The sequence below is a fragment of the Protomyctophum parallelum genome (genome assembly GCF_964188405.1).
Source record: "Protomyctophum parallelum genome assembly, chromosome: 17".
Classification (NCBI taxonomy): Eukaryota; Metazoa; Chordata; class Actinopteri; order Myctophiformes; family Myctophidae; genus Protomyctophum; species Protomyctophum parallelum.
The window spans coordinates 7,305,539-7,377,627 of NC_139719.1; the positions used below are offsets into that span (position 1 = coordinate 7,305,539).

The 72,089-nt window shown below is 41.5% G+C and overlaps 1 protein-coding gene across 1 annotated transcript; it reads right to left on the reverse strand.

Moving 5' to 3' along the window:
• Positions 1–12,378: 12,378 nt before the first annotated feature.
• On the reverse strand, positions 12,379–55,975 carry LOC310874570 (alpha-tectorin-like; the record flags this gene model as incomplete). The annotated part of the gene is made up of 13 exons (XM_083787428.1): positions 12,379–12,490; positions 12,689–12,794; positions 12,933–13,092; positions 13,676–13,912; positions 15,791–15,951; positions 16,243–16,427; positions 17,768–17,887; positions 18,124–18,401; positions 18,910–19,193; positions 19,472–19,867; positions 20,718–20,899; positions 53,916–54,084; positions 55,949–55,975. 13 exons carry the CDS (start codon positions 55,973–55,975, stop codon positions 12,396–12,398), a joined length of 2,400 nt encoding a protein of 799 aa, XP_083643554.1. The 3' UTR covers positions 12,379–12,395.
• Between the last annotated feature and the right edge of the window lie 16,114 nt (positions 55,976–72,089).

The window sequence follows — 72,089 nt, forward strand, 5'->3', positions numbered from 1 at the left end:
TGACCTCAAGAGTAAAGGCCAAAACGTGAAGTGGGCTGTTATAGCGCCACCATGAGGCCGATTTGGAAGATTTGATTTGGGGGTTCTTCCTTGGCCGAGTGTGTGTGCAAAGTTTCAGGGCAATCAGGCTGGCAGTGCTGCAGATTATCTGGTCACAGACACACTTGGATGGACACATGCGGACGGACAGGAGTGAAATTAACATATTCTCCGGCCTTCAGCCATATTGCCTGTTGGAGACAACAACAAAAACAACAATAATAATAAAATACGTACATCTGCTGATCTGGGATAGTATGCCACCTCGTACCATGTTGCAACAAACACCAAACGAGCAGAGAAACGCAGGCCTGGGAAGTATCGATTCATTTCTTGTGTAGCCCGATTAAGGATACTGCCACTGGTGTATTGGTTATATGTGATTTCCCCATTTGCTCTGTTGTCCAAATCTGTCCAGAATGGAGCAATTAGATCTCTCCCCCCATACGGGAAACTTTGAGGGCTATACGAATTCCAAGGATTATTAAAGGTAAGGTGTCCATTGTTGTTGACCTAACAAATGAGTGGATAAAACAAACATTACAAACAAATATTTGACAGGTGGGGCTGAATTATTTTTTACTTCAAAGACACATTCTTTTTTTTTTTTAAGTGTGTGCAGTGTACTGACTAGAACAAAAATCTTTCAAATCACGTAATCACTGCATCTAATGGCTTTATTTCCTCTTTTATATAAAAGAGGAATACATTAGCCCTCCATGTATACATTTTTACAACCCAATTCTAGTAGGTTAGGAAGTTATTTGCTAATCACCTGTAATCATTGAATACACAAATAAAACATAATACTGTCCCATACAAAAAGATAATGCTGCAAATTGCATAAATTATATACATACAAATGTCTGATCGTATCTGCGTCCAAAATAGAAAAAAGGTTGTTGTAGGGCAATGACAGAAGAGCTCCCATCATCCTCTCGAGGAGATGTGGTTCCAATTCTTGGGTACAGTCGAACTAGGCCATGGGTGTACAAAAAGGACGGTTAGGCTAATTACACAATATTTAAGTTTAATATACCATAGGTGACTGATTCAAATGAAAGCAGAAAGTCATAACAAAATAATGAAATATTGGTTAATTAAATTGAGTGTTTTGAAACTGCAGCTTATAGAACTGAAGTCACGTAATAAAGCAATGATATTGCTTAAGGAAGTGTCATGTCTCCTTGCTAGAATCAGAAGGATACACAGACAAAGCTTCTTTTACATGACGGTTTTAACAAAATATCATTGTTCATACATCTTTCTTGAGATTTACTATTACAATTTAGGCATTTAGCACACTCTTAATCCAGAGCGATTTACAGTAAGCAAGAAGGTATCAATTATACACAAATACACTAAGAACCTAAAGTCCGTCTAACAGTAGAATAACTGTACGATGAAGTATACACTATACAATGCCATGTCTAAAAATATAAATCTACATTACATATTTTAGCCTTTGCATACACCTGCAGGGTCATCGAGGCCAGTGCTACGGCAAGTGCTATGGGCTAAGGTGGAGTCTGAAGAGGTGGGTTTTCAGACTACGATGGAAGATTCATGCAATGGGGAGTTAATTCCATAGTTTTGGAGCAAAAGTCTGGGACGTGTGGAGCGTTGTCCCGGTTGTTTAACTCTCTAAGACCCAGCGTTGCTTTTTAGCAACAATTTTATTTGAATTAATTACTATATATTTTTTACAAGTAGAAATTAATGCGGGTGTTAGAGGGTTAAGTGAATGTTCTGTCAGCCTCCCTTTATTAGCTGACCTGAGATTAACAGTATAGACAAGTGTCGTGTAATTTCATGAACCAGAAGTACGATTGGCACTAGAATGTCTCATCACACCTGAAAACAAAGGGTCATTGTTTCTAACTCCTTTGAAGCCCTCTTCCCTGGCGGGGAGAGGTTTTAGAAGTTACCACAGAACCATTGGTTACCATTTGGTACTTGTAAACTAAATTCCACAGGTTAAAACTCAATGATTTTATAACAATCTGTTACTATAGAAAGATGAGACTCTAACTATTTATAGTGAGTTTAACTTGTCTCCTTTAAAAGGTATGATAAAAACATAGGGTTTCGCGTCACCGTGTTGGTTTTACTCTTAAAAGAAAGTGTTCAGTTTTATTTTATAGTTCCGTTAAACATTTCTTAACTACAAGTGTTTCCATTTTCATATACTCATATACATACTTAAGGTATGATTAGCCATGTTTATAAGTTGTTCACAGTTTCATCTAAAGACCGGTTTTGTTTTAACTACAATTTGTCATTATATCTTTAAAGTAGTAATCTGTTGTTTTAGTGCAAGGTTAGAAGTTACTAACGTCTAGTGTCTCTGCCAGAGAGGCCCGCCTCTGTAAACATGAATAAACTAGTAGCCCAGATTTCATTGGTCAAAAGAGTCAGGAAGTGCCTGGTTCATCTACTGGGGAGGAGGGATCGGAGGAGGGATCAGATCTGAAGTATTCCAAGTATATAACACTGTGTATTTCTTGTGAACGAGGCTGTTCGAACGAGTCTACATTTGGCTCCCCTAGGCTGGTTGGAACAGACAATTGGCGTGTACCTTTTTGAGACATGCTTGCTTTGTAGCGAATTGAATCTCTTTGTGTTTTACCAAATAAACGCTGAGATTTGGAGAAGCCTTTGTCCTGCCTTTCCGTCTTCATTCCTCATGCTGACGACACACATCGGTGAAAGTATACCACACAAGCCAACGGGTGCATGTGTTTGGTCCAACGAATCATAAGTCCGACCCAAAACCCAACCCTAAACCTAACCTCACATGAAGCCACCTACGTATACTGTACATGATACAGGCATGTGTATATATATTGGAATTTACAGTACAATTGACACTGTACAACCCAGAGTGTTAATTTAGTGCATACATTAAATATAAATGTAGGGTCAGGTTTAATGTACAATCTTCCATACCAATGAACCACTTTCACACGTCTGTATGCAGTCTGAGTTCCAGCCTGAGGGCGTAGTCTGCTGGTTGTTACTGAGTAAAGACCAATAATTAGACTTTGCTGTCAGGGCTCCTCGGCTCTGGAATGACCTATGGAAGTTACTAAACAATCAACTAGGCTGTGGTCGGAAACTAAAAACCAGGTTTACTAACATAAACATCAAATCGAATAACACCCTCATCACTGACAAACTCGATGTAGCCAACCACTTGAACATCTTCTTTACAAACATTGCAACAAAGCTGGTTAGCAAACTGCCCTCCCACTCTGGGCGTTTTGGTGTAGAGCACATCAAAGCCTTCTACAAAAACCTTGGTGTTTGTAAAGATGATTTTAAAATGACAATGGTAACAACCGAGGAGGTACTTAAAAAACTGAGTGCCCTCCAACCCCACAAGGCCACTGGCCATGACAATATTCCCTCCAAATTTCTCAGAGACTCAGCCTTTTCCATAGCTCCAGTCATCACCCACATAGTTAACCTCTCCATCAAACAGGGACAGGTCCCCCAAGATTTTAAACTGGCCAAAGTAACCCCCTTGTACAAAAAAGGGAGTAAATTAGAACCCGGCAACTACCGCCCTATTTCTATTCTAAGCTCCATCTCGAAAGTGATGGAAAAAATAGTCTATGAACAGGTTGAAAAGTATCTTGCCTCTAATAAATTGCTGTACGAGTTCCAATCTGGTTTCAGAACATCCCACTCCACTGACACATGCCTCCTCTATTTGAGCGATCACATCAAACACGAGGTGGATGCTGGAAAATACTGCGGCATGGTCATGCTGGACCTCCAAAAGGCTTTTGCCACCGTGAACCACTCCATACTGGTTAACAAGCTTAAAGCTATTGGTTTTGATAGCACATCAGTGAGCTGGATGCAATCCTACCTGGAGGGGAGAGAACAGATGGTGGAGGTGAACGGAACACTGTCCCCTCCCCTCCCAGTGAGCTGTGGCGTCCCACAAGGAAGCATACTAGGGCCTTTACTGTTCCTAATTTATGTTAACGACATGACTTCAGCTTGTGACTGCAACTTGTTCCTGTTCGCAGATGACTCAGCACTGCTGGTCTCGGACAGGAACAAACTGCAGGTTGAAAAGACCCTCAGCTCTGAACTCGGTAGAATCTGCACCTGGCTCGCTGATAACAAACTATCCTTACACCTGGGAAAAACTGAATCCATCCTCTTCGGATCAAATAGTAAACTCAGCAAGGCAGATGGCTTCTTGGTTAGAGTGGGTGACAATATTATCACACGAAAAGATGAAATTACCTACCTAGGTTCCATCCTGGAGGCCAATCTTTCCGGTGATAAAATGGCCACCAACGTAATCAAAAAAGTCAATCAAAGAACAAGATTCCTTTACAGGATCTCCTCACTGGTCAGCAAAAACACCTTGAAGACCTTAACAGGAGCCCTCGTACAAGGTTTCTTTGACTATGCATCCACCTCTTGGTACCACAGCACCTCAAAGGCCCTTAAAACAAGGCTCCAGACCTCCCAAAACAAACTGGTCAGGCTCCTACTTGGCCTCACCCCCCGAACCCACCTCACCCCTGCCCACTTTGACAGGCTGGGATGGCCGTCGACGACAGAGTACAGCATCTTGCAATGGGTCTGGTCCACAAGATTCGATACACCACCAAGATACCCATGTACCTGTCTAAATACTTCCTTAATGTAAACGAAGTCCACACCCACAACACCAGAGGGAGTGCAACAAACCATGTACAACCCAGATTCGGCACAAACAAGGGACTAAATTCTTTTCGCTCCTATGCCACCAAAATGTGGAACGCCCTACCAACAGTCATTAAGACATGTGAATCCCTTGACTCCTTCAAAACCGCTCTCAAAGGGCACCTACGGATGGCTGCAATTCGAAACTGGCCTCTGTAAAATCTGAATCCCCCCCACCCCCCCCCCCCATTTTCCCTCACTGTATATTGTATCTTTTCCCTTTTTTGCTTCCCATATGATGAATTCCTGTTCTGTACTTTAGCTACATAGAAATGTCTATTTGTATGTCTCTAAATGTCTGTATGTCTTTAAATGTTTTGATGAATTGAACAATGTGGACCCTGTTGTAAACAAGTGTAATGCTTAATTGGGTCGTCCACTCACAGTTGACAGTCTTTGTATTGAGTTTGTGCTTAAAATGTACTGTAAATTCTACAAACTGTTAATAAATATTTCAATCAATCAAAAAATGCCCTATAAGAGCTCAAGCTTGATTGTCTTTTTGTTCACTTCTTAAAACAACAAATTGGTGTTAAAAAACGTAAGCTAGCTCTGTAATGGGAAGTGAATTGTTCAATTTGAAAGTGGTTGGTTGGTGTAGCAGATTGTACAACAAAGTAAAGTATAAAGTATAAAGGCTCAGTCTTTATTCAAAAATAAAATAATATATAAATTATTTTATTTACTGGAATTTTGCTTACGATTTGTTTTTACGTTTTTATACTATTTGCTGTTTTTATTGGTGACAGAGCACTTTCCAGAGAGTGCGCACACACACACACACACACACACACACACACACACACACACACACACACACACACACACACACACACACACACACACACACACACACACACACACACACACACACACACACACACACACACACACACACACACACACACACACACACACACACACACACACACACACACACACACACACACACACACCCCGCATGTATTATTTTATTTCTTATAATATATTTTATCCATATCCTGTATATATTCTTATGTATTCGTAAGTTCTGGTATAGATTTCAACTTACCAGACGCCATAACTCCAGACGCCACCATACCTGCAACATAAAGGGAAATAATTATAATAAATGAAAAGAAAATATACGAATAGGCTTAGCCACAGAATTGAGTTACATTTCCATCACAGTCAATAATGTACTTACTTATTATCCCTAAAAGCAACACAGGCAACATGATTGGCCCGAATTCCAAGCCTATTCACCAGCCTGTTCACAACACAAGTGGTCAAATTATTTTAATATATATTTTTGTTAGTAGATCTAATAGTCTATTGGTCAGGAGTCTTCAACATTTCTCTGGTCAAGGACGCTTTACCTGAGAGAGATGAAGCAGGACAAGTGTTAAATTGCTCTATATTCTGATAAGAATCATCGCTATATAGGTGTTTGTTCACTAACCGATGTCGCCCCTGTCTGTCCAGCTCTAAAGAGAAAATGCATTTCCAATCAGGAGAGAAAACTCATACAGGATGCAGGATTAACGACTGAAATTGGAAGTGATGACTCAAAGAAATTAACTTTGAAGGAAATTGGAAGGTCAAATTGAAGCTGATAAATGGTATACCCTCTCCTGATTGGCAGACATTTGCAAACCACCTGAAAAGGTAAGATGTAGATAACCAGATACCCACAATGATTACTATCAGAATAGAACTTTGATGATTTAAGAAAAATAAGCTTTTTGTTTTTACCCTAAAATATCCCTTACCCTACATGTAAGTGCTATGGGTTGAAGGTAATGCTACAGCTTTGATGGATACATAGATTTATATGATTTATATTTATATTTATATATATCTATGTGGCATAGTTTATATTGATTAACATCAACAACAAGAACAAGACCAAAAACGTTGACAATAATAATAATAGTAGTAGTGGTAGTAGTAGTAATAATAATAATAATAATAATAACACTTGCAAGAACAACAAGAATGCATACATGATCTAATAGATAATAGAGCAGTCACCTGTATTGTGTTGAGTCAGCACTGCAGTCATGGAGCCACTGAGCTGATTTTATAATAGCAGGCGAGTGTTACAGTCCAACAAACATCTTGTTAAACCAGTAAAAAAGAATGTTAAACCAGTAAAAATAATAATATATAATCATCTGTCCACGTCGTCACGAACTGGTTAAGCTAAAACCAAACTTTTTAGTTGAAAAATGTTCAGAATGAAAATAAGTAAATAAATAAATGTGAAATGAATGTGGAAATGTATAATTCATGCTGTTGAGGCTCTAATGCAACTAAGGATCTGATACATCCCTTATACACATATTATTTGTTATTTTTATAAATGTATTTATTTATTTCAAGTTAGACACATGGTTCAATCTAACATCTTGTTGAACCCAAACAACGTAAAGTTGACTTACTTCTATAGGCAGTGTTGATTGAAAATATGAAAAAGTTTGTCGACTACCTTTTTTCACTGACAAAAACGAAATAAAAATATGTTTGCAAATTTGTCAACAAATAAAAACGAGACTAAACAGGGAATAATAGAAGAATAATTAGAATAGAACTAATAAAATTATAGGCAATGTTTGGTTGTGTTCTGGTGTTGCAAATGGATACATTTTCAGCATGCAACCAAGTGTAAAATCAAGCCTTACAACCAGGCCCAGCGCCACAGGGGGGCAAAGGGGGTTCTTGCCCCCCTAAATCAACCTATTTGTCCCCTGATCTAAGGGGAGGGAGGGGCGGTTGGAAGAGGGCGAGGGGCGTTGCCGTGACCGCCAGCGTGGCGCGTTGCCGCGACCGCCAGCGTGGTTGTGGGGGAGGAGGAGGGCGGGAGGGAGGAGGAGGGAGGGGGGTTTGAAGCAGACGATGCATGCGCCGGCCGGCGCGTGGGTGAGGGAGGGGGGAGGAGGGAGGGGGGTTTGAAGCAGACGATGCATGCGCCGGCCGGCGCGTGGGTGAGGGAGGGGGGAGGAGGGAGGGGGGTTTGAAGCAGACGATGCATGCGCCGGCCGGCGCGTGGGTGAGGGAGGGGGGAGGAGGGAGGGGGGTTTGAAGCAGACGATGCATGCGCCGGCCGGCGTGTGGGTGAGGGAGGGGGGAGGAGGGAAGTGGGCCGGGCACGTGTCTGTTGCTGCTGCTGTAAAGCAGGAGGAGGCTGGTGGGCGGAGTCGCCTTCCGGTTGGTACACTGGAAAGGAATACCTCTCGCTTAGACCGGTGACCGTCCGATCTGCCACGGACAGATGGAGCGTCCTAAAACTGGCGGCGACGGGAGTAATGGAGCGACGAGAGGCTGAGGACCGACCGGAGGATGGCTGCGTGCGGCTGCCTGACGATTGGCCGTTACGGTCCAGATGAGCATGTGAGCAAGGCCTGCTTGAGCAGAACCGGAGATGGGTTCGGGTGGTCCTGGGGCGATTCGAGGAAGGGGCAGGTGCGTTGAAACACCTGCCGGCGTGATCGTGAGGTGGGGGGAGGGTAGGAGGGAGGGGGCACACGGTGCCGGGTCGAGGGAGGGGGCATGCTGTGGTGAGTCGGGGGAGGGGGAACGCTGTGGTGAGTCGGGGGAGGGGGCACGCTGTGGTGAGTCGGGGGAGGGGGAACGCTGTGTCGTCTCCAGGGAGAGGGCACGTTGTCCCGGGTCTAGGGAGGGGGGAGGGGGCATGCTGTGCCGGGTCCAGGGAGGGGGACCGCTGTGACCGGTTGAGGGGGGGGGGGGGGGGGGGGGGGGGAGTGTGCTGTGCCGGTCTACTGGGGGAGACGGCGTGCACACGGAGGTGATTCGGGGAGAGTGGCATTCCCTGCGAGACACTTGGGAGGGCTGAGGCCAAGGTGGGAGCTGGGGGCTGACCAGAGGAGGGCTGAGGCCAAGGTGGGAGCTGGGGGCTGACCAGAGGAGGGCTGAGGCCAAGGTGGGAGCTGGGGGCTGACCAGAGGAGGGCTGAGGCCAAGGTGGGAGCTGGGGGCTGACCAGAGGAGGGCTGAGGCCAAGGTGGGAGCTGGGGGCTGACCAGAGGAGGGCTGAGGCCAAGGTGGGAGCTGGGGGCTGACCAGAGGAGGGCTGAGGCCAAGGTGGGAGCTGGGGGCTGACCAGAGGAGGGCTGAGGCCAAGGTGGGAGCTGGGGGCTGACCAGAGGAGGGCTGAGGCCAAGGTGGGAGCTGGGGGCTGACCAGAGGAGGGCTGAGGCCAAGGTGGGAGCTGGGGGCTGACCAGAGTTGTGGATTGTTGGCGTCTGGGAGGCAAGAACGCCTGAGGGGCCCCAAGGAATGGGGAGGAGACCCTATAGAGAGAAAGCTGGGTCGGGAGGAGGCGTGGTCTGAGTGGCCGACGCAGTGGCGGGGGGAGCCGGTAATAACAGGGCAAGGAATAAAGTGATGGCGAAATTTGAAGGATAGTGAAAATAGCCGATCTACAAGTGCAGTACTCACAACCCATGTTTGGTCTGTCGTGGAGCAGAACAAACAACTTGGTTGAGATCGCAGGTGTATTTATACTGTGGTGATTGCACCGGGGATTGGCCGGGTGATAATGAAAGGCAGGTGAGTTGATGAGGAGGGAGGAGTTGTGGATAATGAGGGAGGAGGGGTTATAAGGTCAAGCGGAAGGAGGTCTCTTCTCCCGTACTGCGTTGTATAAAATACAACTTCCCTAAGACATGCAAATCCCTTGACTCCTTCAAAACTGCTCTCAAAGGGCACCTACGGGCGGCTGCATTTCGAAACCGGCCCCCGTAAAATCTGAATCCCCCACCCACCCCTTTTCCCCCCTCACTGTATATGTTTCTTTTCCTTTTTCCCATATTTCCTGTTTTGACTATATAGAATTGTATATTCGTACGTCTCTAAATGTTTTGATGAAAATGGTGGGCCCAGTTTTTGTATTGAATTGTACTTAAAAATGTACTGTAATTCTGCAAACTGTTAATAAATCAACCAATCAATCAATTACAGACCAAGTACAGTATGTTGTTTATTTGTTGAAATGTCCTTGTGGTTTGTATAGTATGTAGACAAAACAAAAACAGAAATGTTGAATTACTGTACAGAAATAAATTATGATGAAAAATCCCTGGTTGCTAGGCATTTTAATGACATGTAATCTGTAGGCTAAGAAGAAGAAAATATTGTTAAATTGTTGTATTAATGATGGGACTCAATTTAATTTAATAATTGATGACTTTTGGAAACTATTGGGCACTTGTGCGGAGGCGGTTCACACACTGACAATAGCCAATAAGGCTGAAACTTGTTTGTGCTTGACTGTTGCATATTAAATGCTTAAAATGCAATCTAGTCAGGTCGCTAGGTCCAGAGAAGGATATTCGACACAGCGAACAGAAGTACCAAATTCATCACCATACTTTCAATTTTTTATGGGAGCCATACTGTATGTCATCAAGATGGCGGAAGGTGCCCTCTCGAAAGTGCCAATATCTCGACCTGCACTTATGTCAATCTTTGTCCAAATATTATTTTTCTGTGTCAAGTAATGTATTAAAAACTATTGAGCATGAGCACCGGCGACAACCACTTTTACAACCACACTTGACCAAGTTGACCAGTTTACTGAAGGTAGAATGCTCCACACAAGAAGCCAGACCTGTTTGACTCTAATGACCACCCCCTCCTTCTTGAGTTGGTGGAATGTGTTCCAAACATCCATCATTTAATTATTCTGACAATTTGAACAATTAACTCACAGTGTAAAAGTAGGTACTTAAGTAAGTGCTTAAACTTTCAGGTTTAATGTCAGTATCAGCTGAGAATGTGGTGGAGCAGGTCCCAGTACCCAGTACTGCACAACTTGCAGATAGAACAGCTATATGCTCCAGGGCATCAACCAGGTGAATCAATCCTGGTGTCAGCCTCTTCATGGTTACATGGTAGCATGTAACCATACCTTATCATGTAGGTAACTGAAAATAAATAGATGAAGTGGTTGAGGTTCAAAATAAATGCAACTAAGTATAATGGTATACAAATATCACTGTTTATTATGAAAACAAATATATGCCTACTGGCTTCCAAGTACCAACGTTTGTGTGTGTTTTGAGTATTTCCATATACTTAGTCATTTCCATCTGTTAAGTGGTCAAAATAATGACTGGGTAAACGATCAACTAACATTTCAGATGCAATTTATTTTTCACTTTTGTCATTCGAAAGAAAAATCAGAAGCTAAGAGTTTAATACCCTACATATTATATTGATAAACAAAAAAATCCTTAGTAAGACAAATTATAATCATATTAAATGCCCCAAGTATATCATCATCATAGTATGAAGGCTTAACCACAATCAGCAATGATGTCTTCTGTGGTTTTTCTTGTGCTGCCCTACTGTTGCTTTCCCTTCATAAACAGGTACTCAATCATACTGTACTGCTAGCATTGTGTAACAATTACAGAATTATCACAAGTTTTACTTCATCTTATTATCATCCTCACCATCATCATACAATTGTGTGTGTGTTGTGTGTGTGTGTGTGTGTGTGTGTGTGTGTGTGTGTGTGTGTGTGAATGCGTGCCGTGCATGGTGCGTGTCGTGCATGGTGCGTGTGTTACAGGCCTCACGATTGAGTTGCCTGATGGCAGAAGATAAGTCCTGTTGTACAGGGAAAATATAGACAGATTTATATGTTGCGTTCATCAAAGCAGGATGCAAATCTGTCTTTATTCACAGAATCTTATTTTCATATTCTTTCTCTTTTTCTCTCTTTAAATTCAATCATATTCATCACATGTTCATAGTTCACAATAAACTGTAGAATAATACTTTACACATTTGGTATTTTCTGTTGTCACATTTCACCAAAATACTGTATAGAAAATACATTTGTATTGTATGTGCTCCAAAACTCACATTTATAATACTGTTACTTTTATCAGTCTGTTCTTTACTTCTCCAGTTAATACTGTAATACTGGTTAAACCTTGTATTGTTTACTTTTTTAGTCAGTCTTATGCATACAGAACGTTTTTTATAAAAACACACAATGCACTGAATTAATCAAAACACTTGTTCTCAAACTATCACAAAACATTCAATAAACATTTGTACATTATCACACCCAACCCTATGCTAAACTGTGGTGTTAAGATACATAATGTCAGTGAGCTCCGTTTTTTACAGAAAATAAACAAGACCTCCATTTTAGAATCAGATCAGTCACTCATTCACTTGTACATTTCCCAAGTCTCAAACTAAACCAAAACATAACATTTCTGTATCAGTCTTAGACCAAACAAGAGAGGAAAGGCTTATGAGTCCTTTGATATAAGTTATGATGCTTTTGCACACTTTACTAACCTGCTGTACAGGGAAAATATAGACAGGAGATTTATATGTTGCCATCAAAGCAGGATGCAAATCTGTCTGAAGAACGGAAGCCTCCGTGGTCCATATACCACACAAACCATGCTCACCATAGGGCGATCTCCCCCTGGTGGCCTGACTCAGTAACTACTATTACTATAGTTTGAACACTAAACACAACTGGAATTGGCCTCTCTCAATACAAATACATAGCATTAAATAAAAACAAAACAACAATTGTGCACATACAGTTGTAGGTGTCACACGTGCGTGGTGCGTGCCTGCGCTGGTGCACTCTTCTTAAGCCAGGGTTGCAACAGAAGTGATTACCAGGATCAGCAGAGATGCAAAGTGACTGGGAGTGCCACTCCTCACAGACCTCACCAGCCGTTCACCTGGAAAATAAAAATAAAAACAAATACTATTAGCCTAAATCACTAAGATAAATAATAGATATGGGATATAGACACTTACGGTGCTGTACATGGTAGGTTCTGGGGTGAATTTACCTTGAAAAGTAAAACATTTACTCCAACACTGCTGTATACTGTATGTCATATATGAGAACCGTCATGAAGATAAGATAACTGTACCTCCACTCGGCCCGTTCCAGGTTAAAGGTCCCAGTCCCAGTGAGACACCTGCAGTGTCATAGGACATCTCCCTGCGATGTCTTTGGTGGTAGCCAGGGTAGCAATGCTGCAGGAAAGTAACATTCATATTTGAGACATTTAGCCAAAGCTCAAAGACACTGTAGCATACTGCTTTATACTTTTTCGCAAAACTGTGTCATGCACATGCACACGCACAGTCGCACACACAAACATGGATACATACAGCAGTGCAGTCCTGCTGGTGTATCAGACACAAGTGGATCTGGCAGTGCAGGTAGATGGAGGAGAAGTTGTTGAAGGTGAACATCCTGAAGGAGAAACGTGCCACGTCGGAGACACCATTCATGTCCAGTTCTACTGTAGTGTCCCGTTCATTAGGACACCTGGACCACAGGGAAGGATGTTGCAATTATTACAAAACAATGTAGCAGCTAGATCAAGGAGTGAAATACTAGTGGAGCTGAAAGAGAGAAGACAAGTGTTTCAGGATGTTTGTTGACTACAAATTGCTGTCTATATTATATTGAAAATGTATATATAATTATTATTTTCAATAATAATGACACTGTGCAGGTGCAAGCGCTCCATTACCAGTGTTAATACTCATCACTTAAATCACACAGTAGCTAATCTCTCAAGAACAGATTCCGAGCTATACACTACCGTATCTGTTGCCTATCGCTATCGTCAGGGTCATTCAGAACACGTGTATACATTGGGGATTAGTGGAGTGAAAACATTTAGTGCCCCACCGGAAGAGGAGGGCTGAGGGCGGATCAACATCCTCACCCTCAACATCCCATTGCAATACCCTAAAGGCCTACCAGTGGTCCCAGTTTTTCCCTTCCACTTTCGCTAAATGCTTGCTCAGCGGGGGAAATGTTGGGCTTCTGCTCTACAATAGTATGTAACTTGTTATGATTTGGCACCATAGTAAAATGTAACTGAAATTTTTAAATTGCTTACTCTCTAACAAGGAGATCCCAGCGGACAGGATAATTGGCGTTGTTGACAGGCGTGGCCCAGCAGGAGTCCAGAACAGTGGCGATCTGGTGCCTGTCCACTCCCTCCGATCGCACCTTGATGTACATCCTCTGGTCTAATTCCACTTCCATGTTACCGTCACCGGTGTAGGGGAAACGGTAGCCGGAGTCCAAGAATGGGAGCATTCTCATACGATAGCTGCCCATCCCTGAAGGAAGCCTACTGGACACAATGCTACAAAAAAACAAAACTAATACATTATATATAAGGTCATCAAAGTTATAAGGTAAGACATGTTGAAATAACCAAGTAACTAATTTGGTACAGCACAACAGTTAAGCCCTTATCAGCGCTTGCACAAAAAGATAACAGGTAAAATGCATCAGCATCTCATTTCAAGACACAAATATCAGGAACTGTCTTGGCTGACACCTCAATGAAGCTGAACCCAACAGTCAGAGATGTTAGCTGACACAATTAAGGAGTAATTCATGTATACAGAACTAACTAAAACCATGTTGGCGCCTTCCAATGGGAGGATTTATGGGAAATAAGGGGGTTGTGGTGAAATGGGTCCTGGGTAATAGCCTGGGATGATTGATTGATTTACAATTTTATTAACAGTTTGTAGAATCGATGCAGACTCAGAGGCTCCACTGAGCTGACAGCTCACAGGGCATTTTATAATAGCAGGTGGAATGCTACAGTCCTACAAACATCTTGCTAAACCAGTCAAAAATAATTCATGTCAGATCCTCATCATGACGGAAACCAAAAGCTCATATTTCAAAAAGCTCATATTTCAATTCCCGTAAAGGCTTGAAAAATAAATTCCAGTTCAAAATATTCAAAATGATCACTCACTGACTCATAGGGGTCTCTTCATATAATTCCAAATCAAACTGACCGTGCATATATTATACTGTACATCATACAAATCAGTACACAGTATCTCTATAGTCATGTGATCAAGACGGATATTTCCAATTTTTCATATTCTATCCTGATTCGGCTTCCAACGTTTGTGTGTGTTTTGAGTTTTTCCATATACTCATTTCCATCTGTTACCGTGGTGAAGTGGGTCCTGGGTCATAGCCTGGGATGATTTATTGATTTACAATTGTATTAACAGTTTGTAGAACAGACTCGTACAATAGCCTATGAAGTTAATATAGGCTATATTTAATGGTTTGCACTGCAATGACATGACAATGATCTGAAAAATGAATGAAAATCTATTGTGCCGTGCCGTCGCCCCGGATCGCACACAAATAAAATAAATTGCCAAGACCACTAACATTTTATTTAGGCATATCTCGCTCATTTCTTATGCGATTTTTAAAATTTAAATATCACCATAATCCTTGGGAACTCTACTTTCAATTGGTGTTGTCAGCCAAGACTGTATTGTCTTCCAATCTAACGATATAGTCACATTACGCACAGGTGCGCACAGGGGCTGCATGCGTCTTCCTGTGCTGTCATTACACGAGAGAGAGAGAGAGAGAGAGAGAGAGAGAGAGAGAGCGAGCGCATAGTCTGATATAGGCTATATTAAAGGCCTGTAGATATAATTGCTTGCATGCGCTGAGAGAGAGAGAGAGATGCGCTCCAAATTTACCATACCGTACATACCATTCCGTGTACATCTGTACAACTTGTACATCTGTTATTTTTGCGCATGTGAACCACGCTGCCATTACATTTGCGCTGCGCAGTGCGCCTCGACATATATGCGTCTACTATTAAAATCAGACTGTCAGCTCAATAGTGATCCCCGTAAAAAAGACATGCTTTTATAACTAATTATTAATGCAGCCTCACAACTGCCGACGCCCGACGGCTATTTTGGCTATCGTACTGTATTTGGTCCTCTATAAAGTCCGAATGCGTTCACACCAGTAACGAACCGCACCGTGGTTCGTTTGGAAGCGAACCGAGTCCGGCCTTTTTTAGCAGACCATGGTTCGTTTCTTTGATCCGCACCAGAGTTCGGATGCACGTTCACACCAACCGAACCAAAGGGGTAAGCGGACCATGGTTCGTTTTAAACGAACCAAACATGTCCGATGTGAAAGCGCCCTCAGAGGCTCTCACCTCTCGATGGGGTTAATGCCGACAGACATAGACAGAGACTGGCTCAGAGGGTACTCGCAGCTGAAAGTCAGGTGAATGTTCTTCTCACGACTGATGAGACTGTCATGGGGGTCCACATCACCCGAGATGACGTTCTTGTACATGAAGTAGGACCCATTGCTCTATCAAAAGGGTCATATGAGGAAGCATAAATTAGCATTAATATTAAAAGTACATGTTTTTATTTTTAGGTTAATTGAATGTGTTCAGATGCTGAATACATTTGAATTCCCTTGAAATTGAGCCAATGTGCCAAGTATAAACAATATACAGTACTTAAGGGTTAAATACATCAGCATTAATCCTATCCTGGTTCCTAACTTCCTGTACAGGTATCTAGTGCGCTGATAAGTGAGTAAGCTTTGACGAGCCAGTACTGTAACTACAATATTCTAGACTTTGGACGTATTTACCGAGAGAACTGTCCCACACTGCTCTGCATTGTTATCGAAGTGGAACAACAGCCTTCCATCCTGGACAGTCCCTTTGCAGGATGAGTCCTTGAGATGGAGGACCTCAGGATGGAAGCCAGCCTCAAACACCTGGCAGCGGGACAAGGACATGTTGGCTGCACTACTGGCACAGGAGACAAATGAATCTATGTACGGGAGAGAGATCAGGCACAGGAGACAAATTAATATACGTACGGGAGAGAGATCAACTATAGAAATGTGTATAGAGTGCAAATCTGTGCGAGAAGGCATATTATGCTCTTAATAATAATAGCAACATTGTATGCAGTGACATCTCTATGTATTGCTATGAAAATGTGGCATATGATTACTTATCTCTCATACACATTCACTGGCTATGTTTACATGGACAGTTAAATCCCCTTTTCATTCAGAATAAAAGTTAAATCCTATTAAAAGTTGTCACGTAAACACCTACAAAAACTTAAATCGGAATGAAAATGGTCAATCTGATTTAAACTTAGATCTGATGTAACTGACCGGTTTATTCCATTTTTAAATCCTATTGAAACAATTGTGGACTCATGTAAACACTCATTCGGATTGAAGTTCATTCTGGTCTTTCTGTGCATGCTTGTTTCCATGTAATTGGTATGGCTATATTATGCTCTTGTTTTGCGATTAATTATATTAAGAAATTAGACATGTTTAATTTCACATCTCTGAGAGAAACCTCTCATAGGCTATACAGGATACATCAAATATAAAGTAATACGGCATAAAAGTGTTTTTTTATTATTATTATTTTGTTTTACTGAAATGTAGTGTAGTAAAAGTAAACAAAAAATGGAAAGTAAAGTAGAAATACCTCAAAATTGTACTTTAGTACTAAATTAAATGTACTTTCCACTTTCCACGTAAACATATCCGCCCGCCCCCTATCCAATCAGAAGCCTTCCCAGCCCCAAACCTGATGTGGAATGAAATAATGGGATTTAAAAGTATTGTCCATGTAAACACTCATTCGGAATGACCTCTCCCAAAAAACATTACTTCTGAATTAATTCATTCTGAAGTTTTCATTCTGAATGAAAAAGCCCTCATGTAACCGCAGCCATTGTCTACCTTCCTCAATCTTTCAAAGCACGCACGCACACACACACACACACACACAATGTGATTACTTTGGTACTTCTTCATGCCAATACGTTTGTAGTTGTACGTTTACTCAAGTAAAGTTTTGAATAAAGGACTCTTCCTGCGTCATCGTTCAAATGCAAGAATCTCCTGTTGGAGATTAATAAGGAATGCAGACCCCATCATGTCATTAATAAAACATCATACTTTAGTGTTTCAGACTCCTGAACCTCTACACCCCATGTAGATTGTTCCCAAGTCACAGGGCCCTGATGGGCTGACTTAGTTGGCATACATGTAAATAACAGACGAGCACTGTTAACCTATCAACACACCTATGAAAGACGTTGTCATCATACATACAATAGTCGTGTGACCTGTACTGTACCATAGCTCTCGTTGTTGCGGCGATGGTGGTTCTCATCACAGAAGCAGCCGTGGACACCACGCTTCTCCCCACACCACTCATGCTCGACACAGTCCAGCTCCTCACAGGGGTCTGTCTCCGCTGGAGACATGGAGACATAAAATAAACAAAACTTTAATCCCATTATTCTATTTTACTTTATTAAATACAAATAAACACAGACAAACAACAGCTACCAAACACCAGTACGCAACACACACAAATTAAATTAAATGTAAAAAACTAAATACTGTAGAAAATGGGAAAAAGAGGGGAAACCATTCATCTTTCTTTGTGTTATCTTGGCAATTTGTCAAAGCCGTTGTCTGTCTACGTACCACATTGCAAATCAGAACGCCACTGAGGGATTTCCAGCCCAAAGACAGCACAGCTTCTCTCATAGGACGAGATATCAGAACACAGCATGCCATTGGCCGGCGAGTAGAGGCAGAGGTCATAGACACAGGAAGTGAAGAATGGCTGAGGGTCAGAGTGCAGGTGGCAGGTGCTGAACGGGCCAGTAGCGTTGGTGATGATGCTACACAGCTGTGAGTACTCCTCTCTGAAGCGACAGTTCTCTACGCCGCCACCGCTACGGTCATCTGTGGCACCACATCTAAGGATATGGAGAGGCTCAGATTAAGCCTAATTATATTTCACCATGTCGTGTCGCTTGTTTAAAAGTAATGCGATGTGTAAGCTTACTACACCTTTCAAACCAACTCGCAAGTTCATACTAGACAATCAAATTGTACATCCTCGCTTCAGCTGTACCACTCAGAGCCAGCTCTATATTCTTTACTCAGTCTGGAATATACCCACATTCAGTAACTTTGAACATACAATAGATTGAGGGACAGCCTTATGAATCAAGCCTCTCCACTTGCTTCTACCATATAACGTACTAAATGTAGCTCTACTTCTGCATACACATACGCAGACACGCGCATTCGGTAGTTGTTGTCGTGTTTTATGTTAGATTAATGTTAAGTATGTTTAACTTACTACTTTCTTGTTTATTATTTTAGGTGAGAACCGTATATACAGTGTTTATTGTGCGAAAAAAAAGTGGATAAAAAGACCGAAAATATCAGTCAATACATTGACTGATACAATTGGCTCACCCAGAACGGCTAGTGGGAGACTTCCAGCCATCCCCAAAATCGTTGTCATTCTGTGCCACTGTGCCGTCGGGCAAGGCCTTGTCATCTGCAGGGTCACCGTTGAAGTTACCACACATGCCAACAACTCTGTTGCGGTGGTTCTGACCCACTCTGACCAACAGAGTGCTCCGGCCATCAAACTGGACAATCACATGGCGGGCGTTGACCACTACATAAGATCCATTACTTTCCACCTGAGCTAGACTGCCCACAGTGGCAGGGAGAGACACATCACTGTTGTTAACCTGGAATATAAGAGAGAGAAACATTGATAATGAATATTCAGCTAATAATGCTTATACTGACATAAGCGTTCAGAGACACCCTAGAGCAGGGATAGATGCCCTAATAATGCTCTTTAAATTTGAAGCTACAATACTGTTATTTATGAATTAGTCATCTGAATGAATTAAACATTATTTTAACCAATCTGGTAGAGTATGTTAATAGAATAACTAGCAGCTGTGTTGCTGTGTCAAGCTCAGTGGCATAGGGTTGCGTTTTCCTCTAACAATGAATTTACCTTCACTCTCCTGTTGGCTCCAATCCTGACATGGGCTGTCTCTTGTTGATTCGACAGATATATGTCCACTGCTGACACAAATGATACATCATTGCTGCCACGGTGATTGTTAGTCGCGACCACTCTGAACCCAGTTTCATTGGCAGGGCTATTCACACTCTCTGTGATGACGTAAGAGCATGTGCCCTGGAAATGAGCCAGTGCACCATCAAAGGTGAGATAGTGGGGGTCCCCCCACACAGTGCAGGTGGTCAATGCGTCAAAGCAGCCTAGTTGGCCGTTTACGATCGTGCACTCTTGCGTGGGGGTACAGGATACAGCAGAGCAACGCAGATCATTCGGGGCAAAGCATTCACATCGCTGGGAGCAACCGGGTGTCCAGAAAGTCTCCCCAGCCTGTAACGCATAAGGGAAAGGGAGAAGCACACTGCACTCAGAAATCATGTTACACACTACATGAGTTTGCTTTAGTTCTGTTTCATAATCATTGTTTTCTTGTCAGTGCACGGCTCTTATGTTGCCATGTCATGTTCATGTTTTTCCTCTCTGCACCTGTACTGTAGGCTACAATACATCCTTTTTCTGCACTAGTTATGTGATCATTATACTATAGACAATCTATAATTATTCCGTTCGTAACATAGACAAGACAACCTATAGACAATCTATATTTCAACGTATTTTTAGTATAAGGACTGGTGGAATAAAATGCTCATATGGGGCAAAATCGGCATATTATTTTAAAGAATATTCCTAAAAAAGGAAATGGAGTTGGGAACTTCTCCTTTGGCCCACCCATTCCTGGGACATGTGAGATGGTGACAAAAAAACAAGTCCATTGTGGGGGTATGGGATTTTTCTCTATCACACTATCACTAAACACAGGTGAAATTCACCTGAAAACAGGGATGTGAGCAGGGAAACAAATCTACCTTCTATGATGTCACTGAGCATCATGAAGGTACTGAAAGACCCACCCACCTCAGACATCAGCAGCATTAAATATTTGTCCGGGTGAAAATCACTGTGTTTAGTGTTAAAAATGCAACGTAGGGGTTCAAAGTCTTGCTCAAGGACACTTCGACGCTGACTCTGGGGGAGACCAGGTTTGAACTGGGAACCTTGCGGTTCTTATCGGGTCACTCGATCTACCCCTGAGCCGTTGCTGCCCCATTATCAAAAGGTTATGAAGTGGAGCTTTAAGTGGACATACTAGTGAAAACAACTGACTGACTGGAAAGCTTACCCCAAAGTAGAATCCATCGTACTGGCAGCCACATCGTTCCACAGGGACACACCGACCTCCACTCCTGACATAACCCTCATCACAGAAACAGCCCTCAGAGCACACTTGCTCGCAGCTAGCATCGATGCTGCTGGCACATGTGTGCCCGCAGTCTGTGCCACAAAGCTCATAATGGCTGTTTTCTGGACAATCAGGATAAGGGTAAGGTCAATCAGGTTTTATAACATCAAACAACCAACTTGTATTGGGTAGATAGATAGTGTCCAAAGCTATTATTAAATCACTAAAGCAAATTGGAACAGTGGAATAGTTACATACCCTACATCACATTAACTATAACATTCACAGTATATTACACAATACACATACTAATCATCAGTGTTGGAACCCACTGTGTATGTACAAAACAACTTAGTTACATAAGAACATTTAGGGACGGTGTGTTAATAAAAGCTTCCAGCTGTGTATATTAGCCTATTTCATATCAATATTCATTGATACTGTGTTTTTGGCAGTCAATCAGTTTAAAAAAATGTCGGTTTCGTGTGTCTTCTTGGAAACATTACGTAAGGTTCCTGTTTAATTCCCAGCTCCACCTGGCTTAGTGTTGAAGTATCCTTCAGCATGTCAAGACACTACAGGTTAGTGCCTTGCATGGATGCCTCTGTTGTCAGTGTGTGAATGTATGTTTAAATGTGTGAATATAAAGCACATTGTAAAGCCCCCTTAACCATTTACCAACAGAACTGTGCATTCTGTGAATAACAATCTTACTGCTTTCAGATTTGGGCAGAACGTAGCCTGTGATTGTATTTGTGTTGTCTTACCATTACAGCCTCCAGACCCATGGTCAACACGAAAAGCCCAACGACCAGCGACGCCAACATTACTGCCGTTAAGTAAATTTGAGTAGCTGTCATTGCCATTGTAATAGGATGATCCAGGAATGGTGAAATGGTGAGTGGAGTTGAACGTGTCATAGCCAGCCTGGGAATTCACATACACATTTTAATTGGTTGAAGTTTTGTACAGGTGAATATTATCACTATTGTGCCCACAGATTCTGAACTATGCACTCATGTGTTGCTGACAGCAGCTGTGAAAGCAGATAAGTAAAAAAAAAAAAAAAAACTTTATTGTTCTACCTGTATATTGCGAGAAGTTGAGGCTATAGTTTCATAATTCATCAGTACAAATGAGTACTGATTTCCAGAGATCAACACCGCTTGGAATGTTGTGCGCTGAAAAAAGAAAAGAAAAAGATAAATACCATTTATCTCATATTTTGTTAAGTAAATTTGTAATTTGTCATTAATTTGTACTTTACCATTAAATCTGCCCAGATTATGATTGGTGTGTGTGTGTGTGTGCGCGTGCGTGCGTGCGTGCGTGCGTGCGTGCGTGCGTGCGTGTGCGTACAGAAAATGTAAATAATTTATGAGTTAGCCATGGGGCTTCTATGTTGAGTTGTCACGATCCAAGGAATCCAGGGATTCATTTGTGGATTATGACCTCAAGAGTAAAGGCCAAAACGTGAAGTGGGCTGTTATAGCGCCACCATGAGGCCGATTTGGAAGATTTGATTTGGGGGTTCTTCCTTGGCCGAGTGTGTGTGCAAAGGTTCAGGGCAATCAGGCTGGCAGTGCTGCAGATTATCTGGTCACAGACACACTTGGATGGACTCATGCGGACGGACAGGAGTGAAATTAACATATTCTCCGGCCTTCAGCCATATTGCCTGTTGGAGACAACAACAACAACAATAATAATAAAATACGTACATCTCCTGATCTGGGATAGTATGCCACCTCGTACCATGTTGCAACAAACACCAAACGGGCAGAGAAACTCAGGCCTGGGAAGTATTGATTTATATCTTGTGTAGCCTGATGAAGGATACAGCCACTGGTGTATTGGTTATATGTGATTTCCCCATTTGCTCTGTTGTCCAAATCTGTCCAGAATGGAGCAATTAGATCTCTCCCCCCATACGGGAAACTTCGAGGGCTATACGAATTCCAAGGATTATTAAAGGTAAGGTGTCCATTGTTGTTGACCTAACAAATGAGTGGATAAAACAAACATTACAAACAAATATTTGACAGGTGGGGCTGAACTATTTTTACTTCACAGACACATTCTTTTTTTTTTTAAGTGTGTGCAGTGTACTGACTAGAACTGACAAATCATTCAAATCACATAATCATTGCATTTAATGGCTTTATTTCCTCTTTTATATAAAAGAGGAATATGTAATAATATGGACACTGTGTTATATAATGGTTGAGATGCCTTTAAGAGACTGGTTATTATGGGATGCTACGTAATACACAGCGCGGGAAATAACAAGGAAGTCTGTTCTGTACTGAGACATGAGACTAAGTAAAGCAGTGTTGTTTCTGGTTCAATCGTGTGTGCATGTCACTCTTTTACACACAACATTTGGCGACGAGAATGGCTGGAATCAGATTATAGCCCTACATGTATACATTTTTACAACCCAATTCTAGTAGGTTAGGAAGTTATTTGCTAATCACCTGTAATCATTGAATACACAAATAAAACATAATACTGTCCCATACAAAAAGATAATGCTGCAAATTGCATAAATTATATACATACAAATGCCTGATTGTATCTGCGTCCAAAATAGAAAAAAGGTTGTTGTAGGGCAATGACAGAAGAGCTCCCATCATCCTCTCGCGGAAGTGTGGTTCCATTTCTTGGGTACAGTCGAACTAGGCCATGGGTGTACAAAAAGGAGGGTTAGGCTAATTACACAATATTTAAGTTTAGTATACCATAGGTGACTGATTCAAATGAAAGCTGAAAATCTTATCAAAAGAATGAAATATTGGTTAATTAAATTGAGTGTTTTGAAACTGCAGCTTATAGAACTGAAGTCACGTAATAAAGCAGGTAACCCTTCACCCGGTAACTATCTGGTAGTTGTTGACAATACTTGGTAATTACCTATAGGGTCTACATGGGTAACCTGCCTAGCCGCAGAGTAAATACTTCAAATACTGAGTAGTTAACTGGTAATTACATAGTAAAAACCTATACATACAGGGTAATTACCTGGTAGTTGTCAGGAAAATACTTGGTAATTACCTGGTACCTAATGGGTAACTTACCTGGTAGCAGAGTAAATACTTATAAATACTGGGTAGTTACCTGGTAATTACATAGTAAAAACCTATAAATACAGGTTAATTACCTAGTAGTTGTCAGGAAAATACTTGGTAATTTCCTAGTAGCTACTGGGTAACTTGCATGGTAGCAGAGTAAATACTTATGAATACTGGGTAGTTACCTAGTAATTACACAGTAAATACTTATAAATACAGGGTAATTACTAGGTAGTTGTCAGGAAAATACTTGGTAATTACCTGGCAACTAGTGGGTCATTCACCATGGTAAGTTCCATGTAATTACCAGGTAATTATACAGTAAATAGTTATACATACAGGGTAATTACCTAGTAGTTGTCAGGGAAAATACTTGGTAATGACCTAGTAATTACTGCATAAATACATAGTAGTTACCGGGTACTTACCAGGTACTATTGCCATGTAGTTACCTGGTAATTACCGTACCGTAAAATGAAGGGTTACCGGTATTTCTTGGTTCCTCCCTTTACTCAATTGTGCATTCCATATCCCAATTTTAAGTCATTCAATTGAATTAAGTTGATTCCCACAGAGAAAATTACTTAACGCTTCAAAATCAGAATTACGGTGCCTTTGGTGAACATCTTCTCACCTGTTTTCAGATACACAGCTGAACTTGGTTGACTGTGACAACCTCTGTCCACAGCTACAACAGTGACAGAGTAGTTTTCACCACAGTCTAGATCAGTGAAAGAGCAGGAGTTTGCATTGCCTGAGTCACAGGTGTAGATGTCTCCATCATGTGTTGTTGCTGTTGCTATGTACATGTCTGCTCCTCTGTCAGGGGACCAGGACACGTTGCTAACTCCGCATAATGTAGAAACAGAAATATTACTAGGTGGGCAGGGACCTGGAGACATAAGAGGTAAGAAATGGAGAAAAATAAAAGTTTATTCTCTTTCATGTTGTGGAGAATATTATAATTGGTCTAATAGTACATCGTTTTTAGATTTTAGGTCTTGTTCCCACTCTGTACCTGCCATCAACCGATAAGGAATGCTGGGATTCCCAGCACATGAGTCAGAATATGGTGTCACTGTGATGGTGAAGTTCTGGCCACAGTGCATGTTGGGTATCTGACAGCTGGTACTGTTGGTGTTGCAGTCATGTACTTGTCCATCCTCGCCCACCGCTGTCACGTTGTAAGCTGTGGCACTGGGGCTTCCTACCCAGGTCAGTGAGGTCACATGGGTTGAGTTGGGACACACCAGACTGGCAGTAACATTATATGGAGCACATGGGGCTGGGAAGAGAAAGAAAAAGAGTGAGAAAGTTAATCAGAATCATAATTTTTGTCACATCACAGGTTTACAAGAAGTGTGTGCATGCGTGTGTGTGTGTGTGTGTGTGTGTGTGTGTGTGTGTGAGGGTGTGTGTGTGTGTGTGTGTGTGTGTGTGTGTGTGTGTGTGTGTGTGTGTGTGTGTGTGTGTGTGTGTGTGTGTGTGTGTGTGTGTGTGTGTGTGCGTGCGTGCGAGCATGCGTGTAATGTTCTCCATCTCATACCTGAGCTGAATGTCAAGGCCGGACTATGGTCACTGGAGCAGTTCCCATTGATAGCCTTAACGCGTACAGTGTAGGTGGTGCCACACATGATGCTTGTAAGAGTACAATGGAGTTCAGAGGACAGGCAGGTGACATTGTCTTGACTACTTGAGGCAGAAACATAGTACTGTACTGTTCCTTTGTGGCCAGACCAGGACACAACAGCACTGTTGCTGATACATTCAGGAGCTACAGAGATGTTGGTAGCAACACATGGCACTACAAAGAGAAGACAATTCCAAAGTTAAGCATGATTAAAGCCATAATGTGATGAGCTAAGAAGAAAAAAATCTAACTGGGCTTCAAGATATAATGAAGCAAAATGTAAATAACCATGATTTGAATCTCAAAATTAATAAAGAGAAATGGAACTAGGTATTTCTTGGTTCCTCCCTTTACTCAATTGTGCATTCCATATCCCGATTTTAAGTCATTCAATTGAATTAAGTTGAGTCCCACAGAGAAAATTACTTAACGCTTCAAAATCAGAATTACGGTGCCTTTAGTGAACATCTTCTCACCTGTTTTCAGATACACAGCTGAACTTGGTTGACTGTGACAACCTCTGTCCACAGCTACAACAGTGACAGAGTAGTTTTCACCACAGTCTAGATCAGTGAAAGAGCAGGAGTTTGCATTGCCTGAGTCACAGGTGTAGATGTCTCCATCATGTGTTGTTGCTGTTGCTATGTACATGTCTGCTCCTCTGTCAGGGGACCAGGACACGTTGCTAACTCCGCATAATGTAGAAACAGAAATATTACTAGGTGGGCAGGGACCTGGAGACATAAGAGGTAAGAAATGGAGAAAAATAAAAGTTTATTCTCTTTCATGTTGTGGAGAATATTATAATTGGTCTAATAGTACATCATTTTTAGATTTTAGGTCTTGTTCCCGCTCTGTACCTGCCATCAACCGATAAGGAATGCTGGGATTCCCAGCACATGAGTCAGAATATGGTGTCACTGTGATGGTGAAGTTCTGGCCACAGTGCATGTTGGGTATCTGACAGCTGGTACTGTTGGTGTTGCAGTCATGTACTTGTCCATCCTCGCCCACCGCTGTCACATTGTAAGCTGTGGCACTGTGGCTTCCTACCCAGGTCAGTGAGGTCACATGGGTTGAGTTGGGACACACCAGACTGGCAGTAACATTATATGGAGCACATGGGGCTGGGAAGAGAAAGAAAAAGAGTGAGAAAGTTAATCAGAATCAGAATTTTTGTCACATCACAGGTTTACAAGAAGTGTGTGCATGCGCACGTGTCTGTGTGTGTGTGTGTGTGTGTGTGTGTGTGTGTGTGTGTGTGTGTGTGTGTGTGTGTGTGTGCGAGCATGCGTGTAATGTTCTCCATCTCATACCTGAGCTGAATGTCAAGGCCGGACTATGGTCACTGGAGCAGTTGCCATTGATAGCCTTAACGCGTACAGTGTAGGTGGTGCCACACATGATGCTTGTAAGAGTACAATGGAGTTCAGAGGACAGGCAGGTGACATTGTCTTGACTACTTGAGGCAGAAACATAGTACTGTACTGTTCCTTTGTGGCCAGACCAGGACACAACAGCACTGTTGCTGATACATTCAGGAGCTACAGAGATGTTGGTAGCAACACATGGCACTACAAAGAGAAGACAATTCCAAAGTTAAGCATGATTAAAGCCATAATGTGATGAGCTAAGAAGAAAAAAATCTAACTGGGCTTCAAGATATAATGAAGCAAAATGTAAATAACCATGATTTGAATCTCAAAATTAATAAAGAGAAATGGAACTAGGTATTTCTTGGTTCCTCCCTTTACTCAATTGTGCATTCCATATCCCAATTTTAAGTCATTCAATTGAATTAAGTTGAGTCCCACAGAGAAAATTACTTAACGCTTCAAAATCAGAATTACGGTGCCTTTGGTGAACATCTTCTCACCTGTTTTCAGATACACAGCTGAACTTGGTTGACTGTGACAACCTCTGTCCACAGCTACAACAGTGACAGAGTAGTTTTCACCACAGTCTAGATCAGTGAAAGAGCAGGAGTTTGCATTGCCTGAGTCACAGGTGTAGATGTCTCCATCATGTGTTGTTGCTGTTGCTATGTACATGTCTGCTCCTCTGTCAGGGGACCAGGACACGTTGCTAACTCCGCATAATGTAGAAACAGAAATATTACTAGGTGGGCAGGGACCTGGAGACATAAGAGGTAAGAAATGGAGAAAAATTAAAGTTTATTCTCTTTCATGTTGTGGAGAATATTATAATTGGTCTAATAGTACATCGTTTTTAGATTTTAGGTCTTGTTCCCGCTCTGTACCTGCCATCAAACGATAAGGAATGCTGGGATTCCCAGCACATGAGTCAGAATATGGTGTCACTGTGATGGTGAAGTTCTGGCCACAGTGCATGTTGGGTATCTGACAGCTGGTACTGTTGGTGTTGCAGTCATGTACTTGTCCATCCTCGCCCACCGCTGTCACATTGTAAGCTGTGGCACTGTGGCTTCCTACCCAGGTCAGTGAGGTCACATGGGTTGAGTTGGGACACACCAGACTGGCAGTAACATTATATGGAGCACATGGGGCTGGGAAGAGAAAGAAAAAGAGTGAGAAAGTTAATCAGAATCATAATTTTTGTCACATCACAGGTTTACAAGAAGTGTGTGCATGCGCACGTGTGTGTGTGTGTGTGTGTGTGTGTGTGTGTGTGTGTGTGTGTGTGAGCATGCGTGTAATGTTCTCCATCTCATACCTGAGCTGAATGTCAAGGCCGGACTATGGTCACTGGAGCAGTTGCCATTGATAGCCTTAACTTGTACAGTGTAGGTGGTGCCACACATGATGCTTGTAAGAGTACAATGGAGTTCAGAGGACAGGCAGGTGACATTGTCTTGACTACTTGAGGCAGAAACATAGTACTGTACTGTTCCTTTGTGGCCAGACCAGGACACAACAGCACTGTTGCTGATACATTCAGGAGCTACAGAGATGTTGGTAGCAACACATGGCACTACAAAGAGAAGACAATTCCAAAGTTAAGCATGATTAAAGCCATAATGTGATGAGCTAAGAAGAAAAAAATCTAACTGGGCTTCAAGATATAATGAAGCAAAATGTAAATAACCATGATTTGAATCTCAAAATTAATGAAGAGAAATGGAACTAGGTAATTCTTGGTTCATCCCTTTACTCAATTGTGCATTCCATATCCCAATTTTAAGTCATTCAATTGAATTAAGTTGAGTCCCACAGAGAAAATTACCTAACGCTTCAAAATCAGAATTACGGTGCCTTTGGTGAACATCTTCTCACCTGTTTTCAGATACACAGCTGAACTTGGTTGACTGTGACAACCTCTGTCCACAGCTACAACAGTGACAGAGTAGTTTTCACCACAGTCTAGATCAGTGAAAGAGCAGGAGTTTGCATTGCCTGAGTCACAGGTGTAGATGTCTCCATCATGTGTTGTTGCTGTTGCTATGTACATGTCTGCTCCTCTGTCAGGGGACCAGGACACGTTGCTAACTCCGCATAATGTAGAAACAGAAATATTACTAGGTGGGCAGGGACCTGGAGACATAAGAGGTAAGAAATGGAGAAAAATTAAAAGTTTATTCTATTTCATGTTGTGGAGAATATTATAATTGGTCTAATAGTACATCGTTTTTGGATTTTAGGTCTTGTTCCCGCTCTGTACCTGCCATCAACCGATAAGGAATGCTGGGATTCCCAGCACATGAGTCAGAATATGGTGTCACTGTGATGGTGAAGTTCTGGCCACAGTGCATGTTGGGTATCTGACAGCTGGTTCTGTTGGTGTTGCAGTCATGTACTTGTCCATCCTGGCCCACCGCTGTCACGTTGTAAGCTGTGGCACTGTGGCTTCCTACCCAGGTCAGTGAGGTCACATGGGTTGAGTTGGGACACACCAGACTGGCAGTAACATTATATGGAGCACATGGGGCTGGGAAGAGAAAGAAACAGAGTGAGAAAGTTAATCAGAATCATAATTTTTGTCACATCACAGGTTTACAAGAAGTGTGTGCATGCGCACGTGTGTGTGTGTGTGTGTGTGTGTGTGCGCGTGCGAGCATGCGTGTAATGTTCTCCATCTCATACCTGAGCTGAATGTCAAGGCCGGACTATGGTCACTGGAGCAGTTGCCATTGATAGCCTTAACGCGTACAGTGTAGGTGGTGCCACACATGATGCTTGTAAGAGTACAATGGAGTTCAGAGGACAGGCAGGTGACATTGTCTTGACTACTTGAGGCAGAAACATAGTACTGTACTGTTCCTTTGTGGCCAGACCAGGACACAACAGCACTGTTGCTGATACATTCAGGAGCTACAGAGATGTTGGTAGCAACACATGGCACTACAAAGAGAAGACAATTCCAAAGTTAAGCATGATTAAAGCCATAATGTGATGAGCTAAGAAGAAAAAAATCTAACTGGGCTTCAAGATATAATGAAGCAAAATGTAAATAACCATGATTTGAATCTCAAAATTAATAAAGAGAAATGGAACTAGGTATTTCTTGGTTCCTCCCTTTACTCAATTGTGCATTCCATATCCCAATTTTAAGTCATTCAATTGAATTAAGTTGATTCCCACAGAGAAAATTACTTAACGCTTCAAAATCAGAATTACGGTGCCTTTGGTGAACATCTTCTCACCTGTTTTCAGATACACAGCTGAACTTGGTTGACTGTGACAACCTCTGTCCACAGCTACAACAGTGACAGAGTAGTTTTCACCACAGTCTAGATCAGTGAAAGAGCAGGAGTTTGCATTGCCTGAGTCACAGGTGTAGATGTCTCCATCATGTGTTGTTGCTGTTGCTATGTACATGTCTGCTCCTCTGTCAGGGGACCAGGACACGTTGCTAACTCCGCATAATGTAGAAACAGAAATATTACTAGGTGGGCAGGGACCTGGAGACATAAGAGGTAAGAAATGGAGAAAAATAAAAGTTTATTCTCTTTCATGTTGTGGAGAATATTATAGTTGGTCTAATAGTACATCGTTTTTAGATTTTAGGTCTTGTTCCCGCTCTGTACCTGCCATCAACCGATAAGGAATGCTGGGATTCCCAGCACATGAGTCAGAATATGGTGTCACTGTGATGGTGAAGTTCTGGCCACAGTGCATGTTGGGTATCTGACAGCTGGTACTGTTGGTGTTGCAGTCATGTACTTGTCCATCCTGGCCCACCGCTGTCACATTGTAAGCTGTGGCACTGGGGCTTCCTACCCAGGTCAGTGAGGTCACATGGGTTGAGTTGGGACACACCAGACTGGCAGTAACATTATATGGAGCACATGGGGCTGGGAAGAGAAAGAAAAAGAGTGAGAAAGTTAATCAGAATCATAATTTTTGTCACATCACAGGTTTACAAGAAGTGTGTGCATGCGCACGTGTGTGTGTGTGTGTGTGTGTGTGTGTGTGTGTGTGTGTGTTTGTGTGTGTGTGTGTGTGTGTGCGAGCATGCGTGTAATGTTCTCCATCTCATACCTGAGCTGAATGTCAAGGCCGGACTATGGTCACTGGAGCAGTTGCCATTGATAGCCTTAACTTGTACAGTGTAGGTGGTGCCACACATGATGCTTGTAAGAGTACAATGGAGTTCAGAGGACAGGCAGGTGACATTGTCTTGACTACTTGAGGCAGAAACATAGTACTGTACTGTTCCTTTGTGGCCAGACCAGGACACAACAGCACTGTTGCTGATACATTCAGGAGCTACAGAGATGTTGGTAGCAACACATGGCACTACAAAGAGAAGACAATTCCAAAGTTAAGCATGATTAAAGCCATAATGTGATGAGCTAAGAAGAAAAAAATCTAACTGGGCTTCAAGATATAATGAAGCAAAATGTAAATAACCATGATTTGAATCTCAAAATGAATAAAGAGAAATGGAACTATGTATTTCTTGGTTCCTCCCTTTACTCAATTGTGCATTCCATATCCCGATTTTAAGTCATTCAATTGAATTAAGTTGATTCCCACAGAGAAAATTACTTAACGCTTCAAAATCAGAATTACGGTGCCTTTGGTGAACATCTTCTCACCTGTTTTCAGATACACAGCTGAACTTGGTTGACTGTGACAACCTCTGTCCACAGCTACAACAGTGACAGAGTAGTTTTCACCACAGTCTAGATCAGTGAAAGAGCAGGAGTTTGCATTGCCTGAGTCACAGGTGTAGATGTCTCCATCATGTGTTGTTGCTGTTGCTATGTACATGTCTGCTCCTCTGTCAGGGGACCAGGACACGTTGCTAACTCCGCATAATGTAGAAACAGAAATATTACTAGGTGGGCAGGGACCTGGAGACATAAGAGGTAAGAAATGGAGAAAATGTAAAGTTTATTCTATTTCATGTTGTGGAGAATATTATAATTGGTCTAATAGTACATCGTTTTTAGATTTTAGGTCTTGTTCCCACTCTGTACCTGCCATCAACCGATAAGGAATGCTGGGATTCCCAGCACATGAGTCAGAATATGGTGTCACTGTGATGGTGAAGTTCTGGCCACAGTGCATGTTGGGTATCTGACAGCTGGTACTGTTGGTGTTGCAGTCATGTACTTGTCCATCCTCGCCCACCGCTGTCACATTGTAAGCTGTGGCACTGGGGCTTCCTACCCAGGTCAGTGAGGTCACATGGGTTGAGTTGGGACACACCAGACTGGCAGTAACATTATATGGAGCACATGGGGCTGGGAAGAGAAAGAAAAAGAGTGAGAAAGTTAATCAGAATCATAATTTTTGTCACATCACAGGTTTACAAGAAGTGTGTGCATGCGCACGTGTGTGTGTGTGTGTGTGTGTGTGTGTGTGTGTGTGTGTGTGTGTGTGTGTGTGTGTGCGAGCATGCGTGTAATGTTCTCCATCTCATACCTGAGCTGAATGTCAAGGCCGGACTATGGTCACTGGAGCAGTTCCCATTGATAGCCTTAACGCGTACAGTGTAGGTGGTGCCACACATGATGCTTGTAAGAGTACAATGGAGTTCAGAGGACAGGCAGGTGACATTGTCTTGACTACTTGAGGCAGAAACATAGTACTGTACTGTTCCTTTGTGGCCAGACCAGGACACAACAGCACTGTTGCTGATACATTCAGGAGCTACAGAGATGTTGGTAGCAACACATGGCACTACAAAGAGAAGACAATTCCAAAGTTAAGCATGATTAAAGCCATAATGTGATGAGCTAAGAAGAAAAAAATCTAACTGGGCTTCAAGATATAATGAAGCAAAATGTAAATAACCATGATTTGAATCTCAAAATTAATAAAGAGAAATGGAACTAGGTATTTCTTGGTTCCTCCCTTTACTCAATTGTCCATTCCATATCCCGATTTTAAGTCATTCAATTGAATTAAGTTGAGTCCCACAGAGAAAATTACTTAACGCTTCAAAATCTGAATTACGGTGCCTTTGGTGAACATCTTCTCACCTGTTTTCAGATACACAGCTGAACTTGGTTGACTGTGACAACCTCTGTCCACAGCTACAACAGTGACAGAGTAGTTTTCACCACAGTCTAGATCAGTGAAAGAGCAGGAGTTTGCATTGCCTGAGTCACAGGTGTAGATGTCTCCATCATGTGTTGTTGCTGTTGCTATGTACATGTCTGCTCCTCTGTCAGGGGACCAGGACACGTTGCTAACTCCGCATAATGTAGAAACAGAAATATTACTAGGTGGGCAGGGACCTGGAGACATAAGAGGTAAGAAATGGAGAAAAATTTAAAGTTTATTCTATTTCATGTTGTGGAGAATATTATAAATGGTCTAATAGTACATCGTTTTTGGATTTTAGGTCTTGTTCCCGCTCTGTACCTGCCATCAACCGATAAGGAATGCTGGGATTCCCAGCACATGAGTCAGAATATGGTGTCACTGTGATGGTGAAGTTCTGGCCACAGTGCATGTTGGGTATCTGACAGCTGGTTCTGTTGGTGTTGCAGTCATGTACTTGTCCATCCTGGCCCACCGCTGTCACATTGTAAGCTGTGGCACTGTGGCTTCCTACCCAGGTCAGTGAGGTCACATGGGTTGAGTTGGGACACACCAGACTGGCAGTAACATTATATGGAGCACATGGGGCTGGGAAGAGAAAGAAACAGAGTGAGAAAGTTAATCAGAATCATAATTTTTGTCACATCACAGGTTTACAAGAAGTGTGTGCATGCGCACGTGTGTGTGTGTGTGTGTGTGTGTGTGTGTGTGTGTGTGTGTGTGTGTGTGCGCGAGCATGCGTGTAATGTTCTCCATCTCATACCTGAGCTGAATGTCAAGGCCGGACTATGGTCACTGGAGCAGTTGCCATTGATAGCCTTAACTTGTACAGTGTAGGTGGTGCCACACATGATGCTTGTAAGAGTACAATGGAGTTCAGAGGACAGGCAGGTGACATTGTCTTGACTACTTGAGGCAGAAACATAGTACTGTACTGTTCCTTTGTGGCCAGACCAGGACACAACAGCACTGTTGCTGATACATTCAGGAGCTACAGAGATGTTGGTAGCAACACATGGCACTACAAAGAGAAGACAATTCCAAAGTTAAGCATGATTAAAGCCATAATGTGATGAGCTAAGAAGAAAAAAATCTAACTGGGCTTCAAGATATAATGAAGCAAAATGTAAATAACCATGATTTGAATCTCAAAATGAATAAAGAGAAATGGAACTATGTATTTCTTGGTTCCTCCCTTTACTCAATTGTGCATTCCATATCCCGATTTTAAGTCATTCAATTGAATTAAGTTGATTCCCACAGAGAAAATTACTTAACGCTTCAAAATCAGAATTACGGTGCCTTTGGTGAACATCTTCTCACCTGTTTTCAGATACACAGCTGAACTTGGTTGACTGTGACAACCTCTGTCCACAGCTACAACAGTGACAGAGTAGTTTTCACCACAGTCTAGATCAGTGAAAGAGCAGGAGTTTGCATTGCCTGAGTCACAGGTGTAGATGTCTCCATCATGTGTTGTTGCTGTTGCTATGTACATGTCTGCTCCTCTGTCAGGGGACCAGGACACGTTGCTAACTCCGCATAATGTAGAAACAGAAATATTACTAGGTGGGCAGGGACCTGGAGACATAAGAGGTAAGAAATGGAGAAAATGTAAAGTTTATTCTATTTCATGTTGTGGAGAATATTATAATTGGTCTAATAGTACATCGTTTTTAGATTTTAGGTCTTGTTCCCACTCTGTACCTGCCATCAACCGATAAGGAATGCTGGGATTCCCAGCACATGAGTCAGAATATGGTGTCACTGTGATGGTGAAGTTCTGGCCACAGTGCATGTTGGGTATCTGACAGCTGGTACTGTTGGTGTTGCAGTCATGTACTTGTCCATCCTCGCCCACCGCTGTCACATTGTAAGCTGTGGCACTGGGGCTTCCTACCCAGGTCAGTGAGGTCACATGGGTTGAGTTGGGACACACCAGACTGGCAGTAACATTATATGGAGCACATGGGGCTGGGAAGAGAAAGAAAAAGAGTGAGAAAGTTAATCAGAATCATAATTTTTGTCACATCACAGGTTTACAAGAAGTGTGTGCATGCGCACGTGTGTGTGTGTGTGTGTGTGTGTGTGTGTGTGTGTGTGTGTGTGTGTGTGTGCGAGCATGCGTGTAATGTTCTCCATCTCATACCTGAGCTGAATGTCAAGGCCGGACTATGGTCACTGGAGCAGTTCCCATTGATAGCCTTAACGCGTACAGTGTAGGTGGTGCCACACATGATGCTTGTAAGAGTACAATGGAGTTCAGAGGACAGGCAGGTGACATTGTCTTGACTACTTGAGGCAGAAACATAGTACTGTACTGTTCCTTTGTGGCCAGACCAGGACACAACAGCACTGTTGCTGATACATTCAGGAGCTACAGAGATGTTGGTAGCAACACATGGCACTACAAAGAGAAGACAATTCCAAAGTTAAGCATGATTAAAGCCATAATGTGATGAGCTAAGAAGAAAAAAATCTAACTGGGCTTCAAGATATAATGAAGCAAAATGTAAATAACCATGATTTGAATCTCAAAATTAATAAAGAGAAATGGAACTAGGTATTTCTTGGTTCCTCCCTTTACTCAATTGTCCATTCCATATCCCGATTTTAAGTCATTCAATTGAATTAAGTTGAGTCCCACAGAGAAAATTACTTAACGCTTCAAAATCTGAATTACGGTGCCTTTGGTGAACATCTTCTCACCTGTTTTCAGATACACAGCTGAACTTGGTTGACTGTGACAACCTCTGTCCACAGCTACAACAGTGACAGAGTAGTTTTCACCACAGTCTAGATCAGTGAAAGAGCAGGAGTTTGCATTGCCTGAGTCACAGGTGTAGATGTCTCCATCATGTGTTGTTGCTGTTGCTATGTACATGTCTGCTCCTCTGTCAGGGGACCAGGACACGTTGCTAACTCCGCATAATGTAGAAACAGAAATATTACTAGGTGGGCAGGGACCTGGAGACATAAGAGGTAAGAAATGGAGAAAAATTTAAAGTTTATTCTATTTCATGTTGTGGAGAATATTATAAATGGTCTAATAGTACATCGTTTTTGGATTTTAGGTCTTGTTCCCGCTCTGTACCTGCCATCAACCGATAAGGAATGCTGGGATTCCCAGCACATGAGTCAGAATATGGTGTCACTGTGATGGTGAAGTTCTGGCCACAGTGCATGTTGGGTATCTGACAGCTGGTTCTGTTGGTGTTGCAGTCATGTACTTGTCCATCCTGGCCCACCGCTGTCACATTGTAAGCTGTGGCACTGTGGCTTCCTACCCAGGTCAGTGAGGTCACATGGGTTGAGTTGGGACACACCAGACTGGCAGTAACATTATATGGAGCACATGGGGCTGGGAAGAGAAAGAAACAGAGTGAGAAAGTTAATCAGAATCATAATTTTTGTCACATCACAGGTTTACAAGAAGTGTGTGCATGCGCACGTGTGTGTGTGTGTGTGTGTGTGTGTGTGTGTGTGTGTGTGTGTGTGTGTGTGTGCGCGAGCATGCGTGTAATGTTCTCCATCTCATACCTGAGCTGAATGTCAAGGCCGGACTATGGTCACTGGAGCAGTTGCCATTGATAGCCTTAACGCGTACAGTGTAGGTGGTGCCACACATGATGCTTGTAAGAGTACAATGGAGTTCAGAGGACAGGCAGGTGACATTGTCTTGACTACTTGAGGCAGAAACATAGTACTGTACTGTTCCTTTGTGGCCAGACCAGGACACAACAGCACTGTTGCTGATACATTCAGGAGCTACAGAGATGTTGGTAGCAACACATGGCACTACAAAGAGAAGACAATTCCAAAGTTAAGCATGATTAAAGCCATAATGTGATGAGCTAAGAAGAAAAAAATCTAACTGGGCTTCAAGATATAATGAAGCAAAATGTAAATAACCATGATTTGAATCTCAAAATTAATAAAGAGAAATGGAACTAGGTATTTCTTGGTTCCTCCCTTTACTCAATTGTCCATTCCATATCCCGATTTTAAGTCATTCAATTGAATTAAGTTGAGTCCCACAGAGAAAATTACTTAACGCTTCAAAATCTGAATTACGGTGCCTTTGGTGAACATCTTCTCACCTGTTTTCAGATACACAGCTGAACTTGGTTGACTGTGACAACCTCTGTCCACAGCTACAACAGTGACAGAGTAGTTTTCACCACAGTCTAGATCAGTGAAAGAGCAGGAGTTTGCATTGCCTGAGTCACAGGTGTAGATGTCTCCATCATGTGTTGTTGCTGTTGCTATGTACATGTCTGCTCCTCTGTCAGGGGACCAGGACACGTTGCTAACTCCGCATAATGTAGAAACAGAAATATTACTAGGTGGGCAGGGACCTGGAGACATAAGAGGTAAGAAATGGAGAAAAATTTAAAGTTTATTCTATTTCATGTTGTGGAGAATATTATAAATGGTCTAATAGTACATCGTTTTTGGATTTTAGGTCTTGTTCCCGCTCTGTACCTGCCATCAACCGATAAGGAATGCTGGGATTCCCAGCACATGAGTCAGAACATGGTGTCACTGTGATGGTGAAGTTCTGGCCACAGTGCATGTTGGGTATCTGACAGCTGGTTCTGTTGGTGTTGCAGTCATGTACTTGTCCATCCTGGCCCACCGCTGTCACATTGTAAGCTGTGGCACTGTGGCTTCCTACCCAGGTCAGTGAGGTCACATGGGTTGAGTTGGGACACACCAGACTGGCAGTAACATTATATGGAGCACATGGGGCTGGGAAGAGAAAGAAACAGAGTGAGAAAGTTAATCAGAATCATAATTTTTGTCACATCACAGGTTTACAAGAAGTGTGTGCATGCGCACGTGTGTGTGTGTGTGTGTGTGTGTGTGTGTGTGTGTGTGTGTGTGTGTGTGTGTGCGCGAGCATGCGTGTAATGTTCTCCATCTCATACCTGAGCTGAATGTCAAGGCCGGACTATGGTCACTGGAGCAGTTGCCATTGATAGCCTTAACGCGTACAGTGTAGGTGGTGCCACACATGATGCTTGTAAGAGTACAATGGAGTTCAGAGGACAGGCAGGTGACATTGTCTTGACTACTTGAGGCAGAAACATAGTACTGTACTGTTCCTTTGTGGCCAGACCAGGACACAACAGCACTGTTGCTGATACATTCAGGAGCTACAGAGATGTTGGTAGCAACACATGGCACTACAAAGAGAAGACAATTCCAAAGTTAAGCATGATTAAAGCCATAATGTGATGAGCTAAGAAGAAAAAAATCTAACTGGGCTTCAAGATATAATGAAGAAAAATGTAAATAACCATGATTTGAATCTCAAAATTAATGAAGAGAAATGGAACTAGGTAATTCTTGGTTCATCCCTTTACTCAATTGTGCATTCCATATCCCAATTTTAAGTCATTCAATTGAATTAAGTTGAGTCCCACAGAGAAAATTACCTAACGCTTCAAAATCAGAATTACGGTGCCTTTGGTGAACATCTTCTCACCTGTTTTCAGATACACAGCTGAACTTGGTTGACTGTGACAACCTCTGTCCACAGCTACAACAGTGACAGAGTAGTTTTCACCACAGTCTAGATCAGTGAAAGAGCAGGAGTTTGCATTGCCTGAGTCACAGGTGTAGATGTCTCCATCATGTGTTGTTGCTGTTGCTATGTACATGTCTGCTCCTCTGTCAGGGGACCAGGACACGTTGCTAACTCCGCATAATGTAGAAACAGAAATATTACTAGGTGGGCAGGGACCTGGAGACATAAGAGGTAAGAAATGGAGAAAATTTTAAAGTTTATTCTATTTCATGTTGTGGAGAATATTATAATTGGTCTAATAGTACATCGTTTTTGGATTTTAGGTCTTGTTCCCGCTCTGTACCTGCCATCAACCGATAAGGAATGCTGGGATTCCCAGCACATGAGTCAGAATATGGTGTCACTGTGATGGTGAAGTTCTGGCCACAGTGCATGTTGGGTATCTGACAGCTGGTTCTGTTGGTGTTGCAGTCATGTACTTGTCCATCCTGGCCCACCGCTGTCACGTTGTAAGCTGTGGCACTGGGGCTTCCTACCCAGGTCAGTGAGGTCACATGGGTTGAGTTGGGACACACCAGACTGGCAGTAACATTATATGGAGCACATGGGGCTGGGAAGAGAAAGAAAAAGAGTGAGAAAGTTAATCAGAATCAAAATTTTTGTCACATCACAGGTTTACAAGAAGTGTGTGCATGCGCACGTGTGTGTGTGTGTGTGTGTGTGTGTGTGTGTGTGTGTGCGTGCGTGCGTGCGTGCGAGCATGCGTGTAATGTTCTCCATCTCATACCTGAGCTGAATGTCAAGGCCGGACTATGGTCACTGGAGCAGTTCCCATTGATAGCCTTAACGCGTACAGTGTAGGTGGTGCCACACATGATGCTTGTAAGAGTACAATGGAGTTCAGAGGACAGGCAGGTGACATTGTCTTGACTACTTGAGGCAGAAACATAGTACTGTACTGTTCCTTTGTGGCCAGACCAGGACACAACAGCACTGTTGCTGATACATTCAGGAGCTACAGAGATGTTGGTAGCAACACATGGCACTACAAAGAGAAGACAATTCCAAAGTTAAGCATGATTAAAGCCATAATGTGATGAGCTAAGAAGAAAAAAATCTAACTGGGCTTCAAGATATAATGAAGCAAAATGTAAATAACCATGATTTGAATCTCAAAATGAATAAAGAGAAATGGAACTATGTATTTCTTGGTTCCTCCCTTTACTCAATTGTGCATTCCATATCCCGATTTTAAGTCATTCAATTGAATTAAGTTGATTCCCACAGAGAAAATTACTTAACGCTTCAAAATCAGAATTACGGTGCCTTTGGTGAACATCTTCTCACCTGTTTTCAGATACACAGCTGAACTTGGTTGACTGTGACAACCTCTGTCCACAGCTACAACAGTGACAGAGTAGTTTTCACCACAGTCTAGATCAGTGAAAGAGCAGGAGTTTGCATTGCCTGAGTCACAGGTGTAGATGTCTCCATCATGTGTTGTTGCTGTTGCTATGTACATGTCTGCTCCTCTGTCAGGGGACCAGGACACGTTGCTAACTCCGCATAATGTAGAAACAGAAATATTACTAGGTGGGCAGGGACCTGGAGACATAAGAGGTAAGAAATGGAGAAAATGTAAAGTTTATTCTATTTCATGTTGTGGAGAATATTATAATTGGTCTAATAGTACATCGTTTTTAGATTTTAGGTCTTGTTCCCACTCTGTACCTGCCATCAACCGATAAGGAATGCTGGGATTCCCAGCACATGAGTCAGAATATGGTGTCACTGTGATGGTGAAGTTCTGGCCACAGTGCATGTTGGGTATCTGACAGCTGGTACTGTTGGTGTTGCAGTCATGTACTTGTCCATCCTCGCCCACCGCTGTCACATTGTAAGCTGTGGCACTGGGGCTTCCTACCCAGGTCAGTGAGGTCACATGGGTTGAGTTGGGACACACCAGACTGGCAGTAACATTATATGGAGCACATGGGGCTGGGAAGAGAAAGAAAAAGAGTGAGAAAGTTAATCAGAATCATAATTTTTGTCACATCACAGGTTTACAAGAAGTGTGTGCATGCGCACGTGTGTGTGTGTGTGTGTGTGTGTGTGTGTGTGTGTGTGTGTGTGTGTGTGTGTGTGTGTGTGCGAGCATGCGTGTAATGTTCTCCATCTCATACCTGAGCTGAATGTCAAGGCCGGACTATGGTCACTGGAGCAGTTCCCATTGATAGCCTTAACGCGTACAGTGTAGGTGGTGCCACACATGATGCTTGTAAGAGTACAATGGAGTTCAGAGGACAGGCAGGTGACATTGTCTTGACTACTTGAGGCAGAAACATAGTACTGTACTGTTCCTTTGTGGCCAGACCAGGACACAACAGCACTGTTGCTGATACATTCAGGAGCTACAGAGATGTTGGTAGCAACACATGGCACTACAAAGAGAAGACAATTCCAAAGTTAAGCATGATTAAAGCCATAATGTGATGAGCTAAGAAGAAAAAAATCTAACTGGGCTTCAAGATATAATGAAGCAAAATGTAAATAACCATGATTTGAATCTCAAAATTAATAAAGAGAAATGGAACTAGGTATTTCTTGGTTCCTCCCTTTACTCAATTGTCCATTCCATATCCCGATTTTAAGTCATTCAATTGAATTAAGTTGAGTCCCACAGAGAAAATTACTTAACGCTTCAAAATCTGAATTACGGTGCCTTTGGTGAACATCTTCTCACCTGTTTTCAGATACACAGCTGAACTTGGTTGACTGTGACAACCTCTGTCCACAGCTACAACAGTGACAGAGTAGTTTTCACCACAGTCTAGATCAGTGAAAGAGCAGGAGTTTGCATTGCCTGAGTCACAGGTGTAGATGTCTCCATCATGTGTTGTTGCTGTTGCTATGTACATGTCTGCTCCTCTGTCAGGGGACCAGGACACGTTGCTAACTCCGCATAATGTAGAAACAGAAATATTACTAGGTGGGCAGGGACCTGGAGACATAAGAGGTAAGAAATGGAGAAAATTTTAAAGTTTATTCTATTTCATGTTGTGGAGAATATTATAAATGGTCTAATAGTACATCGTTTTTGGATTTTAGGTCTTGTTCCCGCTCTGTACCTGCCATCAACCGATAAGGAATGCTGGGATTCCCAGCACATGAGTCAGAATATGGTGTCACTGTGATGGTGAAGTTCTGGCCACAGTGCATGTTGGGTATCTGACAGCTGGTTCTGTTGGTGTTGCAGTCATGTACTTGTCCATCCTGGCCCACCGCTGTCACATTGTAAGCTGTGGCACTGTGGCTTCCTACCCAGGTCAGTGAGGTCACATGGGTTGAGTTGGGACACACCAGACTGGCAGTAACATTATATGGAGCACATGGGGCTGGGAAGAGAAAGAAACAGAGTGAGAAAGTTAATCAGAATCATAATTTTTGTCACATCACAGGTTTACAAGAAGTGTGTGCATGCGCACGTGTGTGTGTGTGTGTGTGTGTGTGTGTGTGTGTGTGTGTGTGTGTGTGTGTGTGTGTGTGTGTGTGAGCATGCGTGTAATGTTCTCCATCTCATACCTGAGCTGAATGTCAAGGCCGGACTATGGTCACTGGAGCAGTTGCCATTGATAGCCTTAACGCGTACAGTGTAGGTGGTGCCACACATGATGCTTGTAAGAGTACAATGGAGTTCAGAGGACAGGCAGGTGACATTGTCTTGACTACTTGAGGCAGAAACATAGTACTGTACTGTTCCTTTGTGGCCAGACCAGGACACAACAGCACTGTTGCTGATACATTCAGGAGCTACAGAGATGTTGGTAGCAACACATGGCACTACAAAGAGAAGACAATTCCAAAGTTAAGCATGATTAAAGCCATAATGTGATGAGCTAAGAAGAAAAAAATCTAACTGGGCTTCAAGATATAATGAAGAAAAATGTAAATAACCATGATTTGAATCTCAAAATTAATGAAGAGAAATGGAACTAGGTAATTCTTGGTTCATCCCTTTACTCAATTGTGCATTCCATATCCCAATTTTAAGTCATTCAATTGAATTAAGTTGAGTCCCACAGAGAAAATTACCTAACGCTTCAAAATCTGAATTACGGTGCCTTTGGTGAACATCTTCTCACCTGTTTTCAGATACACAGCTGAACTTGGTTGACTGTGACAACCTCTGTCCACAGCTACAACAGTGACAGAGTAGTTTTCACCACAGTCTAGATCAGTGAAAGAGCAGGAGTTTGCATTGCCTGAGTCACAGGTGTAGATGTCTCCATCATGTGTTGTTGCTGTTGCTATGTACATGTCTGCTCCTCTGTCAGGGGACCAGGACACGTTGCTAACTCCGCATAATGTAGAAACAGAAATATTACTAGGTGGGCAGGGACCTGGAGACATAAGAGGTAAGAAATGGAGAAAAATTTAAAGTTTATTCTATTTCATGTTGTGGAGAATATTATAATTGGTCTAATAGTACATCGTTTTTGGATTTTAGGTCTTGTTCCCGCTCTGTACCTGCCATCAACCGATAAGGAATGCTGGGATTCCCAGCACATGAGTCAGAATATGGTGTCACTGTGATGGTGAAGTTCTGGCCACAGTGCATGTTGGGTATCTGACAGCTGGTTCTGTTGGTGTTGCAGTCATGTACTTGTCCATCCTGGCCCACCGCTGTCACGTTGTAAGCTGTGGCACTGGGGCTTCCTACCCAGGTCAGTGAGGTCACATGGGTTGAGTTGGGACACACCAGACTGGCAGTAACATTATATGGAGCACATGGGGCTGGGAAGAGAAAGAAAAAGAGTGAGAAAGTTAATCAGAATCAAACTTTTTGTCACATCACAGGTTTACAAGAAGTGTGTGCATGCGCACGTGTGTGTGTGTGTGTGTGTGTGTGTGTGTGTGTGTGTGTGTGTGTGTGTGTGTGTGTGTGTGTGCGCGTGCGTGCGTGCGTGCGTGCGTGCGAGCATGCGTGTAATGTTCTCCATCTCATACCTGAGCTGAATGTCAAGGCCGGACTATGGTCACTGGAGCAGTTCCCATTGATAGCCTTAACGCGTACAGTGTAGGTGGTGCCACACATGATGCTTGTAAGAGTACAATGGAGTTCAGAGGACAGGCAGGTGACATTGTCTTGACTACTTGAGGCAGAAACATAGTACTGTACTGTTCCTTTGTGGCCAGACCAGGACACAACAGCACTGTTGCTGATACATTCAGGAGCTACAGAGATGTTGGTAGCAACACATGGCACTACAAAGAGAAGACAATTCCAAAGTTAAGCATGATTAAAGCCATAATGTGATGAGCTAAGAAGAAAAAAATCTAACTGGGCTTCAAGATATAATGAAGCAAAATGTAAATAACCATGATTTGAATCTCAAAATTAATGAAGAGAAATGGAACTAGGTATTTCTTGGTTCCTCCCTTTACTCAATTGTGCATTCCATATCCCGATTTTAAGTCATTCAATTGAATTAAGTTGAGTCCCACAGAGAAAATTACTTAACGCTTCAAAATCAGAATTACGGTGCCTTTGGTGAACATCTTCTCACCTGTTTTCAGATACACAGCTGAACTTGGTTGACTGTGACAACCTCTGTCCACAGCTACAACAGTGACAGAGTAGTTTTCACCACAGTCTAGATCAGTGAAAGAGCAGGAGTTTGCATTGCCTGAGTCACAGGTGTAGATGTCTCCATCATGTGTTGTTGCTGTTGCTATGTACATGTCTGCTCCTCTGTCAGGGGACCAGGACACGTTGCTAACTCCGCATAATGTAGAAACAGAAATATTACTAGGTGGGCAGGGACCTGGAGACATAAGAGGTAAGAAATGGAGAAAAATTTAAAGTTTATTCTATTTCATGTTGTGGAGAATATTATAATTGGTCTAATAGTACATCGTTTTTGGATTTTAGGTCTTGTTCCCGCTCTGTACCTGCCATCAACCGATAAGGAATGCTGGGATTCCCAGCACATGAGTCAGAATATGGTGTCACTGTGATGGTGAAGTTCTGGCCACAGTGCATGTTGGGTATCTGACAGCTGGTTCTGTTGGTGTTGCAGTCATGTACTTGTCCATCCTGGCCCACCGCTGTCACATTGTAAGCTGTGGCACTGTGGCTTCCTACCCAGGTCAGTGAGGTCACATGGGTTGAGTTGGGACACACCAGACTGGCAGTAACATTATATGGAGCACATGGGGCTGGGAAGAGAAAGAAACAGAGTGAGAAAGTTAATCAGAATCATAATTTTTGTCACATCACAGGTTTACAAGAAGTGTGTGCATGCGCACGTGTGTGTGTGTGTGTGTGTGTGTGTGTGTGTGTGTGTGTGTGTGTGTGTGTGTGTGCGCGTGCGAGCATGCGTGTAATGTTCTCCATCTCATACCTGAGCTGAATGTCAAGGCCGGACTATGGTCACTGGAGCAGTTCCCATTGATAGCCTTAACGCGTACAGTGTAGGTGGTGCCACACATGATGCTTGTAAGAGTACAATGGAGTTCAGAGGACAGGCAGGTGACATTGTCTTGACTACTTGAGGCAGAAACATAGTACTGTACTGTTCCTTTGTGGCCAGACCAGGACACAACAGCACTGTTGCTGATACATTCAGGAGCTACAGAGATGTTGGTAGCAACACATGGCACTACAAAGAGAAGACAATTCCAAAGTTAAGCATGATTAAAGCCATAATGTGATGAGCTAAGAAGAAAAAAATCTAACTGGGCTTCAAGATATAATGAAGCAAAATGTAAATAACCATGATTTGAATCTCAAAATTAATAAAGAGAAATGGAACTAGGTATTTCTTGGTTCCTCCCTTTACTCAATTGTGCATTCCATATCCCGATTTTAAGTCATTCAATTGAATTAAGTTGAGTCCCACAGAGAAAATTACCTAACGCTTCAAAATCAGAATTACGGTGCCTTTGGTGAACATCTTCTCACCTGTTTTCAGATACACAGCTGAACTTGGTTGACTGTGACAACCTCTGTCCACAGCTACAACAGTGACAGAGTAGTTTTCACCACAGTCTAGATCAGTGAAAGAGCAGGAGTTTGCATTGCCTGAGTCACAGGTGTAGATGTCTCCATCATGTGTTGTTGCTGTTGCTATGTACATGTCTGCTCCTCTGTCAGGGGACCAGGACACGTTGCTAACTCCGCATAATGTAGAAACAGAAATATTACTAGGTGGGCAGGGACCTGGAGACATAAGAGGTAAGAAATGGAGAAAAATTTAAAGTTTATTCTATTTCATGTTGTGGAGAATATTATAATTGGTCTAATAGTACATCGTTTTTGGATTTTAGGTCTTGTTCCCGCTCTGTACCTGCCATCAACCGATAAGGAATGCTGGGATTCCCAGCACATGAGTCAGAATATGGTGTCACTGTGATGGTGAAGTTCTGGCCACAGTGCATGTTGGGTATCTGACAGCTGGTTCTGTTGGTGTTGCAGTCATGTACTTGTCCATCCTGGCCCACCGCTGTCACATTGTAAGCTGTGGCACTGTGGCTTCCTACCCAGGTCAGTGAGGTCACATGGGTTGAGTTGGGACACACCAGACTGGCAGTAACATTATATGGAGCACATGGGGCTGGGAAGAGAAAGAAACAGAGTGAGAAAGTTAATCAGAATCATAATTTTTGTCACATCACAGGTTTACAAGAAGTGTGTGCATGCGCACGTGTGTGTGTGTGTGTGTGTGTGTGTGTGTGTGTGTGTGTGTGTGTGTGTGTGCGAGCATGCGTGTAATGTTCTCCATCTCATACCTGAGCTGAATGTCAAGGCCGGACTATGGTCACTGGAGCAGTTGCCATTGATAGCCTTAACGCGTACAGTGTAGGTGGTGCCACACATGATGCTTGTAAGAGTACAATGGAGTTCAGAGGACAGGCAGGTGACATTGTCTTGACTACTTGAGGCAGAAACATAGTACTGTACTGTTCCTTTGTGGCCAGACCAGGACACAACAGCACTGTTGCTGATACATTCAGGAGCTACAGAGATGTTGGTAGCAACACATGGCACTACAAAGAGAAGACAATTCCAAAGTTAAGCATGATTAAAGCCATAATGTGATGAGCTAAGAAGAAAAAAATCTAACTGGGCTTCAAGATATAATGAAGAAAAATGTAAATAACCATGATTTGAATCTCAAAATTAATGAAGAGAAATGGAACTAGGTAATTCTTGGTTCATCCCTTTACTCAATTGTGCATTCCATATCCCAATTTTAAGTCATTCAATTGAATTAAGTTGAGTCCCACAGAGAAAATTACCTAACGCTTCAAAATCAGAATTACGGTGCCTTTGGTGAACATCTTCTCACCTGTTTTCAGATACACAGCTGAACTTGGTTGACTGTGACAACCTCTGTCCACAGCTACAACAGTGACAGAGTAGTTTTCACCACAGTCTAGATCAGTGAAAGAGCAGGAGTTTGCATTGCCTGAGTCACAGGTGTAGATGTCTCCATCATGTGTTGTTGCTGTTGCTATGTACATGTCTGCTCCTCTGTCAGGGGACCAGGACACGTTGCTAACTCCGCATAATGTAGAAACAGAAATATTACTAGGTGGGCAGGGACCTGGAGACATAAGAGGTAAGAAATGGAGAAAAATTTAAAGTTTATTCTATTTCATGTTGTGGAGAATATTATAATTGGTCTAATAGTACATCGTTTTTGGATTTTAGGTCTTGTTCCCGCTCTGTACCTGCCATCAACCGATAAGGAATGCTGGGATTCCCAGCACATGAGTCAGAATATGGTGTCACTGTGATGGTGAAGTTCTGGCCACAGTGCATGTTGGGTATCTGACAGCTGGTTCTGTTGGTGTTGCAGTCATGTACTTGTCCATCCTGGCCCACCGCTGTCACGTTGTAAGCTGTGGCACTGGGGCTTCCTACCCAGGTCAGTGAGGTCACATGGGTTGAGTTGGGACACACCAGACTGGCAGTAACATTATATGGAGCACATGGGGCTGGGAAGAGAAAGAAAAAGAGTGAGAAAGTTAATCAGAATCAAACTTTTTGTCACATCACAGGTTTACAAGAAGTGTGTGCATGCGCACGTGTGTGTGTGTGTGTGTGTGTGTGTGTGTGTGTGTGTGTGTGTGTGTGTGTGTGTGTGTGTGCGCGTGCGTGCGTGCGTGCGTGCGTGCGAGCATGCGTGTAATGTTCTCCATCTCATACCTGAGCTGAATGTCAAGGCCGGACTATGGTCACTGGAGCAGTTCCCATTGATAGCCTTAACGCGTACAGTGTAGGTGGTGCCACACATGATGCTTGTAAGAGTACAATGGAGTTCAGAGGACAGGCAGGTGACATTGTCTTGACTACTTGAGGCAGAAACATAGTACTGTACTGTTCCTTTGTGGCCAGACCAGGACACAACAGCACTGTTGCTGATACATTCAGGAGCTACAGAGATGTTGGTAGCAACACATGGCACTACAAAGAGAAGACAATTCCAAAGTTAAGCATGATTAAAGCCATAATGTGATGAGCTAAGAAGAAAAAAATCTAACTGGGCTTCAAGATATAATGAAGCAAAATGTAAATAACCATGATTTGAATCTCAAAATTAATGAAGAGAAATGGAACTAGGTATTTCTTGGTTCCTCCCTTTACTCAATTGTGCATTCCATATCCCGATTTTAAGTCATTCAATTGAATTAAGTTGAGTCCCACAGAGAAAATTACTTAACGCTTCAAAATCAGAATTACGGTGCCTTTGGTGAACATCTTCTCACCTGTTTTCAGATACACAGCTGAACTTGGTTGACTGTGACAACCTCTGTCCACAGCTACAACAGTGACAGAGTAGTTTTCACCACAGTCTAGATCAGTGAAAGAGCAGGAGTTTGCATTGCCTGAGTCACAGGTGTAGATGTCTCCATCATGTGTTGTTGCTGTTGCTATGTACATGTCTGCTCCTCTGTCAGGGGACCAGGACACGTTGCTAACTCCGCATAATGTAGAAACAGAAATATTACTAGGTGGGCAGGGACCTGGAGACATAAGAGGTAAGAAATGGAGAAAAATTTAAAGTTTATTCTATTTCATGTTGTGGAGAATATTATAATTGGTCTAATAGTACATCGTTTTTGGATTTTAGGTCTTGTTCCCGCTCTGTACCTGCCATCAACCGATAAGGAATGCTGGGATTCCCAGCACATGAGTCAGAATATGGTGTCACTGTGATGGTGAAGTTCTGGCCACAGTGCATGTTGGGTATCTGACAGCTGGTTCTGTTGGTGTTGCAGTCATGTACTTGTCCATCCTGGCCCACCGCTGTCACATTGTAAGCTGTGGCACTGTGGCTTCCTACCCAGGTCAGTGAGGTCACATGGGTTGAGTTGGGACACACCAGACTGGCAGTAACATTATATGGAGCACATGGGGCTGGGAAGAGAAAGAAACAGAGTGAGAAAGTTAATCAGAATCATAATTTTTGTCACATCACAGGTTTACAAGAAGTGTGTGCATGCGCACGTGTGTGTGTGTGTGTGTGTGTGTGTGTGTGTGTGTGTGTGTGTGTGTGTGTGTGTGTGTGTGTGTGTGTGTGTGTGTGTGTGTGTGTGTGTGTGCGCGTGCGAGCATGCGTGTAATGTTCTCCATCTCATACCTGAGCTGAATGTCAAGGCCGGACTATGGTCACTGGAGCAGTTGCCATTGATAGCCTTAACTTGTACAGTGTAGGTGGTGCCACACATGATGCTTGTAAGAGTACAATGGAGTTCAGAGGACAGGCAGGTGACATTGTCTTGACTACTTGAGGCAGAAACATAGTACTGTACTGTTCCTTTGTGGCCAGACCAGGACACAACAGCACTGTTGCTGATACATTCAGGAGCTACAGAGATGTTGGTAGCAACACATGGCACTACAAAGAGAAGACAATTCCAAAGTTAAGCATGATTAAAGCCATAATGTGATGAGCTAAGAAGAAAAAAATCTAACTGGGCTTCAAGATATAATGAAGCAAAATGTAAATAACCATGATTTGAATCTCAAAATTAATGAAGAGAAATGGAACTAGGTAATTCTTGGTTCATCCCTTTACTCAATTGTGCATTCCATATCCCAATTTTAAGTCATTCAATTGAATTAAGTTGAGTCCCACAGAGAAAATTACCTAACGCTTCAAAATCAGAATTACGGTGCCTTTGGTGAACATCTTCTCACCTGTTTTCAGATACACAGCTGAACTTGGTTGACTGTGACAACCTCTGTCCACAGCTACAACAGTGACAGAGTAGTTTTCACCACAGTCTAGATCAGTGAAAGAGCAGGAGTTTGCATTGCCTGAGTCACAGGTGTAGATGTCTCCATCATGTGTTGTTGCTGTTGCTATGTACATGTCTGCTCCTCTGTCAGGGGACCAGGACACGTTGCTAACTCCGCATAATGTAGAAACAGAAATATTACTAGGTGGGCAGGGACCTGGAGACATAAGAGGTAAGAAATGGAGAAAAATTTAAAGTTTATTCTATTTCATGTTGTGGAGAATATTATAATTGGTCTAATAGTACATCGTTTTTGGATTTTAGGTCTTGTTCCCGCTCTGTACCTGCCATCAACCGATAAGGAATGCTGGGATTCCCAGCACATGAGTCAGAATATGGTGTCACTGTGATGGTGAAGTTCTGGCCACAGTGCATGTTGGGTATCTGACAGCTGGTTCTGTTGGTGTTGCAGTCATGTACTTGTCCATCCTCGCCCACCGCTGTCACATTGTAAGCTGTGGCACTGGGGCTTCCTACCCAGGTCAGTGAGGTCACATGGGTTGAGTTGGGACACACCAGACTGGCAGTAACATTATATGGAGCACATGGGGCTGGGAAGAGAAAGAAAAAGAGTGAGAAAGTTAATCAGAATCAAAATTTTTGTCACATCACAGGTTTACAAGAAGTGTGTGCATGCGCACGTGTGTGTGTGTGTGTGTGTGTGTGTGTGTGTGTGTGCGTGCGAGCATGCGTGTAATGTTCTCCATCTCATACCTGAGCTGAATGTCAAGGCCGGACTATGGTCACTGGAGCAGTTCCCATTGATAGCCTTAACGCGTACAGTGTAGGTGGTGCCACACATGATGCTTGTAAGAGTACAATGGAGTTCAGAGGACAGGCAGGTGACATTGTCTTGACTACTTGAGGCAGAAACATAGTACTGTACTGTTCCTTTGTGGCCAGACCAGGACACAACAGCACTGTTGCTGATACATTCAGGAGCTACAGAGATGTTGGTAGCAACACATGGCACTACAAAGAGAAGACAATTCCAAAGTTAAGCATGATTAAAGCCATAATGTGATGAGCTAAGAAGAAAAAAATCTAACTGGGCTTCAAGATATAATGAAGCAAAATGTAAATAACCATGATTTGAATCTCAAAATTAATAAAGAGAAATGGAACTAGGTATTTCGGTAACCCTTCATTTTACGGTAACTACCAGGTAATTACCTGGTAACTACATGGCAATAGTAGGTTTTAACTACTATGTAGTTATGCAGTAATTACTAGGTCATTACCAAGTATTTTCCCTGACAACTAGTCACCTAGTCAGGTATTTACGCTGTATGTATAACTATTTACTGTATAATTACATGGAACTTACCATGGTGAATGATCCACTAGTTGCCAGGTAATTACCAAGTATTTTCCTGACAACTACCTATAGTAATTACCCTGTATTTATAAGTATTTACTGTGTAATTACTAGGTAACTACCCAGTATTCATAAGTATTTACTCTGCTACCATGCAAGTTACCCAGTAGCTACTAGGAAATTACCAAGTATTTTCTTGACAACTACTAGGTAATTAACCTGTATTTATAGGTTTTTACTATGTAATTACCAGGTAACTACCCAGTATTTATAAGTATTTACTCTGCTACCAGGTAAGTTACACATTAGGTACCAGGTAATTACCAAGTATTTTCCTGACAACTACCAGGTAATTACCCTGTATTTATAGGTTTTTACTATGTAATTACCAGTTAACTACCCAGTATTTACTCTGCGGCCAGGCAGGTTACCCATGTAGACCCTATAGGTAATTACCAAGTATTGTCAACAACTACCAGATAGTTACCGGGTAGGTATAAGTATTTACTGTGTACTTACTAGATCCATGGTCAACACGAAAAGCCCAACGACCAGCGATGCCAACATTACTGCCGTTACGTAAATTTGAGTAGCTGTCAGGGCCATTGTAATAGGATGATCCAGGAATGGTGAAATGGTGGTGTGTGGAGTTTAACGTGTCATAGCCAGCCTGGGAATTCACATACACATTTTAATTGGTTGAAGTTTTGTACAGGTGAATATTATCACTATTGTGCCCACAGATTTTGAACTATGCACTCATGTGTTGCTGACAGCAGCTGTGAAAGCAGATAAGTAAAAAATTAAATATTTTCTTTATTGTTCTACCTGTATATTGCGAGAAGTTGAGGCTATAGTTTCATAATTCATCAGTACAAATGAGTACTGATTTCCAGAGATCAACACCGCTTGGAATGTTGTGCGCTGAAAAAAGAAAAAAGAAAAGAAAAAGATAAATACCATTTATCTCATATTTTGTTAAGTAAATTTGTCATTTGTCATTAATTTGTACTTTACCATTAAATCTGCCCAGATTATGATTGGTGTGTGTGTGTGTGTGTGTGTGTGTGTGTGTGTGTGTGTGTGTGTGTGTGTGTGTGTGTGCGCGCGTGCGTGCGTGTGCATAAAGAAAATGTAAATAATTTATGAGTTAGCCATGGGGCTTCTATGTTGAGTTGTCACGATCCAAGGAATCCAGGGATTCATTTGTGGATTATGACCTCAAGAGTAAAGGCCAAAACGTGAAGTGGTCTGTTATAGCGCCACCATGAGGCCGATTTTGAAGATTTGATTTGGGGGTTCTTCCTTGGCTGAGTGTGTGTGCAAAGTTTCAGGGCAATCAGGCTGGCAGTGCTGGCAGTGCTGCAGATTATCTGGTCACAGACACACTTGGATGGACACATGTGGACGGACAGGAGTGAAATTAACAATTCTCCGGCCTTCAGCCATATTGCCTGTTGGAGACAACAACAACAACAACAATAATAATAATAAAATACGTACATCTCCTGATCTGGGATAGTATGCCACCTCGTACCATGTTGCAACAAACACCAAACTGGCAGAGAAACTCAGGCCTGGGAAGTATTGATTTATATCTTGTGTAGCCTGATGAAGGATACAGCCACTGGTGTATTGGTTATATGTGATTTCCCCATTTGCTCTGTTGTCCAAATCTGTCCAGAATGGAGCAATTAGATCTCTCCCCCCATACGGGAAACTTCGAGGGCTATACGAATTCCAAGGATTATTAAAGGTAAGGTGTCCATTGTTGTTGACCTAACAAATGAGTGGATAAAACAAACATTACAAACAAATATTTGACAGGTGGGGCTGAATTATTTTTACTTCAAAGACACATTCTTTTTTTTTTTAAGTGTGTGCAGTGTACTGACTAGAACTGACAAAAATCATTCAAATCACATAATCACTGCATTTAATGGCTTTATTTCCTCTTTCATATAAAAGAGGAATATGTAATAATATGGACACTGTGTTATATAATGGTTGAGATGCCTTTAAGAGACTGGTTATTATGGGATGCTACGTAATACACAGCGCGGGAAATAACAAGGAAGTCTGTTCTGTACTGAGACATGAGACTAAGTAAAGCAGTGTTGTTTCTGGTTCAATCGTGTGTGCATGTCACTCTTTTACACACAACATTTGGCGACGAGAATGGCTGGATTCAGATTATAGCCCTACATGTATACATTTTTACAACCCAATTCTAGTAGATTAGGAAGTTATTTGCTAATCACCTGTAATCATTGAATACACAAATAAAACATAATACTGTCCCATACAAAAAGATAATGCTGCAAATTGCATAAATTATATACATACAAATGTCTGGTTGTATCTGCGTCCAAAATAGAAAAAAGGTTGTTGTAGGGCAATGACAGAAGAGCTCCCATCATCCTCTCGCGGAAGTGTGGTTCCAATTCTTGGGTACAGTCGAACTAGGCCATGGGTGTACAAAAAGGAGGGTTAGGCTAATTACACAATATTTAAGTTTAGTATAACATAGGTGACTGATTCAAATGAAAGCTGAAAATCTTATCAAAAGAATGAAATATTGGTTAATTAAATTGAGTGTTTTGAAACTGCAGCTTATAGAACTGAAGTCACGTAATAAAGCAATGATATTGCTTAAGGAAGTGCCTTGCATGGATGCCTCTGTTGTCAGTGTGTGAATGTATGTTTAAATGTGTGAATATAAAGCACATTGTAAAGTCCCCTTAACCATTTACCAACTGTACTGTGCATTCTGTGAATGGCAAGTATTTGTGTTGTCTTACCATTAATCGTACAGCCTCTAGATCCATGGTCAACACGAAAAGCCCAACGACCAGCGATGCCAACATTACTGCCGTTACGTAAATTTGAGTAGCTGTCAGGGCCATTGTAATAGGATGATCCAGGAATGGTGAAATGGTGGTGTGTGGAGTTGAACGTGTCATAGCCAGCCTGGGAATTCACATACACATTTTAATTGGTTGAAGTTTTGTACAGGTGAATATTATCACTATTGTGCCCACAGATTCTGAACTACGCACTCATGTGTTGCTGACAGCAGCTGTGAAAGCAGATAAGTAAAAAATTAAATATTTTCTTTATTGTTCTACCTGTATATTGCGAGAAGTTGAGGCTATAGTTTCATAATTCATCAGTACAAATGAGTACTGATTTCCAGAGATCAACACCGCTTGGAATGTTGTGCGCTGAAAAAAGAAAAGAAAAAGATAAATACCATTTATCTCATATTTTGTTAAGTAAATTTGTCATTAATTTGTACTTTACCATTAAATCTGCCCAGATTATGATTGGTGTGTGTGTGTGTGTGTGTGTGAGTGTGCGATTGTGCGTGTAGAAAATGTAAATAATTTATGAGTTAGCCATGGTGCTTCTATGTTGAGTTGTCATGATCCAAGGAATCCAGGGATTCATTTGTGGATTATGACCTCAAGAGTAAAGGCCAAAACGTGAAGTGGGCTCTTATAGCGCCACCATGAGGCCGATTTGGAAGATTTGATTTGGGGGTTCTTCCTTGGCCGAGTGTGTGTGCAAAGTTTCAGGGCAATCAGGCTGGCAGTGCTGCAGATTATCTGGTCACAGACACACTTGGATGGACACATGTGGACGGACAGGACTCACAGGAGTGAAATTAACATATTATCCGGCCTTCAGCCATATTGCCTGTTGGAGACAACAACAACAAAAACAACAATAATAATAAAATACGTACATCTCCTGATCTGGGATAGTATGCCACCTCGTACCATGTTGCAACAAACACCAAACGGGCAGAGAAACTCAGGCCTGGGAAGTATTGATTTATATCTTGTGTAGCCTGATGAAGGATACAGCCACTGGTGTATTGGTTATATGTGATTTCCCCATTTGCTCTGTTGTCCAAATCTGTCCAGAATGGAGCAATTAGATCTCTCCCCCCATACGGGAAACTTCGAGGGTTATACGAACTCCAAGGATTATTAAAGGTAAGGTGTCCATTGTTGTTGACCTAACAAATGAGTGGATAAAACAAACATTACAAACAAATATTTGACAGGTGCATGGGGCTGAACTATTTTTTACTTCAAAGACACATTATTATTTTTTTAAGTGTGTGCAGTGTACTGACTAGAACTGACAAAAATCATTCAAATCACATAATCACTGCATTTAATGGCTTTATTTCCTCTTTTATATAAAAGAGGAATACATTATAGCCCTACATGTATACATTTTTACCACCCAATTCTAGTAGGTTAGGAAGTTATTTGCTAATCAAATGTAATCATTGAATACACAAATAAAACATAATACTGTCCCATACAAAAAGATAATGCTGCAAATTGCATAAATTATATACATACAAATGCCTGATCGTATCGGAGTCCAAAATAGAAAAAAGGTTGTTGTAGGGCAATGACAGAAGAGCTCCCATCATCCTCTCGCGGAAGTGTGGTTCCAATTCTTGGGTACAGTCGAACTAGGCCATGGGTGTACAAAAAGGAGGGTTAGGCTAATTACACAATATTTAAGTTTAGTATAACATAGGTGACTGATTCAAATGAAAGCTGAAAATCTTATCAAAAGAATGAAATATTGGTTAATTAAATTGAGTGTTTTGAAACTGCAGCTTATAGAACTGAAGTCACGTAATAAAGCAATGATATTGCTTAAGGAAGTGCCTTGCATGGATGCCTCTGTTGTCAGTGTGTGAATGTATGTTTAAATGTGTGAATATAAAGCACATTGTAAAGTCCCCTTAACCATTTACCAACTGTACTGTGCATTCTGTGAATGGCAAGTATTTGTGTTGTCTTACCATTAATCGTACAGCCTCTAGATCCATGGTCAACACGAAAAGCCCAACGACCAGCGATGCCAACATTACTGCCGTTACGTAAATTTGAGTAGCTGTCAGGGCCATTGTAATAGGATGATCCAGGAATGGTGAAATGGTGGTGTGTGGAGTTGAACGTGTCATAGCCAGCCTGGGAATTCACATACACATTTTAATTGGTTGAAGTTTTGTACAGGTGAATATTATCACTATTGTGCCCACAGATTCTGAACTACGCACTCATGTGTTGCTGACAGCAGCTGTGAAAGCAGATAAGTAAAAAATTAAATATTTTCTTTATTGTTCTACCTGTATATTGCGAGAAGTTGAGGCTATAGTTTCATAATTCATCAGTACAAATGAGTACTGATTTCCAGAGATCAACACCGCTTGGAATGTTGTGCGCTGAAAAAAGAAAAGAAAAAGATAAATACCATTTATCTCATATTTTGTTAAGTAAATTTGTCATTAATTTGTACTTTACCATTAAATCTGCCCAGATTATGATTGGTGTGTGTGTGTGTGTGTGTGTGTGTGTGTGAGTGTGCGATTGTGCGTGTAGAAAATGTAAATAATTTATGAGTTAGCCATGGTGCTTCAATGTTGAGTTGTCACGATCCAAGGAATCCAGGGATTCATTTGTGGATTATGACCTCAAGAGTAAAGGCCAAAACGTGAAGTGGGCTCTTATAGCGCCACCATGAGGCCGATTTGGAAGATTTGATTTGGGGGTTCTTCCTTGGCCGAGTGTGTGTGCAAAGTTTCAGGGCAATCAGGCTGGCAGTGCTGCAGATTATCTGGTCACAGACACACTTGGATGGACACATGTGGACGGACAGGACTCACAGGAGTGAAATTAACATATTATCCGGCCTTCAGCCATATTGCCTGTTGGAGACAACAACAACAAAAACAACAATAATAATAAAATACGTACATCTCCTGATCTGGGATAGTATGCCACCTCGTACCATGTTGCAACAAACACCAAACGTGCAGAGAAACTCAGGCCTGGGAAGTATTGATTTATATCTTGTGTAGCCTGATGAAGGATACAGCCACTGGTGTATTGGTTATATGTGATTTCCCCATTTGCTCTGTTGTCCAAATCTGTCCAGAATGGAGCAATTAGATCTCTCCCCCCATACGGGAAACTTCGAGGGCTATACGAATTCCAAGGATTATTAAAGGTAAGGTGTCCATTGTTGTTGACCTAACAAATGAGTGGATAAAACAAACATTACAAACAAATATTTGACAGGTGCATGGGGCTGAACTATTTTTACTTCAAAGACACATTATTATTTTTTTAAGTGTGTGCAGTGTACTGACTAGAACTGACAAAAATCATTCAAATCACATAATCACTGCATTTAATGGCTTTATTTCCTCTTTTATATAAAAGAGGAATACATTATAGCCCTACATGTATACATTTTTACCACCCAATTCTAGTAGGTTAGGAAGTTATTTGCTAATCAAATGTAATCATTGAATACACAAATAAAACATAATACTGTCCCATACAAAAAGATAATGCTGCAAATTGCATAAATTATATACATACAAATGCCTGATCGTATCGGAGTCCAAAATAGAAAAAAGGTTGTTGTAGGGCAATGACAGAAGAGCTCCCATCATCCTCTCGTGGAAGTGTGGTTCCATTTCTTGGGTACAGTCGAACTAGGCCATGGGTGTACAAAAAGGAGGGTTAGGCTAATTACACAATATTTAAGTTTAGTATACCATAGGTGACTGATTCAAATGAAAGCTGAAAATCTTATCAAAAGAATGAAATATTGGTTAATTAAATTGAGTGTTTTGAAACTGCAGCTTATAGAACTGAAGTCACGTAATAAAGCAATGATATTGCTTAAGGAAGTGCCTTGCATGGATGCCTCTGTTGTCAGTGTGTGAATGTATGTTTAAATGTGTGAATATAAAGCACATTGTAAAGCCCCCTTAACCATTTACCAACAGAACTGTGCATTCTGTGAATGGCAAGTATTTGTGTTGTCTTACCATTAATCGTACAGCCTCTAGATCCATGGTCAACACGAAAAGCCCAACGACCAGCGATGCCAACATTACTGCCGTTACGTAAATTTGAGTAGCTGTCAGGGCCATTGTAATAGGATGATCCAGGAATGGTGAAATGGTGGTGTGTGGAGTTGAACGTGTCATAGCCAGCCTGGGAATTCACATACACATTTTAATTGGTTGAAGTTTTGTACAGGTGAATATTATCACTATTGTGCCCACAGATTTTGAACTATGCACTCGTGCGTTGCTGACAGCAGCTGTGAAAGCAGATAAGTAAAAAAAAAAAAAAATTCTTTATTGTCCTACCTGTACATTGCGAGAAGTTGAGGCTATAGTTTCATAATTCATCAGTACAAATGAGTACTGATTTCCAGAGATCAACACCGCTTGGAATGTTGTGCGCTGAAAAAAGAAAAGAAAAAGATAAATACCATTTATCTCATATTTTGTTAAGTAAATTTGTAATTTGTCATTAATTTGTACTTTACCATTAAATCTGCCCAGATTATGATTGGTGTGTGTGTGTGTGTGTGTGTGTGTGTGTGTGTGTGTGTGTGTGTGTGTGTGTGTGTGTGTGTGTGCGTGCGTGCGTTTGTGCGTATAGAAAATGTAAATAATTTATGAGTTAGCCATGGGGCTTCAATGTTGAGTTGTCACGATCCAAGGAATCCAGGGATTCATTTGTGGATTATGACCTCAAGAGTAAAGGCCAAAACGTGAAGTGGGCTCTTATAGCGCCACCATGAGGCCGATTTGGAAGATTTGATTTGGGGGTTCTTCCTTGGCCGAGTGTGTGTGCAAAGTTTCAGGGCAATCAGGCTGGCAGTGCTGCAGATTATCTGGTCACAGACACACTTGGATGGACACATGTGGACGGACAGGACTCACAGGAGTGAAATTAACATATTATCCGGCCTTCAGCCATATTGCCTGTTGGAGACAACAACAAAAACAACAATAATAATAAAATACGTACATCTCCTGATCTGGGATAGTATGCCACCTCGTACCATGTTGCAACAAACACCAAACGGGCAGAGAAACTCAGGCCTGGGAAGTATTGATTTATATCTTGTGTAGCCTGATGAAGGATACAGCCACTGGTGTATTGGTTATATGTGATTTCCCCATTTGCTCTGTTGTCCAAATCTGTCCAGAATGGAGCAATTAGATCTCTCCCCCCATACGGGAAACTTCGAGGGCTATACGAATTCCAAGGATTATTAAAGGTAAGGTGTCCATTGTTGTTGACCTAACAAATGAGTGGATAAAACAAACATTACAAACAAATATTTGACAGGTGCATGGGGCTGAACTATTTTTACTTCAAAGACACATTATAATTTTTTTAAGTGTGTGCAGTGTACTGACTAGAACTGACAAAAATCATTCAAATCACATAATCACTGCATTTAATGGCTTTATTTCCTCTTTTATATAAAAGAGGAATACATTATAGCCCTACATGTATACATTTTACCACCCAATTCTAGTAGGTTAGGAAGTTATTTGCTAATCAAATGTAATCATTGAATACACAAATAAAACATAATACTGTCCCATACAAAAAGATAATGCTGCAAATTGCATAAATTATATACATACAAATGCCTGATCGTATCGGAGTCCAAAATAGAAAAAAGGTTGTTGTAGGGCAATGACAGAAGAGCTCCCATCATCCTCTCGTGGAAGTGTGGTTCCATTTCTTGGGTACAGTCGAACTAGGCCATGGGTGTACAAAAAGGAGGGTTAGGCTAATTACACAATATTTAAGTTTAGTATACCATAGGTGACTGATTCAAATGAAAGCTGAAAATCTTATCAAAAGAATGAAATATTGGTTAATTAAATTGAGTGTTTTGAAACTGCAGCTTATAGAACTGAAGTCACGTAATAAAGCAATGATATTGCTTAAGGAAGTGCCTTGCATGGATGCCTCTGTTGTCAGTGTGTGAATGTATGTTTAAATGTGTGAATATAAAGCACATTGTAAAGCCCCCTTAACCATTTACCAACAGAACTGTGCATTCTGTGAATGGCAAGTATTTGTGTTGTCTTACCATTAATCGTACAGCCTCTAGATCCATGGTCAACACGAAAAGCCCAACGACCAGCGATGCCAACATTACTGCCGTTACGTAAATTTGAGTAGCTGTCAGGGCCATTGTAATAGGATGATCCAGGAATGGTGAAATGGTGGTGTGTGGAGTTGAACGTGTCATAGCCAGCCTGGGAATTCACATACACATTTTAATTGGTTGAAGTTTTGTACAGGTGAATATTATCACTATTGTGCCCACAGATTTTGAACTATGCACTCGTGCGTTGCTGACAGCAGCTGTGAAAGCAGATAAGTAAAAAAAAAAAAAATTTCTTTATTGTCCTACCTGTACATTGCGAGAAGTTGAGGCTATAGTTTCATAATTCATCAGTACAAATGAGTACTGATTTCCAGAGATCAACACCGCTTGGAATGTTGTGCGCTGAAAAAAGAAAAGAAAAAGATAAATACCATTTATCTCATATTTTGTTAAGTAAATTTGTAATTTGTCATTAATTTGTACTTTACCATTAAATCTGCCCAGATTATGATTGGTGTGTGTGTGTGTGTGTGTGTGTGTGTGTGTGTGTGTGTGTGTGTGTGTGTGTGTGTGTGTGTGTGTGTGTGTGTGTGTGCGTGCGTGCGTGCGTGCGTTTGTGCGTATAGAAAATGTAAATAATTTATGAGTTAGCCATGGGGCTTCAATGTTGAGTTGTCACGATCCAAGGAATCCAGGGATTCATTTGTGGATTATGACCTCAAGAGTAAAGGCCAAAACGTGAAGTGGGCTCTTATAGCGCCACCATGAGGCCGATTTGGAAGATTTGATTTGGGGGTTCTTCCTTGGCCGAGTGTGTGTGCAAAGTTTCAGGGCAATCAGGCTGGCAGTGCTGCAGATTATCTGGTCACAGACACACTTGGATGGACACATGTGGACGGACAGGACTCACAGGAGTGAAATTAACATATTATCCGGCCTTCAGCCATATTGCCTGTTGGAGACAACAACAACAAAAACAACAATAATAATAATAAAATACGTACATCTCCTGATCTGGGATAGTATGCCACCTCGTACCATGTTGCAACAAACACCAAACGGGCAGAGAAACTCAGGCCTGGGAAGTATTGATTTATATCTTGTGTAGCCTGATGAAGGATACAGCCACTGGTGTATTGGTTATATGTGATTTCCCCATTTGCTCTGTTGTCCAAATCTGTCCAGAATGGAGCAATTAGATCTCTCCCCCCATACGGGAAACTTCGAGGGCTATACGAATTCCAAGGATTATTAAAGGTAAGGTGTCCATTGTTGTTGACCTAACAAATGAGTGGATAAAACAAACATTACAAACAAATATTTGACAGGTGCATGGGGCTGAACTATTTTTACTTCAAAGACACATTATTATTTTTTTAAGTGTGTGCAGTGTACTGACTAGAACTGACAAAAATCATTCAAATCACATAATCACTGCATTTAATGGCTTTATTTCCTCTTTTATATAAAAGAGGAATACATTATAGCCCTACATGTATACATTTTACCACCCAATTCTAGTAGGTTAGGAAGTTATTTGCTAATCAAATGTAATCATTGAATACACAAATAAAACATAATACTGTCCCATACAAAAAGATAATGCTGCAAATTGCATAAATTATATACATACAAATGCCTGATCGTATCGGAGTCCAAAATAGAAAAAAGGTTGTTGTAGGGCAATGACAGAAGAGCTCCCATCATCCTCTCGTGGAAGTGTGGTTCCATTTCTTGGGTACAGTCGAACTAGGCCATGGGTGTACAAAAAGGAGGGTTAGGCTAATTACACAATATTTAAGTTTAGTATACCATAGGTGACTGATTCAAATGAAAGCTGAAAATCTTATCAAAAGAATGAAATATTGGTTAATTAAATTGAGTGTTTTGAAACTGCAGCTTATAGAACTGAAGTCACGTAATAAAGCAATGATATTGCTTAAGGAAGTGCCTTGCATGGATGCCTCTGTTGTCAGTGTGTGAATGTATGTTTAAATGTGTGAATATAAAGCACATTGTAAAGCCCCCTTAACCATTTACCAACAGAACTGTGCATTCTGTGAATGGCAAGTATTTGTGTTGTCTTACCATTAATCGTACAGCCTCTAGATCCATGGTCAACACGAAAAGCCCAACGACCAGCGATGCCAACATTACTGCCGTTACGTAAATTTGAGTAGCTGTCAGGGCCATTGTAATAGGATGATCCAGGAATGGTGAAATGGTGGTGTGTGGAGTTGAACGTGTCATAGCCAGCCTGGGAATTCACATACACATTTTCATTGGTTGAAGTTTTGTACAGGTGAATATTATCACTATTGTGCCCACAGATTTTGAACTATGCACTCGTGCTATGCTGACAGCAGCTGTGAAAGCAGATAAGTAAAAAAATTAATATTTTCTTTATTGTCCTACCTGTACATTGCGAGAAGTTGAGGCTATAGTTTCATAATTTATCAGTACAAATGAGTACTGATTTCCAGAGATCAACACCGCTTGGAATGTTAGGCGCTGAAAAAAGAAAAAAGAAAAGAAAAAGATAAATACCATTTATCTCATATTTTGTTAAGTAAATTTGTCATTTGTCATTCATTTGTACTTTACCATTAAATCTGCCCAGATTATGATTGGTGTGTGTGTGTGTGTGTGTGTGTGTGTGTGTGTGTGTGTGTGTGTGTGTGTGTGTGTGTGTGTGTGTGTATGTGTGTGCGCGTGCGTGCGTGCGTGAGTGTGCGATTGTGCGTATAGAAAATGTAAATAATTTATGAGTTAGCCATGGGGCTTCAATGTTGAGTTGTCACGATCCAAGGAATCCAGGGATTCATTTGTGGATTATGACCTCAAGAGTAAAGGCCAAAACGTGAAGTGGGCTCTTATAGCGCCACCATGAGGCCGATTTGGAAGATTTGATTTGGGGGTTCTTCCTTGGCCGAGTGTGTGTGCAAAGTTTCAGGGCAATCAGGCTGGCAGTGCTGCAGATTATCTGGTCACAGACACACTTGGATGGACACATGTGGACGGACAGGACTCACAGGAGTGAAATTAACATATTATCCGGCCTTCAGCCATATTGCCTGTTGGAGACAACAACAACAAAAACAACAATAATAATAAAATACGTACATCTCCTGATCTGGGATAGTATGCCACCTCGTACCATGTTGCAACAAACACCAAACGGGCAGAGAAACTCAGGCCTGGGAAGTATTGATTTATATCTTGTGTAGCCTGATGAAGGATACAGCCACTGGTGTATTGGTTATATGTGATTTCCCCATTTGCTCTGTTGTCCAAATCTGTCCAGAATGGAGCAATTAGATCTCTCCCCCCATACGGGAAACTTCGAGGGCTATACGAATTCCAAGGATTATTAAAGGTAAGGTGTCCATTGTTGTTGACCTAACAAATGAGTGGATAAAACAAACATTACAAACAAATATTTGACAGGTGCATGGGGCTGAACTATTTTTACTTCAAAGACACATTATAATTTTTTTAAGTGTGTGCAGTGTACTGACTAGAACTGACAAAAATCATTCAAATCACATAATCACTGCATTTAATGGCTTTATTTCCTCTTTTATATAAAAGAGGAATACATTATAGCCCTACATGTATACATTTTTACCACCCAATTCTAGTAGGTTAGGAAGTTATTTGCTAATCAAATGTAATCATTGAATACACAAATAAAACATAATACTGTCCCATACAAAAAGATAATGCTGCAAATTGCATAAATTATATACATACAAATGCCTGATCGTATCGGAGTCCAAAATAGAAAAAAGGTTGTTGTAGGGCAATGACAGAAGAGCTCCCATCATCCTCTCGTGGAAGTGTGGTTCCATTTCTTGGGTACAGTCGAACTAGGCCATGGGTGTACAAAAAGGAGGGTTAGGCTAATTACACAATATTTAAGTTTAGTATACCATAGGTGACTGATTCAAATGAAAGCTGAAAATCTTATCAAAAGAATGAAATATTGGTTAATTAAATTGAGTGTTTTGAAACTGCAGCTTATAGAACTGAAGTCACGTAATAAAGCAATGATATTGCTTAAGGAAGTGCCTTGCATGGATGCCTCTGTTGTCAGTGTGTGAATGTATGTTTAAATGTGTGAATATAAAGCACATTGTAAAGCCCCCTTAACCATTTACCAACAGAACTGTGCATTCTGTGAATGGCAAGTATTTGTGTTGTCTTACCATTAATCGTACAGCCTCTAGATCCATGGTCAACACGAAAAGCCCAACGACCAGCGATGCCAACATTACTGCCGTTACGTAAATTTGAGTAGCTGTCAGGGCCATTGTAATAGGATGATCCAGGAATGGTGAAATGGTGGTGTGTGGAGTTGAACGTGTCATAGCCAGCCTGGGAATTCAGATACACATTTTAATTGGTTGAAGTTTTGTACAGGTGAATATTATCACTATTGTGCCCACAGATTTTGAACTATGCACTTGTGCGTTGCTGACAGCAGCTGTGAAAGCAGATAAGTAAAAAAATTAATATTTTCTTTATTGTCCTACCTGTACATTGCGAGAAGTTGAGGCTATAGTTTCATAATTCATCAGTACAAATGAGTACTGATTTCCAGAGATCAACACCGCTTGGAATGTTAGGCGCTGAAAAAAGAAAAAAGAAAAGAAAAAGATAAATACCATTTATCTCATATTTTGTTAAGTAAATTTGTCATTTGTCATTCATTTGTACTTTACCATTAAATCTGCCCAGATTATGATTGGTGTGTGTGTGTGTGTGTGTGTGTGTGTGTGTGTGTGTGTGTATGTGTGTGCGCGTGCGTGCGTGCGTGAGTGTGCGATTGTGCGTGTAGAAAATGTAAATAATTTATGAGTTAGCCATGGGGCTTCAATGTTGAGTTGTCACGATCCAAGGAATCCAGGGATTCATTTGTGGATTATGACCTCAAGAGTAAAGGCCAAAACGTGAAGTGGGCTCTTATAGCGCCACCATGAGGCCGATTTGGAAGATTTGATTTGGGGGTTCTTCCTTGGCCGAGTGTGTGTGCAAAGTTTCAGGGCAATCAGGCTGGCAGTGCTGCAGATTATCTGGTCACAGACACACTTGGATGGACACATGTGGACGGACAGGACTCACAGGAGTGAAATTAACATATTATCCGGCCTTCAGCCATATTGCCTGTTGGAGACAACAACAACAAAAACAACAATAATAATAATAAAATACGTACATCTCCTGATCTGGGATAGTATGCCACCTCGTACCATGTTGCAACAAACACCAAACGGGCAGAGAAACTCAGGCCTGGGAAGTATTGATTTATATCTTGTGTAGCCTGATGAAGGATACAGCCACTGGTGTATTGGTTATATGTGATTTCCCCATTTGCTCTGTTGTCCAAATCTGTCCAGAATGGAGCAATTAGATCTCTCCCCCCATACGGGAAACTTCGAGGGCTATACGAATTCCAAGGATTATTAAAGGTAAGGTGTCCATTGTTGTTGACCTAACAAATGAGTGGATAAAACAAACATTACAAACAAATATTTGACAGGTGCATGGGGCTGAACTATTTTTACTTCAAAGACACATTATTATTTTTTTAAGTGTGTGCAGTGTACTGACTAGAACTGACAAAAATCATTCAAATCACATAATCACTGCATTTAATGGCTTTATTTCCTCTTTTATATAAAAGAGGAATACATTATAGCCCTACATGTATACATTTTACCACCCAATTCTAGTAGGTTAGGAAGTTATTTGCTAATCAAATGTAATCATTGAATACACAAATAAAACATAATACTGTCCCATACAAAAAGATAATGCTGCAAATTGCATAAATTATATACATACAAATGCCTGATCGTATCGGAGTCCAAAATAGAAAAAAGGTTGTTGTAGGGCAATGACAGAAGAGCTCCCATCATCCTCTCGTGGAAGTGTGGTTCCATTTCTTGGGTACAGTCGAACTAGGCCATGGGTGTACAAAAAGGAGGGTTAGGCTAATTACACAATATTTAAGTTTAGTATACCATAGGTGACTGATTCAAATGAAAGCTGAAAATCTTATCAAAAGAATGAAATATTGGTTAATTAAATTGAGTGTTTTGAAACTGCAGCTTATAGAACTGAAGTCACGTAATAAAGCAATGATATTGCTTAAGGAAGTGCCTTGCATGGATGCCTCTGTTGTCAGTGTGTGAATGTATGTTTAAATGTGTGAATATAAAGCACATTGTAAAGCCCCCTTAACCATTTACCAACAGAACTGTGCATTCTGTGAATGGCAAGTATTTGTGTTGTCTTACCATTAATCGTACAGCCTCTAGATCCATGGTCAACACGAAAAGCCCAACGACCAGCGATGCCAACATTACTGCCGTTACGTAAATTTGAGTAGCTGTCAGGGCCATTGTAATAGGATGATCCAGGAATGGTGAAATGGTGGTGTGTGGAGTTGAACGTGTCATAGCCAGCCTGGGAATTCACATACACATTTTCATTGGTTGAAGTTTTGTACAGGTGAATATTATCACTATTGTGCCCACAGATTTTGAACTATGCACTCGTGCTATGCTGACAGCAGCTGTGAAAGCAGATAAGTAAAAAAATTAATATTTTCTTTATTGTCCTACCTGTACATTGCGAGAAGTTGAGGCTATAGTTTCATAATTTATCAGTACAAATGAGTACTGATTTCCAGAGATCAACACCGCTTGGAATGTTAGGCGCTGAAAAAAGAAAAAAGAAAAGAAAAAGATAAATACCATTTATCTCATATTTTGTTAAGTAAATTTGTCATTTGTCATTCATTTGTACTTTACCATTAAATCTGCCCAGATTATGATTGGTGTGTGTGTGTGTGTGTGTGTGTGTGTGTGTGTGTGTGTGTGTGTGTGTGTGTGTGTGTGTGTGTGTATGTGTGTGCGCGTGCGTGCGTGCGTGAGTGTGCGATTGTGCGTATAGAAAATGTAAATAATTTATGAGTTAGCCATGGGGCTTCAATGTTGAGTTGTCACGATCCAAGGAATCCAGGGATTCATTTGTGGATTATGACCTCAAGAGTAAAGGCCAAAACGTGAAGTGGGCTCTTATAGCGCCACCATGAGGCCGATTTGGAAGATTTGATTTGGGGGTTCTTCCTTGGCCGAGTGTGTGTGCAAAGTTTCAGGGCAATCAGGCTGGCAGTGCTGCAGATTATCTGGTCACAGACACACTTGGATGGACACATGTGGACGGACAGGACTCACAGGAGTGAAATTAACATATTATCCGGCCTTCAGCCATATTGCCTGTTGGAGACAACAACAACAAAAACAACAATAATAATAAAATACGTACATCTCCTGATCTGGGATAGTATGCCACCTCGTACCATGTTGCAACAAACACCAAACGGGCAGAGAAACTCAGGCCTGGGAAGTATTGATTTATATCTTGTGTAGCCTGATGAAGGATACAGCCACTGGTGTATTGGTTATATGTGATTTCCCCATTTGCTCTGTTGTCCAAATCTGTCCAGAATGGAGCAATTAGATCTCTCCCCCCATACGGGAAACTTCGAGGGCTATACGAATTCCAAGGATTATTAAAGGTAAGGTGTCCATTGTTGTTGACCTAACAAATGAGTGGATAAAACAAACATTACAAACAAATATTTGACAGGTGCATGGGGCTGAACTATTTTTACTTCAAAGACACATTATAATTTTTTTAAGTGTGTGCAGTGTACTGACTAGAACTGACAAAAATCATTCAAATCACATAATCACTGCATTTAATGGCTTTATTTCCTCTTTTATATAAAAGAGGAATACATTATAGCCCTACATGTATACATTTTTACCACCCAATTCTAGTAGGTTAGGAAGTTATTTGCTAATCAAATGTAATCATTGAATACACAAATAAAACATAATACTGTCCCATACAAAAAGATAATGCTGCAAATTGCATAAATTATATACATACAAATGCCTGATCGTATCGGAGTCCAAAATAGAAAAAAGGTTGTTGTAGGGCAATGACAGAAGAGCTCCCATCATCCTCTCGTGGAAGTGTGGTTCCATTTCTTGGGTACAGTCGAACTAGGCCATGGGTGTACAAAAAGGAGGGTTAGGCTAATTACACAATATTTAAGTTTAGTATACCATAGGTGACTGATTCAAATGAAAGCTGAAAATCTTATCAAAAGAATGAAATATTGGTTAATTAAATTGAGTGTTTTGAAACTGCAGCTTATAGAACTGAAGTCACGTAATAAAGCAATGATATTGCTTAAGGAAGTGCCTTGCATGGATGCCTCTGTTGTCAGTGTGTGAATGTATGTTTAAATGTGTGAATATAAAGCACATTGTAAAGCCCCCTTAACCATTTACCAACAGAACTGTGCATTCTGTGAATGGCAAGTATTTGTGTTGTCTTACCATTAATCGTACAGCCTCTAGATCCATGGTCAACACGAAAAGCCCAACGACCAGCGATGCCAACATTACTGCCGTTACGTAAATTTGAGTAGCTGTCAGGGCCATTGTAATAGGATGATCCAGGAATGGTGAAATGGTGGTGTGTGGAGTTGAACGTGTCATAGCCAGCCTGGGAATTCAGATACACATTTTAATTGGTTGAAGTTTTGTACAGGTGAATATTATCACTATTGTGCCCACAGATTTTGAACTATGCACTCGTGCGTTGCTGACAGCAGCTGTGAAAGCAGATAAGTAAAAAAATTAATATTTTCTTTATTGTCCTACCTGTACATTGCGAGAAGTTGAGGCTATAGTTTCATAATTCATCAGTACAAATGAGTACTGATTTCCAGAGATCAACACCGCTTGGAATGTTAGGCGCTGAAAAAAGAAAAAAGAAAAGAAAAAGATAAATACCATTTATCTCATATTTTGTTAAGTAAATTTGTCATTTGTCATTCATTTGTACTTTACCATTAAATCTGCCCAGATTATGATTGGTGTGTGTGTGTGTGTGTGTGTGTGTGTGTGTGTGTGTGTGTATGTGTGTGCGCGTGCGTGCGTGCGTGAGTGTGCGATTGTGCGTGTAGAAAATGTAAATAATTTATGAGTTAGCCATGGGGCTTCAATGTTGAGTTGTCACGATCCAAGGAATCCAGGGATTCATTTGTGGATTATGACCTCAAGAGTAAAGGCCAAAACGTGAAGTGGGCTCTTATAGCGCCACCATGAGGCCGATTTGGAAGATTTGATTTGGGGGTTCTTCCTTGGCCGAGTGTGTGTGCAAAGTTTCAGGGCAATCAGGCTGGCAGTGCTGCAGATTATCTGGTCACAGACACACTTGGATGGACACATGTGGACGGACAGGACTCACAGGAGTGAAATTAACATATTATCCGGCCTTCAGCCATATTGCCTGTTGGAGACAACAACAACAAAAACAACAATAATAATAAAATACGTACATCTCCTGATCTGGGATAGTATGCCACCTCGTACCATGTTGCAACAAACACCAAACGGGCAGAGAAACTCAGGCCTGGGAAGTATTGATTTATATCTTGTGTAGCCTGATGAAGGATACAGCCACTGGTGTATTGGTTATATGTGATTTCCCCATTTGCTCTGTTGTCCAAATCTGTCCAGAATGGAGCAATTAGATCTCTCCCCCCATACGGGAAACTTCGAGGGCTATACGAATTCCAAGGATTATTAAAGGTAAGGTGTCCATTGTTGTTGACCTAACAAATGAGTGGATAAAACAAACATTACAAACAAATATTTGACAGGTGCATGGGGCTGAACTATTTTTACTTCAAAGACACATTATTATTTTTTTAAGTGTGTGCAGTGTACTGACTAGAACTGACAAAAATCATTCAAATCACATAATCACTGCATTTAATGGCTTTATTTCCTCTTTTATATAAAAGAGGAATACATTATAGCCCTACATGTATACATTTTTACCACCCAATTCTAGTAGGTTAGGAAGTTATTTGCTAATCAAATGTAATCATTGAATACACAAATAAAACATAATACTGTCCCATACAAAAAGATAATGCTGCAAATTGCATAAATTATATACATACAAATGCCTGATCGTATCGGAGTCCAAAATAGAAAAAAGGTTGTTGTAGGGCAATGACAGAAGAGCTCCCATCATCCTCTCGTGGAAGTGTGGTTCCATTTCTTGGGTACAGTCGAACTAGGCCATGGGTGTACAAAAAGGAGGGTTAGGCTAATTACACAATATTTAAGTTTAGTATACCATAGGTGACTGATTCAAATGAAAGCTGAAAATCTTATCAAAAGAATGAAATATTGGTTAATTAAATTGAGTGTTTTGAAACTGCAGCTTATAGAACTGAAGTCACGTAATAAAGCAATGATATTGCTTAAGGAAGTGCCTTGCATGGATGCCTCTGTTGTCAGTGTGTGAATGTATGTTTAAATGTGTGAATATAAAGCACATTGTAAAGCCCCCTTAACCATTTACCAACAGAACTGTGCATTCTGTGAATGGCAAGTATTTGTGTTGTCTTACCATTAATCGTACAGCCTCTAGATCCATGGTCAACACGAAAAGCCCAACGACCAGCGATGCCAACATTACTGCCGTTACGTAAATTTGAGTAGCTGTCAGGGCCATTGTAATAGGATGATCCAGGAATGGTGAAATGGTGGTGTGTGGAGTTGAACGTGTCATAGCCAGCCTGGGAATTCACATACACATTTTAATTGGTTGAAGTTTTGTACAGGTGAATATTATCACTATTGTGCCCACAGATTTTGAACTATGCACTCGTGCGTTGCTGACAGCAGCTGTGAAAGCAGATAAGTAAAAAAAAAAATATTTTCTTTATTGTCCTACCTGTACATTGCGAGAAGTTGAGGCTATAGTTTCATAATTCATCAGTACAAATGAGTACTGATTTCCAGAGATCAACACCGCTTGGAATGTTAGGCGCTGAAAAAAGAAAAAAGAAAATAAAAAGATAAATACCATTTATCTCATATTTTGTTAAGTAAATTTGTAATTTGTCATTAATTTGTACTTTACCATTAAATCTGCCCAGATTATGATTGGTGTGTGTGTGTGTGTGTGTGTGTGTGTGTGTGTGTGTGTGTGTGTGTGTGTGTGTGTGTGTGTGTATGTGTGTGCGCGTGCGTGAGTGTGCGATTGTGCGTATAGAAAATGTAAATAATTTATGAGTTAGCCATGGGGCTTCAATGTTGAGTTGTCACGATCCAAGGAATCCAGGGATTCATTTGTGGATTATGACCTCAAGAGTAAAGGCCAAAACGTGAAGTGGGCTCTTATAGCGCCACCATGAGGCCGATTTGGAAGATTTGATTTGGGGGTTCTTCCTTGGCCGAGTGTGTGTGCAAAGTTTCAGGGCAATCAGGCTGGCAGTGCTGCAGATTATCTGGTCACAGACACACTTGGATGGACACATGTGGACGGACAGGACTCACAGGAGTGAAATTAACATATTATCCGGCCTTCAGCCATATTGCCTGTTGGAGACAACAACAACAAAAACAACAATAATAATAAAATACGTACATCTCCTGATCTGGGATAGTATGCCACCTCGTACCATGTTGCAACAAACACCAAACGGGCAGAGAAACTCAGGCCTGGGAAGTATTGATTTATATCTTGTGTAGCCTGATGAAGGATACAGCCACTGGTGTATTGGTTATATGTGATTTCCCCATTTGCTCTGTTGTCCAAATCTGTCCAGAATGGAGCAATTAGATCTCTCCCCCCATACGGGAAACTTCGAGGGCTATACGAATTCCAAGGATTATTAAAGGTAAGGTGTCCATTGTTGTTGACCTAACAAATGAGTGGATAAAACAAACATTACAAACAAATATTTGACAGGTGCATGGGGCTGAACTATTTTTACTTCAAAGACACATTATTATTATTTTAAGTGTGTGCAGTGTACTGACTAGAACTGACAAAAATCATTCAAATCACATAATCACTGCATTTAATGGCTTTATTTCCTCTTTTATATA